Source organism: Staurois parvus, unplaced genomic scaffold, assembly GCF_062004578.1.
Source record: "Staurois parvus isolate SC_StPar_1 unplaced genomic scaffold, SC_StPar_1.0 ptg000272l, whole genome shotgun sequence".
Taxonomy (NCBI): domain Eukaryota; kingdom Metazoa; phylum Chordata; class Amphibia; order Anura; family Ranidae; genus Staurois; species Staurois parvus.
In genome coordinates this window covers 2738203-2810291 of record NW_028318068.1, presented here as the reverse complement: position 1 = coordinate 2810291, position 72089 = coordinate 2738203, and the positions used below count along the sequence as shown (strand labels likewise).

General features: G+C 43.7%; 1 protein-coding gene across 1 annotated transcript; it reads left to right on the top strand.

The window, feature by feature from the left end:
* The first annotated feature begins 22546 nt into the window (after window positions 1-22546).
* LIPG (lipase G, endothelial type) lies at window positions 22547-43552 on the top strand. The gene is made up of 10 exons (XM_089681608.1): window positions 22547-22748; window positions 26475-26668; window positions 28435-28614; window positions 29895-30006; window positions 32563-32787; window positions 34008-34250; window positions 34938-35061; window positions 35724-35942; window positions 36183-36287; window positions 39194-43552. Exons 1-10 carry the CDS (start codon window positions 22640-22642, stop codon window positions 39204-39206), a joined length of 1524 nt encoding a protein of 507 aa, XP_089537734.1. The 5' UTR covers window positions 22547-22639; the 3' UTR covers window positions 39207-43552.
* Window positions 43553-72089: the final 28537 nt, after the last annotated feature.

The following is a 72089-nucleotide window of genomic DNA, read 5'->3' as shown; positions in this document are numbered from 1 at the left end:
GGGCCTTGGGCAGTGCCCGAGTTCCCAAATGGTCAGTCCGCCCCTGCTACCGAGGACACGACATGAAAACCATGCAGCGCTTGTAACACACATGGGGGAACCTAACATTTAAATATGATTTTTTTTTTTTAGCTTTGACCCCTCACCTACCGGGCACTTATACCCCCTTCCTGCCCAATGCCAATTTTTAGCTTTCAGCGCTGCTGCACTTTGAATGACAATTGCGCGGTCATGCAACACTGTACCCAAACTAAATTGTTATCATTTTTTTTAGACAGATAGAGCTTTCTTTTGGTGGTATTTAGTCACCTCTGGGGGAGTTATTTTTTGCGAAACAAACTAAAAAGGCTAAAAATTTTGGGGAAAAAAAATTTCTCTTTCACTGATGTGCGCTAATGAGGCTGCAGTGATGGGCACTGATAGGCTGCACTGATGGGCATTGACAGGCATCCCTGGTGGGCATTGACAGGCATCACTCATATATGGCACTGATAGGCAGCACTGATTGGAACTGTTAGGCGACACTGATGGGCACTGATAGGTGGCACTGACAAACACTGATAGGCGGCACTGATGGGCATTGACAGGCATCACTGATGAGCACTGAAAGGCAGCACTCATATATGGCACTGATAGGCAGCACTGATGGGCACTGATAGGCGGCACTGATTGGAACTGATAAGCAGCACTGACAAACACTGATAGACAGCACTGATTGGCAGTACTAATGGGCACTGATAGGCAGCACTGATAGGTGTCACTAACTGGCACTGATAGGCAGCACTGACTGGCACTGATAGGCAGCACTGAAATGCAGCTTTGATGGGCACTGATATGGGGAATTGATGGGCACTGCTGGGCACTGGTATGTGGCATTGATGGGCACTGATGGGGTTACACTGATCATTAGCGCTGTCAGTGTGAGAAGAGGACTGCCGATAACCGGAATTTCTTATTTACATGTCATCAGCTGTGATCAGGGGCGGACTGACAATTCATGGGGCCCCTGTGTCATCGCCCACACCCAAAAAAGCCTATGAAAAAGCCAATTAAAGGTACCAGGGGCATCTCATGGGGCCCCCTACTGACCCCGGGCCCTCAGGCAGTGCCCGAGTGCTCGAATGGTCAGTCCGCCCCTGGCTGTGATTGGACACAGCTGATCACATGATAAAGCCTACGCCATCGGCTTTTTCCTGCGATCCCTGATCCGATGTGTCCCAGGGACACAGTGTATCACCAATCACCGCGCACCCCCGGGGGGCGCACATGTACAGCTAGAGTGGGAGGACATCATGTGATGTCCTCCCAGAACAAGAGAACCGCCGCCCTCCTGTCATTTCCTTATATGGCGAGTGGGAGGCGGTTAAAATAAAAATGGATGTTATACGTACCTGCTTTGTGCAACGAGGCAGTCTGTTGCCTCCTCTGCTGGTCATCCCCTCTGGTGCTCTCTGCTCCTTCTTCCTCCGGTTGCCCCCTCAGCAAGCCAAGTACTATGATCTCACCCATGTGGGCGCACTCCAGTGCTGAGCTGTGTGCATCCATAGACACACAAAGTGCCAGAAAGCCACGCTCTTACAGGGCCTTCATAAAAGCATCATGGGCCCTGGGGCAAAGTAATACACTGGGGCCCTTACCAGGGAGATGGCGATTGGCAGTGCTCTTAGCGCACTGCTGCAAAAAGTTGGTGTGGAGTGTTAACTTTTACTGTGATGACCACAAATGCAGAAGGGGGGGTTAATTTTTACTGTCAATGACCACCAATGCAGGGGGGGTCAGTGGCAGTAAAAGTCCCCACCTGCGTTGATGGTCATGGAGATGTCCTCAGAGTTGCTGTTTCAAGTCAAGTTGGTCATCCCATATACCCCCAGACCAGGGGTCTCCAAACTTTCTAAACAAAGGGCCTTCAGATTTTAGTCCCAACATCAGTGGAAATAGAAAAGGCATCATCTATGGTGGTGGGAGGGATAGTGCCCCATTTTTGGTGTCAATGGGAAGAATTGTGATCCATTGTTTGTGTCAGTGGGAGGAATTGTGCCCCGTCGTTGGTGTTATTGACAGGAATTGTGGCACCTTGTTGGTGTCCTTGGGATGGAATTGTGCCCCATCGTTGATGTCATGGGGAGGAATTGTGCCCCATCGTTGTTGTCATTGGGAAGGAAAGTGCCCCATTTTTGGTGTCAATGGGAAGAATTGCGACCCATTGTTTGCGTCAGTGGGAGGAACTGTGCCTCGCCATTGGTGTTATTGACAGGAATTGTGGCCCATAGTTGGTTTCATTGGGAGGAATTGTGCCCCATCGTTGTCATTGAGAGGGAAAGTGTCCCATTTTTGGTGTCAATTGGAAGAATTGCGACCCATTGTTTGCGTCAGTGGGAGGAACTGTACCCCATCGTTGGTGTTATTGACAGGAATTGTGGCTCGTAGTTGGTTTCATTGGGAGGAATTGTCCCTCATCGTTGTTGTCATTGGGAGGAAGTGTGCCCCATCGTTGTCATTGAGAGGGAAAGTGCCCCATTTTTGGTGTCAATGGGAAGAATTGTGACCCATTGTTTGCGTCAGTGGGAGGAACTGTGCCCCGTCGTTGGTGTTATTGACAGGAATTGTGGCCCATAGTTGGTTTCATTGGGAGGAATTGTGGCCCTTAGTTTGGTGTCATTGGGAGGAATTGTACCCCATCATTGTTGTCATTGGGAGGGAAAGTGCCTAATTTTTGGTATCAATGGGAAGAATTGTGACCCATTGTTGGCGTCATTGGGAGGAACTGTACCCCATCGTTGGTGTCATTGACAGGAATTGTGGCCCATAGTTTGTGTCATTGGGAGGAATTGTGCCTCATTGTTGTTGTCATTGGGAGGAACTGTGCCCCTGAGTTTGGTGTCAGTGGGGGGAATTATGCCTCATTGTTGGTATCAGTGGATGAAATAGTACTCCAAGGGCCGGAAAAAGCAAACAAAGGGCCGCAGTTTGGAGACCACTGCCCTAGACCCTATCCACGTTTACCCAAAACAAAACAATAAAACCATAGACTGGTTATTTACTCTGCATGGAAATTGGAAAATGCATGTTGCCTGGCTGTGCAGTTATAGGGGTGCCCAAAAACTCAGTGGCTCCTTAGGGGGTAGCGCTATAAAAGTAAAAACATTTCTGCTGTAAAATCACTGTAAGCCATTGTCCGGACCAAAGGTTGGTCAAAACATTCTACAGAATTACCAGATGACTCTGATTTCCAGGGAAAGTCCGTCTCTTTCTGTCCCTTCCTGTTGTTTGCCTTTAGTATTTGAGTATTGATGGTGGAATAGCAGCCCTGATGTTTGCGGTAAAAAGGATCTCCGGGAATTTCAGATCCTTGGCTCCAGGCACAGTGCTGATTTCGGTTGCACTCACCTCCCTTCCCCAGATCCGAGGATCTTCAAGCTCCTGTAGATTCAGAAAGCCAGAGCTACCCAAAGCAAGGGCAGACCATTGGGCGTCTGCAGACTTGGGGGCAGAAGTGTGCCACAACCTTCAGCTCTCTGGGTTGGGCACTTATGCAGGCCATACATGGTTCAAATTCCGAACGATTTTTCATCTGAAAATCAAGAACGTCGTTCGCTCGGTAATCCGAATGTGCCATCAATAATTTTGAAAATCGGCCAACCAAGTCATAAAGTTCACCCCATATAACAGATGAAACTTCTGTTCCTTCCAGGTCATGCGCATATTCTTTTTGGAAAAACGTTTTGGATGATTTGACCATCATTGAGTCGAAAATCTGTCATTTTCATGAATTTTCCAACATGCCCGATCACCGAAAAGGGGAGGAACCATGAAAATCGGCCAGTGCAATTGACGCACTAACAGAGCGAAAATCGGCCGATTATTCTTCGGAGGAAAAATCAGTCGAATTTCGACCCATGTATGGCCAGCCTAAGGCTCCAGTCACACCATGTACTGTAGGTGCAAAGGAATGTGTGCGCTTCCATGTATCATGTGTAGGACGGCCCATTTATTGCAATGGGCTGCCCTACGCACCAGAAACGTGCAGAAAAGAAGTCCCTGACCATTTTTCAAAATTGCGTCGCATGGAACTGCGCGTTGCTGTAGCACCACGCGTTTCGTTGCACACAAACACGCGCGTAAGCAGATGCATTGAGGTGCCAATTAATGGCACTGCTGCATGTCTGCTAAAGGGCAACGCGTTTTTGTGCAGGTCGGCAAAGCATGCGATTTTGCAACGCCGGCGGCACCCGTGGGAAACAGCTTCCCCAATTACATCAGGAGGAACTCGGGGGAACATCCATTCCCCAATCCCTTCTGCAACTAATGACCCTGGAAGTGACATGTATTATGTCATTTCTGGGGTCACAGCTGTCATTCCTCTGCTAGTGTAGGCAAAGATGCTGCGATTTCAGCACGATCTGTGCTGGAAAAGCTGCATTGGAGGGCAGGGGGGACATTACAGGGTCTAACAGAGTACCTGTCTCCTGCACATACTATCACATCACATCTTAGCCCCCTTGTGACAGCAATAAAATAAAAATAAATAAGTAAATAAATAAAGTATAAGAAACTAACAATAATAATTTTATATATATATATATATTTTTTTTATAAAAATAATAATAATGAAAAAAATAATATTTTATATATATATATATATATATATATATATATATATATACATATTTTGATAGTAATAATGATAATTAAAAAAAATAATATATATATATATATATATATATATATATATATATATATATACAATTATAATAAAAATAATAATGATTAAAAAAAATAATATTAAATATATATACGGTATTTATATATATATATATATGTATGTATATATATACATACATATTTTGATAATAATAATAATAATAATAATAATAAAAATTATATATATATATGATAATAATAATAATAATAATAATAAAAAACAATTATATAGAATTAATTTTACAAAATTAAACCGCCAACGTCACCCCATATAAAAAGCACAGCATAGGGTGAGCACGTGTATGTAACATCAATTGTGCCACACATACTGATCATCACAAACGTCGGAGTGAAAGCAATAATTCTGGGGCCATAATTCACAGTTACCTCCAACCTGATGACCTGTAAAGACTTTTAAAGCATCACCTATGGAGAATTTTGGGTGCCATAATTTTTTTTGCAATTCTACATGCATGCACAATTTTAAGACTTGACATGTTTGGTATCTGTTTTCTCGATGCAACCGCATCTTTTATATTTTACCAATAAATTTGGTAGAATATTATGGATTTTTTTTGTACTATAATTCATTTTTGTGTATTTTTTTCTTGAAAATATGTTGTTGATAAATAACTGCGCAAATATTGTGCGACATTAAAAATTGCAACTGCCACAGTTTTATTCTTTAGGTTTTACTGCTTTCAAGAAAATATATACTGTACTTTTTGGGGAGTTTATAGTACCTTTTGGCAAAAAATGCACATTTTAATGTGTGCAAAAAATGAAAAAAATTGCCCTGGTAGACCAGTGGATAGATAAAGGCACTAGAACAGTCCCCCCTGTGTCAATTTACTTACCTTTGCTCCGCGCGTTCCTCTCGCCGTGTTCCCGTGCCGTTCCGGTCTTCAGGGCGGACTGTGAGAGGAGCCTAGCTCCCCTCACGTTCGTCACGCTGCCCCGCCTACACACATCCTGACAGCCATCCTGACAGTATCACGCTCCACGGGCCGGATTAAAAGGTCCGCCAGGCCGTAGTTTGCCCATTGCTGCACTAGAATCATGTTTTTGGTACAAAGCATAAATTAATGCAAATGTAAAAAATGCAAAAAGAAAAAAAAAGAAAGAGGGGAATGAAGGAGTTAATAAAAAGACAGAGTTCACTAAGGGTTAATGATGGGGAAAATATGGCAGAAATGTTATGCTTGTTAACAATGGAGACAGTGGCATTGGAGGCAGGAAGGTGCCGGGATCACAGCCTTCTAGATCTGACAGTGATCAGCAGAAAAAGGAATAGGATCTACCTTATGTAATTCAGCATTACCAAATCTGTCTCATATAATTCAGCACCACCAACTCTGCCTCATATAATATGGCACCACCAAATCTGCCTCATATAATATGGCACCACCAAATCTGCCTCATATAATTCAGCACCACCAACTCTGCCTCATATAATATGGCACCACCAACTCTGCCTCATATAATATGGCACCACCAAATCTGCCTCATATAATTCAGCACCACCAACTCTGCCTCATATAATATGGCACCACCAAATCTGCCTCATATAATTCAACACCACCAACTCTGCCTCATATAATTCAGCACCACCACATCTGCCTCATGCATTTCAGCACCACCAACTCTGCCTCATATAATATGGCACCACCAAATCTGCCTCATGAATTTCAGCACCGCCAACTCTGCCTGATGGAATTCAGCACTGCTCAATCTGCCTCATGTAATTCTCCTTCACCAAATCTGCCTCATGTAATTGAGCACCGCCAACTCTGTCTCATATAACATGGCACCACCAAATCTGCCTCATGTATTTCAGCACCACCAACTCTGTCTCATATAATATGGCACCACCAAATCTGTCTCATCTAATTCAGCACCACCAAATCTGCCTTACTTAATTCAGAATCACCAAATCTGCACTATGTAATTCAGCACCAACAACTGTCTCGTGTAATATGGCACTATTAAATCTGCCTCATGTAATTCAGCACTGCCAACTCTGCCTGATGGAATTTGGCACTGCCAACTCTGCCTCATGTAATTCAGCACCACTAACTCTGCCTCATGTAATTCAGCACCACCAACTCTGCCTCATGTAATTCAGCACCACTAACTCTGCCTCATGTAATTCAGCACCACCTACTCTGCCACATGTAATTCAGCGCCACCAACTCTGCCTCATGTAATTCAGCACCACTAACTCTGCCTCATGTAATTCAGCACCACCTACTCTGCCACATGTAATTCAGCACCAACAACTCTGCCTCATGTAATTCAGCACCACCATCTATGCCTCATGTAATTCAGCACCACCAACTCTGTCTCATGTAATTCAGCACCACCAACTCTGCCTCATGTAATTCAACACTGCCAAATCTGCCTCATATAATTTACCATCTACCTTTAACTCTACCTTTCGTAATTCAGCACAACCAAATGTGCCTTATTTATTTCATTACCATCAACTCTGCCTCATGTAATTCAGCACCACCAACTCTGTCTCATATAATTTGGCACTGTCAACTCTGCCTCATTTAGTTCAGCACCACCAAATCTGCCTCATGTAATTCAGCACCACCAAATCTGCCTCATGTAATTCAGCACCGCCAAATCTGCCTCATGTAATTCAGCACCACCAAATCTGCCTGATGTAATTCAGCACCACCAAATCTGCCTCATGTAATTCAGCGCCGCCAACTCTGCCTCATTTCATTTGTCACAACCAATTCTGCCTCATGTCATTTGGCACAGACCAACTCTGCTTCATGGAAATATTCTTCAGTCAGTCACACCATTGTATTTCCTGAACAGCCGTCCTCAACATATTGTGGTGGGAATCTGCTGGGTGTAGTTCCACAGCTATGGAGGAATATAACTCAGGAATGTGAGATTGTTAGGGACTACGCCATGAACCCCTACCTTCTCACTGACTAACACAGAGTGCAGTAACATGTAGTAGAGAGTGCAGTAAGAATAGGAAGTGAAATCTCTCCAATGAGGCCATGGACAAACCAAAAACAAATTGTTAATAGAGCTTGAACTTCTTACAATGAATTTACTGCCATCTGTACCATCATGTCTTTCCATTTCCTGTACTGGTGTCAATATACTCAACTTCAATGCAAAGATTTCCCCTGCAGTACTTTTTTCTGCCATTAGATGTCCTCAGTCTGATGGCCAGCATCATTCAACCCACTTCCTCTGAGCCCAGGTCATCCTGATCCCGCTCCTGTTTGTGACTGGACAGTGAAAGGAGAAGCAGCACAACGATGAGCTTATCTTTCTGTCAGTCTATTCTCTCCTATCAGTATGCTTCTTGTCTGCTCTTTGACTTATGGTGCTGCTTCTCCCTCTCCCAGCCTGAACTCTACTGTATGGGGACTCCAAGAGACTGCTGTCAGGTCAGGTTCATGTACTCACACTATTTGTATTCAACAAATACATGGAATGATGTATTAATGATGACACAGCTGCATTAATGTGCGTCTTTTATATTTGTCTGGAGTTCAGCTTTAAGTGTTGTAGAAGGTAATGTGATGTTCAGTAACCTATAGCATGGTAATTGAACATTTACTGCTGCAAAATGAAATGTGATTGGCTGCTGTGCATCAGCATACAGTATATTGTAGTTGTTGGTGTTCTATATCTATGAACAGTATGGCTGTAAAATTGTGATGAAATCAGTATAATGTGAGGACAGCTTGGAAGCGGATTATCCTGATATGAGGAGTATAAGGAACGATCTGTACAGACATCTTCCGAATATCCCACCACCCCTGTGTGGTCTGCCCTGGACTATAAAGGTATCTTCAGCTTCTGTTTATTTTATTGTTCTGTTATGAGGATGAATCTTGGTGTACAGATATAGTGAGCTGGAATCCCCGAGAGAGGAGATCTGGTCACCAAGGCCAGTGTGACATGGGATGGCGTGGTCACACTAGGATGGCAGGAAGGAAAATGTGAGGGAAGAGCAAATGAAGAAGAGAGGGAGGAAAGAAGGTGGAAGTGGAAGAATGAAGAAGAGAGGAGTGAAAGAAGGAAGGAAGGAAGAGAGGGAGTAAGTAAAGAAGAAAAGAGGGGTGAAGGAAGGAAGGAAGGAAGGAAGGAAGAGAGGAAGGAAGTAAAGAAGAAGAGAGAGAGGAAAGAAAGTGGAAGTGGATGAATGAAGACGAGAGGGTGAAGGAAGGAAGGATGGAAGAGAGGGAGGAAGTAAAGAAGAAGAGAGGGAGGAAAGAAGGTGGAAGTGGAAGAATGAAGAAGAGAGGGTGAAGGAAAGAAGGAAGGAAGAGAGGGAGGAAGTAAAGAAGAAGAGAGGAAGAAAGGAAGGAAGAGAAGGAGGAAGTAAAGAAGAAGAGAGTAAGGAAGGAAGGAAGAGAAGGAGGAAGTAAAGAAGGAGAGAGAGAGGAAAGAAGGTGGAAGTGGAAGAATGAAGATGAGAGGCTGAAGGAAGGAAGGATGGAAGAGAGGGAGGAAGTAAAGAAAAAGAGAGGGAGGAAAGAAGGTGGAGGTGGAGGAATGAAGAAGAGTGTGGTGAAGGAAGGTAGAGAGGGAAAAAGTAAAGAAGAAGAGAGGGAGGAAAGAAGGTGGAAGTGGAGGAATGAAGAAGAGAGGGTTAAATAAGGAAGAAGAGAGGGAGGGAGAGAGGAAGGAAGGAAGGAAGGAAGGAAGGAAAGAAGAGAGGGAGGAAGTAAAGAAGAAGAGAGGGAGGAAAGAAGGCAGAAGTGGAGGAATGAAGAAGAGAGGGGTGAAATAGGAAGGTAGGAAGGAAAAAAAAGAGGGAGGAGGAAAACAAGGGGGATGGATGAATAACAATGAGAGGGAGGAAGAAAGAACAAAGTGAAGAGGGAAGGAAGCAGAAGGGTAGGAAGAAAACAAGGGGGGTGGATGAAGGGTTTGGGGAGGAAAAAGAAATAAAGGGAAGAATGGAAGGAAGGAAGGAAGGAAATATGGAGTGGGAAGGAAGGAGAAATAAAGGGGGAAGAGAGGGATGATTGAAGAAGATATAGAGGAAGTAAGGAAGAAATAAGGGAAGAAGAAATGAAGAAGAGAGGGAGGAAGAATACAAGGGGGATGGCTGAAGGAAGGAAGAATAGAGAGAGGAAGGAAGCAGAAAGCAAGGAAGGAAGAAGAGGGAGGAAGAAAACAAGGGGGAAGGGTGAAGGGAGGAAAAAGAAAGAAAGGGGAGAAAGAAAGAAAAGGAAGGAAGGGATGAAGGAAGGAAGCAAGGAAAGTCAGAAAGTAAGGATGGGAGGAAGGAAGGAAAGTCAGAAAGTAAGTAAGGAAGGAAGGAAGGAAGGAAGGAAAGTCAGAAAGTAAGGATGGAAGGGGGGAAGGAAGGAAAGTAAGGATGGAAGGGAGGAAGGAAGGAAGGAAGGAAGGAAGGAAGGAAAGTCAGAAAGGAAGGATGGAAGGGAGGAAGGAAGGAAAGTCAGAAAGGAAGGATGGAAGGAAGGAAGGGAGGAAGGAAAGTCAGAAAGGAAGGATGGAAGGGAGGAAGGAAGCAAGGAAGGAAGGAAGGAAAGTCGGGATGGAAGGGAGGAAGGAAGGAAAGTCGGGAAGGAAGGGAGGAAGGAAGCAAGGAAGGCAGGGAGGAAGGAAGGAAGGAAAGTCGGGAAGGAAAGTCGGGAAGGAAGGGAGGAAGGAAGGAAGGAAAGTCGGGAAGGAAGGATGGAAGTACAGAAGGCATGAAGGACTATGTAGACTGTGGTATCAGTTATGAAGGAACACCGTATGTATCCTGTGGTCACACCTGCTCCCCACCGCCCCCTGTGGTCCCCCTGCTCCTGTACAATCCCTGGGCAGGTCAGGGAGGTCAGGCTTTCAGCTGAAGTGACAGATCTGTGACGTCTGACCTCACTGAAGACAAATCTACAGACAGCAAATCTGTGCGTCCCTCGCACCATCCATCTCAGTGATCACTGGAACAACACTTCTGTCCGCTCACATAACAGCGGGTACACAAGTGACGTCTGCCTGCCATCCGGGGGATTCTTGGCTCTTGTACACGCCATGCTGTGACATAGACTGGGCCCTGCACTGACAAAGCCTGTCTTGTATTGTCCTGGCAGACAGTCACAAGCCGCTTCCCAGGAAATATTACGCAGTTGTTACATAAAGACTTCCACATGTCATACCGATCCTCTCCATCTCTAAGTGACTGGTAAATAGAGATCCAACACATGTCATGATCAGTACTGAGGAGTTTAAAACACTGGAGATCAGTTTAGCAATCTTACATGTGCTGAGTAATCAGCAGTGGAAAATGAGAAGTCGCCACACTTTCTGTATTGATCTCCAGCTGCATATAGCTGACCCTAGTGCCTGAAACATGTAACACAACAGAGCATGGCATCCACGCTCACCTTGATTTCAGGTTTGATGTGGATTTCAGGAATTTAGTATGACAAGAGCTTTAAATAGAAATACTGAATATTGGGGTGGCAGTATGAATGGATGGCACTGCTGCACCCCAACATGCTAACTCACACAATACTGCAGTGCAGCCTTTTAAAATGACATTAAAAGGTGTCCACACACTGTACAACCCCCCATTTATTTATTTCACCGTCAATTTACGCAGCACTTTACATATATATTGTACATTCACATCAGTCCCTAACCCTCAAGGGGTGTACAATCTAAGGTCCCTAACTCACATTCATACATACACATACTAGGGACAATTTAGACAGGAGCCAATTAACCTCCCAGCATGTCTTTGTAGTGTGGGAGGAAACCAGAATACAATAAGGAAACCCACGCAGGCACAAGGAGAACATGCAAACTCCAGGCAGGTGGTGCTGGGGTTGGGATTCGAAACGACGACCCGAGTACTGCCAGGCGGAAGTGCTAACCACTTAATCCCCTATAGGTCTCCCATCATTTGTGCAGTGGAAGAACCCTTTTTTAACAACACATCGCACCATAGTGATGCATTGTGGTGTGCTGCAGTGTATTGAACTGTTAGCTTAAGGGTCCATTCACACCAGACGCAGTTGGATGCATTTTTGACCACACTCCAACAGCATAGTTCACACCATTGCAGTGCAGGGGGGGGGGAGACAGCATGTTACATTTTTCTGGACTGCAAACGTGCAAAAACACACGTAAACGCATGTAAACACATTGCAGTGCACATAGAAGCCCAAGGAAACAGAGAAGAAGGAAACAACCTCACAGGACAAACAGATAATAATAATGTGTGTCAACTGCATGTAATCGCACATCAACTGCATGTAATCGCATATCAACTGCATGTAATCGCACATCAGAGGCATGTAATCGCACATCAACTGCATCTAATCATCATCAACTGCATGTAATTGCACAATTACTGCATGTAATCGCACATCAACTACATGTAATGGTGCATCAACTGCATGTAATGGTGCATCAACTGCATGTAATGGCGCATCAACTGCATGTAATGGCGCATCAACTGCATGTAATGACGCATCAACTGCATGTAATCGCTCGAGCATCAACTGCATGTAATCGCGCATCAACTGCATGTAATCGCACATCAGCTGCATGTAATGGTGCATCAACTGCATGTAATCGCTCGCACATCAACTGCATGTAATCGTGCATCAACTGCATGTAATCGGGCATCAACTGCATGTAATCGCACATCAACTGCATGTAATCGCACATCAGCGACATGTGATCATGCATCAACTGCATGCAATCACACATTAACTGCATGTAATCGCGCATCAACTGCATGCAATCGCATATTAACTGCATGTAATCGCACATCAACTACATGTAACCGTGCATCAACTCTATGTAATCGCTCGAGCATCAACTTCATGTAATGTTGCATCAACTGCATGTAATCGTGCATCAACTGCATGTAATCGCTCACGCATCAACTGCATGCAATCGCACATCAACTGCATGTAATCGCGCATCAACTGCATGTAATCACTCGTGCATCAACTGCCTGTAATCGCGCATCAGCTGCATGTGATCACTCATCAGTGGCATGTAATCGCTCATCATTTGCATGTAATCATGCATCAAGTGCATGTAATCGTGCATCAACTGTACGTAATTGCTCACGCATCAACTGCATGTAATCACGCATCAGCGGCATGTAATCGCGCATCAACTGCATGTGATTGTGCATCAGCGGCATGTAATCGCACATCATTTGCATGCGATTGTGCATCAACTGCATGTAATTGCGCATCAACTGCATGTAATCGCTCGCACATCAACTGCATGTAATCGCGCATCAACTGCATGTAATCGTTCAAGCATCAACTTCATGTAATGGCGCATCAATTGCATGTAATCATGCATCAGCTGCATGTAATCGCGCATCAACTGCATGTGATCGCGCATCATTTTCATGTAATTGCGCATCATTTTCATGTAATTGCGCATCAACTAAATGTAACCACGCATCAACTGTATGTAATCGCTTGCACATCAACTACATGTAATCACGCATCAGCGGCATGTAATCGCACATCATTTTCATGTAATCACGCATCAACTGCATGTAATCAATCGCGCATCAACTGCATGTGATCACGCATCAGCGGCATGTAATCGCGCATCAACTGCATGTAATCAATCGCGCATCAACTGCATGTAATCAATCGCGCATCAACTGCATGTGATCACGCATCAGCGGCATGTAATCGCGCATCAACTGCATGTAATCAATCGCGCATCATTTGCATGTAATCACGCTGCGTTGCGGCACCACACATTTAATGAATGGCCCCCACCCACTTTCATTTTTTGTTGCATTGAAGTCTGGTCCTGTGTGTATGGCCGGCATAATGAAGAGCAGTGCGTCTCCCACACCCTCCTGCTGGGAGTCCATCTGGGAAAGGTCTCTACTGAAATATCACGGCTAAAATAAATGCACTGTGTGCACAAGTGTGTCTGCCTTCCTCATTCCGGATCAGTGTAGGGTGACACCGTGACTGCTCAGAGTGCTGACACAGGGAGGATGGCTTGTCAGCTGGAGGATAACCCCAAGGAGCGAGGCACAGACACCGGATCTCCGGCACAGCTGATGTCGCTCTGCGGCAGCTCTCCGGGAATGTAACCGGCAGCTGTGTGTCTCTGGTCTATAATAACAGCTGTGCAAGAAGACTCCTACCTTGGTTACACACTATGGACTGTATTTATGAAGAACGTGTCCAGAGAAACTGCATGTACATTAGAAGAATAGCATGAATCAGGAAAATACCTCATTATGGCCACTAGATGGAGCCAAAGATCATAGAAGATATGTAGGAGGGCTGTACCAAAAATGAGAATAACTTTTATTAACTTACATGGGTCATTCAATTATCACCTGTTGGTAGAGTAACTCTTCCTCTATAGTAACCCTTCCTCTATAGCAGTGATGGCGAACCTTTTTGAGCCCGAGTGCCCAAACTGCAACCCAAAACCAACTTATTTGTTTCAAAGTGCCAACACTGCAATGAAACCTGAATATCGAGCTTTTGGTTTAGAAAAAACAACTCGTACAGTAGTGCAAACTAATTAACAGTACAGGGATGACCAGAGACTGCGGACAGTACAGGGATGACCAGAGACTGCGGACACAGTACAGGAGATGACCAGAGACTGCGGACACAGTACAGGAGATGACCAGAGACTGCGGACACAGTACAGGGATGACCAGAGACTGCGGACACAGTACAGGGATGACCAGAGACTGCGGACACAGTACAGGAGATGACCAGAGACTGCGGACAGTACAGGGATGACCAGAGACTGCGGACACAGTACAGGAGATGACCAGAGACTGCGGACACAGTACAGGGATGACCAGAGACTGCGGACACAGTACAGGGATGACCAGAGACTGCGGACACAGTACAGGGATGACCAGAGACTGCGGACAGTACAGGGATGACCAGAGACTGCGGACAGTACAGGAGATGACCAGAGACTGCGGACACAGTACAGGAGATGACCAGAGACTGCGGACACAGTACAGGAGATGACCAGAGACTGTGGACACAGTACAGGAGATGACCAGAGACTGCGGACACAGTACAGGAGATGACCAGAGACTGCGGACACAGTACAGGGATGACCAGAGACTGCGGACACAGTACAGGGATGACCAGAGACTGCGGACAGTACAGGGATGACCAGAGACTGCGGACACAGTACAGGGATGACCAGAGACTGCGGACACAGTACAGGAGATGACCAGAGACTGCGGACAGTACAGGGATGACCAGAGACTGCGGACACAGTACAGGAGATGACCAGAGACTGCGGACACAGTACAGGGATGACCAGAGACTGCGGACACAGTACAGGGATGACCAGAGACTGCGGACAGTACAGGGATGACCAGAGACTGCGGACAGTACAGGAGATGACCAGAGACTGCGGACACAGTACAGGAGATGACCAGAGACTGCGGACACAGTACAGGAGATGACCAGAGACTGCGAACAGTACAGGAAATGACCAGAGACTGCGGACAGTACATGAGATGACCAGAGACTGCGGACAGTACAGGGATGACCAGAGACTGCGGACACAGTACAGGAGATGACCAGAGACTGCGGACACAGTACAGGGATGACCAGTGACTGCGGACAGTACAGGGATGACCAGAGACTGCGGAAAGTACAGGAGATGACCAGAGACTGCGGACACAGTACAGGGATGACCAGAGACTGCGGACAGTACAGGGATGACCAGAGACTGCGGACACAGTACAGGGATGACCAGAGACTGCGGACATAGTACAGGAGATGACCAGAGACTGCGGACATAGTACAGGAGATGACCAGAGACTGCGGACATAGTACAGGAGATGACCAGAGACTGCGGACATAGTACAGGAGATGACCAGAGACTGCGGACATAGTACAGGAGATGACCAGAGACTGCGGACATAGTACAGGAGATGACCAGAGACTGCGGACATAGTACAGGGATGACCAGAGACTGCGGACATAGTACAGGAGATGACCAGAGACTGCGGACATAGTACAGGAGATGACCAGAGACTGCGGACACAGTACAGGAGATGACCAGAGACTGCGGACACAGTACAGGGATGACCAGAGACTGCGGACATAGTACAGGGATGACCAGAGACTGCAGACATAGTACAGGAGATGACCAGAGACTGCGGACATAGTACAGGAGATGACCAGAGACTGCGGACATAGTACAGGAGATGACCAGAGACTGCGGACACAGTACAGGGATGACCAGAGACTGCGGACATAGTACAGGAGATGACCAGAGACTGCGGACATAGTACAGGGATGACCAGAGACTGCGGACACAGTACAGGGATGACCAGAGACTGCAGACATAGTACAGGAGATGATCAGAGACTGCGGACATAGTACAGGAGATGACCAGAGACTGCGGACACAGTACAGGGATGACCAGAGACTGCGGACACAGTACAGGGATGACCAGAGACTGCGGACAGCACAGGGATGACCAGAGACTGCGGACAGCACAGGGATGACCAGAGACTGCGGACAGTACATATGACTGCTGACCTTTGGGGAGGGAGGGGGAGCGGGTACCTGAATTTGACAGGTACCCGCTCTTACTTCCGCAGAGTTTTTTTTTATCTTACCTGTTCCTTTATCCAGCGGCGCGTTGTCTTCCCGGCTTCTGTAGTGTGGGCGCTCGTCGGACAGCCGGGTGCCCAGTGCGCATGCGCGAGAAGCGCTGCGCTTTGTGATTGGTCCGGCGGCTTCTGGGATCTGTCATGTGTCCCAGGTACCGCCTTACCATTCACAAAGAGCACTGCTTCTTGTGCATGCGCACTTGGGACCCGGCTGTCACGCACACTACAGCCGGGAAGACAGCGCGCCGCTGGATTCTCCTGGCGTGCCCACAGATAAGGCTCGGCGTGCCGGCTGTGGCACGCGTGCCACGGGTTCGCCATCACTGCTCTATAGTAACTCTTCCTCTATAGTAACTCTTCCTCTATAGTAACTCTTCCTCTATAGTAACCCTTCCTCTATAGTAACCCTTCCTCTATAGTAACCCTTCCTCTATAGTAACTCTTCCTCTATAGTAACTCTTCCTCTATAGTAACTCTTCCTCTATAGTAACTCTTCCTCTATAGTAACCCTTCCTCTATAGTAACCCTTCCTCTATAGTAACTCTTCCTCTATAGTAACCCTTCCTCTATAGTAACTCTTCCTCTATAGCAGTGGTTCTTAACCTGGGTTCGATCGAACCCCAGGGGTTCGGTGAGTCAGTCTCGGGGGTTCGGCGGAGGTGACCCACACCCGACTCATATGATTTGTGATGACATGCCCAGTGGTCGGCAAGCCGTGGCTCTTGTGTGCCGGGCGCCCGCTCCCCTCCCTCCTCTCGGGCGGCAGGGACTCAAATGCAATGATTGGCCAGTCTCGCTGCCACTCACATCCTGATAGCCAGTGATTGGCTGTCAGGATGTGTGTAGGCGGGGCAGCGTGACGAACGTGAGAGGAGCTAGGCTCCTCTCACAGTCCGCCCTGAAGACCGGAACGGCGCGGGAATACAGCGAGAGGAACGCGCGGAGCAAAGGTAAGTGAATTGACACAGGGGGGACTTGGGGACTTAATATGGGGAATGAATTACTATATGGGGGATGAATTATTATATGGGGGATGAATTACTATATGGGGGATGTATTACTATATGGGGGATGAATTACTATATGGGGGATGTATTACTATATGGGGGATGAATTACTATATGGGGGATGTATTACTATGGGGGATGAATTACTATATGGGGGATGAATTACTATGGGGGATGAATTACTATGGGGGATGAATTACTATGGGGGATGAATTACTATGAGGGATGAATTGCTATATGAGGGATGAATTACTATATGAGGGATGAATTACTATATGGGGGATGAATTACTATGGGGGATGAATTACTATATGGGGGATGAATTACTATGGGGGATGAATTTTCATACCGTTTGTTACAACATATCTTTGCGAGCAATCCTTTTCGAGGATGCTGGACATAAAGACGAAGAAAAGGAACAGACTTTGTTGCGAAAATGACATGAGAGTGGCACTTGCCAAGGTAATGCCGCGCATTTCTGAACTGGCCTCTGAAAGACAACAGCAGAAGTCACACTGATTTGCGGTAAATATTCATTATTTTGTTTTTGTGTGAAAATCATGTTTTAATGGTTTTGTTCTTTGTTCTTAATGGTTTTGTTCATTTTGTGCACCTATGTATAAATATATACCTATGTTTTGAATTTTAAAAATCATATTTTATTTTTCCAATTAAGAAGGGTTCGGTGAATGCACATATGAAACTGGTGGGGTTCAGTACCTCCAAAAAGGTTAAGAACCACTGCTCTATAGTAACTCTTCCATTTATTTTTCATTGCAGATAAATAATGGATTCCAAGCAATGATGCCCTCCCCCCTCCTTGATAAATGAAGGGTGAGGACAGTCCGGCATCCACAGGAGGCTACAGGATGTTCACAGAGATGACACCATTGACAAGAGTCATCAGTGACAAGACAATTATTATTATTATTATTATTACTACGAGTTTATATAGCGCCAAAGGGTTTGCTCAGCGCTGTACAATAGGGGGGGACAATACATGGCACAGTACAACAAAGACAGACAGCGTACGAGGGGTAAGAGGGCCCTACTCTTACGAGCTTACAATCTAGGAGGGAACAATGCTCCTATCAATGGTGTTATCTCCATGCCTTCACCCCTTCTTCATCAACAACTCAGTGATGGCACATTGCTTCTGCTTGGGATCCATTATTTACCAGCAATGAAAAAGAAGAAGAAGAGATACTAGAGAGGAGGAGATACTAGAGATGAGGAGATACTAGAGATGAGGAGTTACTATAGAGGAAGAGATACTAGAGATGAGGAGTTACTATAGAGGAAGAGATACTAGAGATGAGGAGATACTAGAGATGAGGAGATACTAGAGATGAGGAGTTACTATAGAGGAAGAGATACTAGAGATGAGGAGTTACTATAGAGGAAGAGATACTAGAGATGAGGAGTTACTAGAGAGGAGGAGATACTAGAGTTGAGGAGTTACTATAGAGCAATGTTTCACAACCGTTCCTTGGCGATCCAACCATCAATCACAGACAGATGACGAGTAGATGGAGTCTCAGCCAACACTTTCAGAGTAGACCAGAGGAGGCTGTAATAAGTTCTCTCTCATAGCGGGATCCTTCCCTCCCGCCCTCCATTCCTCCTGTCCAATCCAGGTGTTGTATGTGACATCACCTGGGATGGAGGAGAAGAGAGGAGGGGTTGGTGGAAAAGATCCCGCTATGAGAACATATTACAGCCTCTTCCAGCGCTACTACCCATGTTCTGCTGTGTTCCCCATGATGTGCCCCGTGTTCTGCTGTGTGCCCCATGACGTGCATTGCTGCCCCCCCTGTAATGTGCCCTGGTGTGCCCCATATTGTGTCCCGCTGCCCCCTATGCTTTGTCCTGCCCCCCCCCCTGTATTGTTTCCTGCTGCCCCCCCTGTATTATGTCCTGCTGCCCCCCCTTGTATTGTGTCCTGCTGCCCCCCACTGTATTGTGTCCTGCTGCCCCCCCTGTATTATGTCCTGCTGCCCCCCCCCCTTGTATTATGTCCCGCTGCCCCCTATGCTTTGTCCTGCTGCCCCCCCTGTATTGTGTCCTGCTGCCCCCGTCTGTATTATGTCCTGCTGCCCCCCCTGTCATGTGTCCTGCTGCCCCCCCTGTATTATGTCCTGCTGCCTCCCCCTTGTATTATGTCCCGCTGCCCCCTATGCTTTGTCCTGCTGCCCCCCCTGTATTGTGTCCTGCTGCCCCCCTGTATTGTGTCCTGCTGCCCCCCCACCCCCCATGCACTGCTTGCCTCCAGCACTGAGCACAAGTTTCACATCAAATAGTTAGGTTGTAATATTTCATTATTTAATGCTCTTTGTTACATTTCTTCTATCACAGCCGGCTGATCACACCGAAGTTCCGGGAGCTGTAGATCGGAACGTTGTTTCAGGGGTCCCCCAAGTTCTCCAACTTTTTTCCAGGGGTTCCCTGAAGGTAAGGAGGTTGAGAAACACTAGAGAGGTGAGTGATTGGCACCACGTGGCGGGGAACCTCCTCTCTGCTTATGCCCACAGTTGCATTACTTTCAGTACAGTCCATGTATTTATTTTCTATGATCATCAGCTCCATCTAGTGGCCGTAATGCGGAAGTCACCTGATTCTTGGTATTCCTGTGAATGAAGAACACGAGATCTGGAGGCCGCCAACGTTGTGTTGTCACCAGAATGGTGTACTGTAGTCTTGGCAGATTGGTTTGCAAATACCCTCCTTAACCACTCGTCTGCTGGGACAAGATTTAACATTTATTGCACGTTTTCTGCTAGAAATGACTTTAAAACCCCCAAAGAATGAGATCTGAAAGCAGCGGCCCTGGAGAACGAAACTCTGAAACTCCACCCCGAGCAGCAGCAGTCCCCAGCTTGCTGAATACAAGGACCTATACTACAGAACACCTCCCCCTTCTCATCATACTACATCTATGGAGGAGCAGCGTTGTCATCCTAGAACAGAAAGTGTGTAAGGACTTGTACTACAGAACACCTCCCCCTTCTCATCATACTACATCTATGGAGGAGCAGCGTTGTCATCCTAGAACAGAAAGTGTGTAAGGACTTGTACTACAGAACACCTCCCCCATCTCATCATACTACATCTATGGAGGAGCAGCGTTGTCATCCTAGAACAGAAAGTGTGTAAGGACTTGTACCACAGAACACCTCCCCCTTCTCATCATACTACATCTATGGAGGAGCAGCGTTGTCATCCTAGAACAGAAAGTGTGTAAGGACTTGTACTACAGAACACCTCCCCCTTCTCATCATACTACATCTATGGAGGAGCAGCGTTGTCATCCTAGAACAGAAAGTGTGTAAGGACTTGTACTACAGAACACCTCCCCCATCTCATCATACTACATCTATGGAGGAGCAGCGTTGTCATCCTAGAACAGAAAGTGTGTAAGGACTTGTACTACAGAACACCTCCCTCTTCTCATCATACTACATCTATGGAAGAGCAGCGTTTTCATCCTAGGATACAAAGTGTGTAAGCACTTGTACTACAGAACACCTCCCATTCTCATCATACTGCATCTGTGAAGGAGCAGTGTTATCCTAGAATGGAAAGTAAGGACCTATACTACAGAACACCTTCCCCTTCTCATTTTATTGCATCTATGGAGGAGCAGTGTTGTCATCCTAGAACAGAAAGTATGTAAGGACTTATACTACAGAACACCTCCCATTCTCATCATACTGCATCTATGGAGGAGCAGTGTTGCCATCCTAGGATGGAAAGTAAGGACTTATACTACAGAACACCTCCCCCTTCTTATTCTATTCCATCTATGGAGGAGCAGCATTGTCACCCTAGAACAGAAAGGAAGGGCTTGTACTACAGAACACCTCCCTTTCACTTGTTACACTTCACACTGCATCTATGGAGGAGCAGCATTGCCAGCCTAGGATAGAGAGTACAAAAGAACACCTCCCTCTCCCCTCATCTCCATAACATGGGAAGGAGGTGTTCTGTAGTATGCAGGAAGACGAGGGAACAATACTACTGGATATCAATCAGCTCCAGCAAAGAGCACAGGAAGTGATCAGCTCACTGGATTTCTGGCAGGATCGATGGGAGATGCATCAGGTCACCACTGTCAGCCGGCTCCAATCAGTCACACACTGTACACGGCACAATCCCATTGGGCAATTTTCCTAAAGCTCACCACACACCTTACAATCTGATTGCACCTCTGCCAACAACTAATCAGTGCAAGGTCCTGCCTGAATGGACGGATTGGGCAGCTCTGCAATAAACATAGTTTTGGTAAACCAAGAGTTGATTGTACGGCAAGATTGTAACATGTATGGTGGCCCCTGGGATCTACAATCAGTGTTCGGGTTCAGTGGCTTTGATCTGGTTGATTTTACGAATGGAAGCTGCTTGTTGGGTGATTGTACAGTGTATGGCCACCATAGGGGAGATTGTACAATCAGATTGTATGGCCACCATAGGGGAGATAGTCCAGTCAGATTGTATGGCCACCATAGGGGAGATTGTACAATCAGATTGTATGGCCACCATAGGGGAGATTGTACAATCAGATTGTATGGCCACCATAGGGGAGATTGTACAATCAGATTGTATGGCCACCATAGGGGAGATTGTACAATCAGATTGTATGGCCACCATAGGGGAGATTGTACAATCAGATTGTATGGCCACCATAGGGGAGATAGTCCAGTCAGATTGTATGGCCACCATAGGGGAGATTGTACAATCAGATTGTATGGCCACCATAGGGGAGATAGTCCAGTCAGATTGTATGGCCACCATAGGGGAGATTGTACAATCAGATTGTATGGCCACCATAGGGGAGATAGTCCAGTCAGATTGTATGGCCACCACGGGGGAGATTGTACAATCAGATTACACGGTGTATGTCCACCATAGGGGAGACTCGGGCGGACTGACCATTTGGAAACTCGGGCACTGCCCGAGGGCCCGGGGTCAGTAGGGGGCCCCATGATCCCCTATTGCCCGGGGGCCCCATGAGTTGTCAGTCCGCCCCTGGGAAAACTATACAATCTGATTGCACGGTGTATGCCCTCGCGCTGGACTCGCCGTCTGTGGACTCCCCGGCAGCATTGTTCTCGGAATTCTCCAATCACGTCGTTTGGGCGTGTGAGAGGCGTGACCAATCAGCGACGAGAATTGGGAAGGCTGATCTGCCGATGGTCATGTGACCCGAGCCGGAGTATTACCCCGCGCCGCTTCTTCTCCGCAACCCACTGAAAGGCGAACAGCCGCCGGTCGTCCTTCCCAGGAACCCGGATACATCGTCCAGCCATCCCCGGACTGTGTGTGTATGGAGTGTATGGAGCCGGACAGGAGGATGCGGATCGGGGTTCTGTGCCTGGTGCTGACTGCACTGTCTACACACGCTGCGCTGCTGGCAGAAGAAGGACTGCTGGAAGGTGAGTGCCGGGGAGTCCTGCAGGAGGAGGAGGGAGACTCTGTTGCTGGGGGAAGACTCTGCTGCTGGAGGGGGGAAGACTCTGCTGCTGGGGGGAATGGAGGGGGGAAGACTCTGCTGCTGGGGGGGATGGAGGGGGGAAGACTCTGCTGCTGGGGGGGATGGAGGGGGGAAGACTCTGCTTCTGGAGGGGGGAAGACTCTGCTTCTGTAGGCGCCATAATCAATACATATAGAAGAGCAATACATCTGTCTGATTGTTACTATGAATTCCTTCTATGGATTGGATAGGAGCTCTGAGCAGATTATTGCCTGACTTCAGCTACGCCACGGCCTCTGCAGGTGACATAAATCATTTTTTATTTATATATGTATATACTTTCCTATTCTAGTTCATTGCTTGCTTTGTTGAACTTGTATAGAATTAAAAAAATATAATATTTATTATTATTATTATTATTATTATTAATAATAATAATAAAATATGGTTTTGTTTTTTGTTTTTTTTTGCCCCTCGTTCTTCACTTCCCCTGAGTTGCTTGCAGCCCCATAGAAAGGCTCCATTGTCTGGGCTGAGCTACGCTGTGGCGTCTGGAGGAGCCATAATAAATACATAACATGCATCTGCCCTCTGCTAGTGGATTCTCACGTTGCTGAATGCTTTGTGTATACAGTGTATATATATATGTCTCTGGACCTTGTCCCTGGGCTGCCTGCTGCCTAGAAGTAAAGTTCATGGAGCTGCCCTGCTGGAGGTGCCATAAATGTGAACATATCTCTTCATATAGTTGTTTGCGAGCTCTGCTGAACCTTTTGTATATATTTATAGTCTCTTTTCTTTTTTTTTTTTTGTGTAGTAACTCATTAAATTCTGGAGGTACCATGAATAACCTGCCTACCTGTGTATAATGTACACCTCTGTCTTGGTGCTGATCTTAGTTATTTATGTTAGCCATAGGCTGGCTATTTGTGATCTGTTTGGTAATTAAATGTTGGCTAAATTGTATGTATGTGTGTATGTGTGTGTATGTATGTATGTATATATGTATATATGTATATATATATATATATATATATATATATATATATATATATATATATATATATATATATATATCTTTTTCCTAAGAATTATAAATTATTATTCATATATTATGAATAATAAATTATAATTAAATTTTTTTTATTAATGTATATTTTTTAATATCTTTTTTATTTATGAATGATAAATTCTAATAATTAAAAAAACATTTTATTATCAATAATAATTTTATATTTTAATTTTTTTTTTTTTTTAAATCAACATCTCATTTTTTGTTTAATTTTTTTAATAAAATATATATTATGAACAATAATAAATTCTAATAATAATAAAAATATATATATAATTTTTGTTATTTTTTTATTTTTTAAATCTATAATTATTAGCATTTATTATTATTCATAACATATATATTTATTAGGTGTACGTGTGTATGTATATATGTGTGTGTGTGTGTGTATATATTTGAGTCAAACCTACATTTAACCAAGCTAGTCTCTTAGTCTCCAGTTTTTAAACCTCTAATTCCTCTACCCCCCCCCCCCCATCATTTAAATATCAGTGTATATTCATTGAAGCCATTTTGTTACAGGTGCAGCCAGAACAGATTAGGCGCAGTCGTTCCATTGTTGCAGCTTTTCAGGCAGATGTCTCATTATTCAAAACGCTACTCTACCCAAACCGAACACATTGCGAGCTCTATTCCCGGCGTATTCTGCCAGTGGCTCAGATGTCTCAAAGAACTCCGTGTTGCTTCGTAATCTTGCACCCCCCCCCCCCCCCCCCATTGTTTGAGACATGTCCTAGTGGGCTGCATGCATGAAATTACTGGCATCTCTTTAGTGCACTTGAAGTCACACTGTTTATATAAAAACTTTTCTTTCTTTTTTTTTTGTATGTCACAAATGTATACACACATTCACACGCTTTACCTTCCACATATATTCACACGCTTTACCTTCCACATATATTCACACGCTTTACCTTCCACACACATTCACACGCTTTACCTTCCACACACATTCACACGCTTTACCTTCCACACACATTCACACGCTTTACCTTCCACACACATTCACACGCTTTACCTTCCACACACATTCACACGCTTTACCTTCCACACACATTCACACGCTTTACCTTCCACACACATTCACACGCTTTACCTTCCACACATATTCACACGCTTTATCTTCCACATATATTCACACGCTTTACCTTCCACATATATTCACACGCTTTACCTTCCACATATATTCACACGCTTTACCTTCCATGTCCTCCTCAAGCACGCTGTGTGAAATCGTTTTCATTGACTTTTCAGAGACTTGCTTCCAATGCAAGCACTACAATTATGTCTTTGTTTCAATAGTGATTTAATAACTAGTTTCATCAAGCTGAATTGTTTTGAGAGCAGATACGCCATGGGGGCTTTTATGGGTTTGCTTTTAGTAATAACTGGTTCTTTTGTTTCCGCCTGCAGTGAAGTTGATCATGCGGGTGTGTCAGGAGCATGCTGCAACTTTGCATTTTCCTTGGACTTCAAATGATGCTTCAAAAATACTTGGCACGTGTTGTAGTACCTGTATTGGCCCGTAGAGGGCAGTGTGGTAGCTTTTAGATGATTAGGGGACTATAATCAGTATTAAATTCTTGTTCTATTTGCTGCAAATGTTCTAGTTCTGGGTTCATCTGTATAGTTGCATAGTTTAATTTTGCAGTTACGCTATCACCAAAAAAAAATGTATGCCACCTTGGGAGAGCAGAGTAGGCTGACTTTATTGTGTGGGTTTTTTTTTTTTTGTCATGGTTGCCCTGAAGCAGAAAACAATTGCTTGCTACCCAAAGGACCATGCAGGCTCTCGACAGATCTGTTATTCCCAAAATGTATCAGCCTTGCCAGTTGTCGTGTTCCATGTTTGAGTAGTATGTTATCGGAGCCACAAGACAGATGTCATGCAGCAAGCAAAACTGGAATGTTTCTTTTTTGACCAGATACTTGTAAAAGTGTCTGAAGACCTTCTTTTTTAATTTTAAGCTTTGCAAAATTATATATATATATATATTATTAGATATTTAAAAAAAATATATAATTTTTTTAAAATATCCATTATTATTATTAAGCTACATTGGAAGTTTCAAAAAATATTTTAACTCCTCACATGAGCCGTTTTTTTTAGTTTTCATAAAGTATGCCAAAAAGGTGATAAAGTTTTATGTCTGCATCAGTTTCCCCTCCTTTTTTTAGAGTGAAATCTCACGAGACAGGCTGGGACAAGGGGTGAGTGGGAGGGGCAGCTGCCCTGGGCACAAAGGCTTATTGTAGGGATGGGGGTGTCTTTCTACAGTTAAAAGGCTGACAGGAGTAGTGATTTTGACAGGTGTGACTGCTGGATGTAGTTACATAGTTAGTCTGGCTGATAAAAAAACAAAAGTCCATCCAGTTCAACCATAAAAAAAAAAAGGCATAGGATCCCCCAAGCTTGCACATGCTGAACGAGGAAGGGGGGTGCACTTTAGCATCTTTGCCCTGGGTGCTAGATGACCTTGTCCTGGCACTGGGCCTGACTATTCCTATTGTTTTGTAACGGTACCATCTCCCTCGTTGTTGTAAAGTGCTGAGCAAACTGTTGGCACTTTATAAATCCTGTATAATAACTGTCGTTTCTTCATTTGCTGCTTGTAGATGACACAATTGCCAACTTGCTGAAGGAGGCTGATGAGAATTTGACTGCCAAGAAACCTCATATCCAGTTTAATGCCCACTTCTCTGTCAGTCCTGACGAAGGCTGCTACCTGGATCCAGGGCATGATGAGTGCCTGCAGAACTGCAATTACAACACCTCTGCCAAAACCTTCATTGTCATCCATGGGTGGACTGTGAGTACCGACTTTCGTTGAACAGTTTGAGTGCTACTCGCTATTATACACCAAAAGCATTTTTCTTTTACCATTTTACCATCTCATTGTCCATTCTCTATTAGATTGACCAACACCTATGCAGTGCTAAGTATGTGTTGGCAAATCTAAGATTACACAAGATGGAAACATCTATTGGCTGCCACCCCCCCCCCTCCCCCCAGCCAACATTGGTACCATGTCGTTCTTTATGATCCATGAGGTTCCAGACCCTGCAAATGAATGCAGTAAGAATCAAAGATGATTGAGTGGTACTTTATGAACTTGTGTCCAATCACAGTCTTCTATCAATGGTGAATGTTTAGACCAGCCTTTCTCAATCTGTTTAACATGGAGAAACCCTTGTAGTAACTTTTCAGGTCTCAGGGTACCCCTTCCAGTAAGTACTATATCTGCAGCTCCCAATACATTATCTTGGTAGTCAGTGGAAAGAATGCTTACTTACATAGGTGGCCAGTGGGAAGAATAGCTCCTTACATTGGTGGTCAGTGGGAAGAATGGCTCCCTACATTGGTGGTCAGTGGGAAGAATGGCTCCTTACATTGGTGGTCAGTGGGAAGAATGGCTCCTTACATTGGTGGTCAGTGGGAAGAATGGCTCCTTACATTGGTGGCCAGTGGGAAGAATGGCTCCTTACATTGGTGGCCAGTGGGAAGAATGGCTCCCTACAATTGGTGGCCAGTGGGGAAGAATGGCTCCCTACAATTGGTGGCCAGTGGGGAAGAATGGCTCCCTACAATTGGTGGCCAGTGGGGAAGAATGGCTCCCTACAATTGGTGGCCAGTGGGGAAGAATGGCTCCCTACAATTGGTGGCCAGTGGGGAAGAATGGCTCCCTACAATTGGTGGCCAGTGGGGAAGAATGGCTCCCTACAATTGGTGGCCAGTGGGGAAGAATGGCTCCCTACAATTGGTGGCCAGTGGGGAAGAATGGCTCCCTACAATTGGTGGCCAGTGGGGAAGAATGGCTCCCTACAATTGGTGGCCAGTGGGGAAGAATGGCTCCCTACAATTGGTGGCCAGTGGGGAAGAATGCTCCTTTTATACAGTAGTGCAAAAGATTCTTGGTGTTAGTGCTTACTTGTATAAAGGAAGGGAACTGCACATTGCTTAAGGTACCCTAGCAACCTCTGGAGGAACCCCTAGGATTCCATGGAATCCTGGTTTAGAGGATGGTTTAGACCTTCACATAGGCAGCAATTAGAGGTTTCATCATTGGGTAAGGTCAACAATATACCCAAACAAGTTTACATGGATATCCTTGCATATCCCCCCCTTGTTTGGGTTTGTCTATGTTTTGGGCCCGTTGGGGTACTCTTGTGCATTGCTTGATTCTCCCACACTGTGATTTTTTTTTTTCAGCTGCTGGAGAATGTGGAGAAAGTAATTGATTGGAAAGGGTTTGGTGACTCTGAAAGTCTATTATCACAAGTTGTACTTGAGAAGACTTTTACGTTTGGGTCAATCACAAGGATGCAATGATATTCACAGAGCAACTTAGGATATATCACAGCTCTAATGTGCAATGGAAATCATTCCTTACAAGTTTTATGAAGTGTATTTATTAGTGGACACGTCTCATAGCAAATCTCAACTATCCAACCTTTGTGTCAGTTTTATAGACAATTGACTGATATGCATAGTGCGTAGTCTCCTCCGTTTCATTACTTTAGGATGTAGAGACTCTCGCTGCCTTTCGCTGAATCGCCATGTTTTTTTCCTCTTCAGATGAGTGGGCTGTTCGAGAACTGGTTGCACAAGCTGGTTTCAGCTCTCCAGGAGCGAGAGCCGTACTCCAACATAATCGTGGTGGACTGGATGTTCCTTGCCCATCAGCTGTACCCCGATGCGGTTAATAACACAAAGCTTGTTGGAAGAGAGACTGCCAGACTTATGGACTGGTTACAGGTAACTTTCCTTTGGATCAGAAGTCCCTTTAACTTTGGGAAACCAAAAGTCTCATCATGGGACATACAATCTATGTTCCATTGGGGAAATTTCCATTCAATTAATGTCCCAGAGATGCAGCAGGAAATTGAAAGAAATCTCCCTCAGTGAAGGGTGTTCCCCTTCTTAGACTGTTGTACATGGAATAAGAGCCAACAAAATTTCCTCTTACCCCTTGTTTTGGTGAAAACACAAAAGATTTTGGATTTCCTGTCACTCTACTTGTTCTGAACCACTACTGTCAAGAAAAAGTGGTGAATCTCTCCAGTGGAGAGACGGACTGCATTAAAGCTTGAAAATATTTTCCATTTCATCCAAATCTCAAACAAAAATGGTTTCCTGGAGATACTTAAAGTATCAAAGTTGCAGCTCAAAGTTGCAGATTTTCTTTCCCGCCTTTGAGTATAAAAGATTATTCTTAAATATCTGCATTCATAGAAAACATTCATTCATTTTTTTTATTTTTTTTTCTTGTAACTAGTGCTGTATGAGAGGACAAAAAGGGAAATTTATGGTTCTTCAGAAAATGTTGACTGGGTCCCCCCTGTCCCTTGCTTTGTCCCTGGTCTGTCCTCTTGACAGTTTTGTTGGCGGGAAATCCTGCACTTGGTTTAAAGATGGAGTCACTCCTCTCATGCTCCTCTCACCGTTCAACAAAGTTGCCTCATGCAGATGGGTCCATTTGTCCCTTGGAAAGATTACCTTGATGCCCTCAAGGCTCCTGTATATTTTTAACATTCTAATATTTTCCCGCTTTAAGCGGCAGTAACAAAATAGTAGTGCTGGAAATTATTATTATTCAGGATTTATGGCGCCAACAGTTTGCTCAGCGCTTTACAATATAACGGGAGATAATACAGCTCAATACAAGAGGGTTAGGAACAGGTAGACTGACCATTCGGGCACTGCCCGAGGGCCCAGGGTCAGTAGGGGGCCCCATGAGATGCCCCTGGTACTTTTTTTTTTTTTTTTTTTTTTTTTTTTTTTTTTTTCATAGGCTTTTTTTGGGTGTGGGCGAGGACATGGGCCCCATGAACCCCTATTACACGGGGACCCCATGAGTTGTCCGCCCCTAGTTAGGAATGCATTGGATAGAGCTTTCAAAAAAGGCCCTTCAGTGGTTTTCAGACACATCATGCAGTAGACACAAAACTCTCTGTATTGTAGTTGATAGAAGTCAAAATCTTTGTATATGGCTTTATTTTAAGTTTATGTATTAAATGGTCTCTCTATTTTAACAGGAGAAAGCAAATTTGTCCCTCCCAAATGTCCATCTTATTGGGTACAGTCTTGGGGCGCATGTTGCTGGGTTTTCTGGTAACTACGTGAATGGAACAATTGGACGTATTACAGGTATGTGATGATCTATGTCAAGATTCTTCATACTTTTTGTATTAAAAAAAAACCCAAAAAACATATAATCTCTGTCCTGACAGTAATATTTGTATTCTTAGACCAGCAGACCTAAAATTTAGGTTCAGATAATGATACGGGTGCCTCTATCCTATCCGGATCTAGCCTGTGTGATCTGGGGGTGCAGTAAAAAAGTCAGGGGGCAAAATGTCAACATTGTCAGTGTCACAACCTGGGAAACTCTATTGTGTATTGGGCTATGATTAGAATTGGATGATTAAACAGAACCTGTGCCCCCACCTATAATCGATGTGTTTATCAGGAGTCCCCCTTAACATCATGAGTCCCCATCAGATGTCCCCCCTTACATTAAGGTCCCCATCAGATGTCCCCCCTTACATTAAGGTCCTCGTCAGATGTCCCCCCTTACATTAAGGTCCTCGTCAGATGTCCCCCCTTACATTAAGGTCCTCGTCAGATGTCCCCCCTTACATTAAGGTCCTCGTCAGATGTCCCCCCTTAACATCAAGGTCCCCGTCAGAATGCCCCCTTAACATCAAGGTCCCCGTCAGAATGCCCCCTTAACATCAGATGTCCCCATCAGAGTGTCTGCATTAGACTGACTCCTGCATTTTGAGACCTTGGGGGAGGGGGGACTAAGCGCTGACTTTGTAAAACAACCCATACAGTTTTTAAATTAGAAATGAAAGTTAAAACATTTGTGTATAGGTATAAAAATACATTTTTTTTTTCTGTGATCACATACCCTCTGTTCTCAGCTGCATTGAGCTGGGGAAAGAGAACCTTTAACACACTGATCTTCCCAGTGAATAGCTGTGCGGGGTGGGGTCAGGACAAGTCTGATCATTGGAGAGGCAGCTGAGTTCCCAACACACCTAGGGAACTGACCACACTGTGCTCTCACACCTAGTGTGGTCAGTTTTTAATAGGAAAGCAGAGGGACTGGCAGGAACACTGGGGATTTCACACATAGGATGCAATACTAAGAGAACCGGATACTTTTTTGATACGAGTACATGGTACAGCAGGCACATATCAGGAAGAAGACCTGTTGGGTTTACATATTCCTTAAACATAAGTCCCCAATGTCAGCTTTTATGTCTGTACTAACAAGTTACTTTTAAAAAAGATGATTTGTGTTTAATACCCTACATGCCAAATGCTGACAATGCTTAGAAAATATGCTACTGTCAGGAACAGAGCCAATTTTTATATATTTTTTTGTTTGTTTTCTTTTGTTTTTGTTTTTTTGTTTTCCTTCTGAATATTATCTCTTAATCCTTATTGTAATGTTAGGCTTACTGGCCGCCTTACACAGATTTACCTGTACTCCTGAAGAATGAAGTCTCTTGTGGGAAACTAAATATTGATGAGATTATATTCAGGCTCTGCTATTATAGTATTAGTTGTCAGACAATGGAAAACATTTTTTTGCATAACAATCCTATTGTCTAGCTGCAGGATCCTAAAGCCCAACTCCGGGAGACCTGTAGGAACTCCGGGAGACCTGTAGGAACTCCGGGAGACCTGTAGGAACTCCGGGAGACCTGTAGGAACTCCGGGAAACCGTTTGTTTAGGTCCAGGGGAGAGTAAAAGCACTTTTACCTACCTGATCCTCCACTCTCCAGCAGATATCGCTGCCTTATGCTCCAGCAACGAGACTGCCACTTGGCATCCTCAAGTCCATGGACTTTGCACTGAACTTGATGACATCAGGACTTTAGATGACAGGTGCATGGGAGGGGGGGAGAAGCTGTGGGGACTGGCCTAACAATGCAGAAGAGCGGAGGATCTGGCAAATCTATTTTTCTCTAGACCTAAACAAGCAATTCTCAAGTTTCCTGGAGTTGGACTTTAGGTTTTCAGATGAGCGAACTCTTGAAATTGCAACAAGTCCTCCCTTTGAATTCCTCCCGTAGTGCAAATGACAACTCTTTATCGGCGTGTTTTGTGACTGGTTGTCTCAGCTGATTGATGTAATTCAACTTGGCCGCTAGTCATCCAAAGCTTATACTTTTTTTTTTTTTTTATTTATCTGCACCACTGAAGAGTCAGCAAGGATAAGTCTAGCTGGAAGCATGGAATATGACCTTGATTGCTTGGAGTTCCAGACAAACATGTAGGCTTACAATACAAGAGGGTTAGGAACAGGGGTAGACTAACCATTCGGGCACTGCCCGAGGGCCCAGGGTCAGTAGGGGGCCCCATGAGATGCCCCTGGTACCTTTTTTCATAGGCTTTTTTGGGTGTGGTGTGAGTGTGGGCAAGGATAAGTCTAGCTGGAAGCATGGAATATGACCTTGATTGCTTGGAGTTCCAGACAAACATCTAGGCTTGGTGTCCCTTCCGACCTACTTAACCATGATCCAAGCAACTTCAGTGTTGCATACAGTTGTGACTCCTTAGAACACAGCTGGAAATACAGAGGATGTAGATAAATGGCAGCTTTAGTTTATTTACCTTGTATAGTAGAAGCATTGACATAAAAAGGCAAATTAATCACTAAATGTTTGTGGTTTTTTTTTTCTTTCTAGGTTTGGACCCAGCAGGCCCGATGTTCGAAGGTGTTGAAGCCCACAAACGTCTTTCTCCTGATGATGCAGATTTTGTAGATGTTCTTCACACCTATACTAGAGAAGCATTGGGCGTCAGCATTGGCATCCAGATGCCAATTGGCCATATTGATATCTACCCCAATGGTGGAGACTATCAGCCAGGCTGTGGCTTATCTGATGTTATTGGGGCAATCGCTTATGGCAGTAAGTTTAAGACTTGTTAGCTGCTGATTACTTATGATTAACAGATTCCTGAATTGAGTTCTGTATTAATACATCATTCAATTTTAAATGCATGCAAGTACATAGTTACATAGTTAGTCTGGCTGAAAAAGGACAAAAGTCCATCCAGTTCAACCATTAAAAAAAGTTATCCTACACCCACAGTTGATCCAGAGGAAGGCAAAAAAAAAAAAAAAAAAACGATCCAATTTGCTCCTGCAGTGAAAAAAATCCTTCCTGATCCCCCGAGAGGCAATCGGATATTCCCTGGATCAACTTTACCTATAAATGTTATATTCTGTGTATCTGAGAAAGAATCCAGGACTTTCCTACAGCAATCCACTGAGCTGGCCAGAACCAACTCTTGAGGGAGTCTATTCCACATTTTCACAGCTCTCACTGTGAAGAAACCTTTCCATGTTTGGAGATTCAATTTCTTTTTCCTCCAGACGTAAAGAGTGCCCCCTTGTTCTCTGTGATGACCTCAGGGTGAATAACTCTACACCGAGTTCACTATATGAACTGCTGATGTATTAGTACGTGTTTTTAACTTCGTATCTGTATCTTGCAGAGCTCGGAGTAGGAGAAGCAGCTCAAAAAGTCAATCCATTCATGTACTTGCAAGGAGTATGCTAATTGGCAGGAGAAAGCAGAGTAACGAAAATATAAACTCCTCGCTGTGCTGCTTCTCTTTCACTATCCAGTGGCTGGTGTATGACCACCTAGGGCCAGAGGAACTGGATTATACCAAGCTGGTAGTCATTCAGTCCAGTTGGCTGAGGATATCTAGTGGCAAAAAGACTACAATAGTTATGGAGATGAGAAAAATCTGAATCTGCTTGTTTCGAGGTAGTGGCTTAAGCATTGCTGAAGCTTCACTCCTACTTTTTAAATGAACGTCCTAGAAACATGACCGCAAAAAAAAGACCTAGTGGTCCATTGAGTCTGCCATTTTTGGCTAACTTTTTTTTTTTTTTTTTTTTTGTCTGAGCATAGAACTGTTTGTCCCAAGCATGTTTAAGTATGTCATGGTGCTGTTTAGGAGGCTGAGATCTGCTTTCAGCTGCACCCATACAATGACATCGGTATTTCCATGCCAAATTCTTATCAGCTTGTCATAAATTAGAACAACGAAAATTCAGAGCTTTGATAGACTTTGGGTTGAAATTTTTTTTTTATATATGTATTTTGGTCTTCTCCAGGTATTGGTGAAGCAGTGAAGTGTGAGCATGAGAGGTCAGTCCATCTGTTTGTGGATTCCCTCATCAATAAAGACAAGGAGAGCTTTGCTTTCCAGTGTACAGACTCCAATCGCTTCAAGAAGGGAATCTGCCTGAGCTGCCGCAAGAACCGCTGCAATGCTATTGGCTACAACGCTAAGAAGACCACCAGCAAGAGGAACAGCAAAATGTACCTGAAAACAAGAGCTCAGATGCCTTACAAAGGTATGTCCCTTTTTTTAAATGAATCTCCAGCAGCCTAAAATGGTCACCCTGCACCCAGTCTCGAGACTTGTTGGCCATATGGAGGACATGACTATGGATTAATGCAATGTATTGCCAGTTAAAGTTTTGAAACTGGGGTAGTAAAGTCTAGGAAGGACACCATTGTTTTTTTAGTAAATGGAGTTGCCTTTTGTGGGTTTGGAATTGGCAGAGGAACCGGAAGAGCAGTCTTGTATCTATTGACATCTGACCTCCCCCAACATCAACAGACATCCTCCACTTTCCTTCTGTTGGGAAACATAAACCATATGGACATCTTAAGCCACCCCTTTATAATAGCTGAAGGATGAAGGTGAGCTTGTGTTGCCAAGGGAAGTGGAAGTAGCTGTAATCCAAGGCAGAAAAAATTTGAAGGGGCTTTCCAAAGGAATGCAAGAAACAGTGGGGTCTGGAAGCACATGGTTTGGGACCTTGTGGTGGAGAATTAAAGCTGTACATTAAACATGGATTGGGAATTGGGCAATTCATTGCAGTCATCTTTTAAAATCTACAACAGCCCTTGGCTTGTCTACTGCTAATGCAGCTTTGTATTAGACCTCTACTTTACAGAACCATCTTCTCAGACTCCTAATTTACAAAAATATGATCTTGACTAATTTATCTAACATCTCATCTTTGTTTTTGCAGTTTACCATTACCAACTGAAGATGCACATATTTGACTACAAGAACAAAGAATCAACTGCAGAGCCCACCTTTGCTGTCAGACTCTATGGAACACTGAATGACTCTGCCTCTCTGTCTTTGACTGTGTAAGTGTTGTTGTGCTGATTGAATTAATGTAAACCAGCATGTTAGAAAATCTTTTGTTTGAGGCTCTTTGCATACAACCTATTGGCCTGACCCTTAATTTAGACTTGCGGTATCCTATTTTAAACATTACTTCTTCTTGGGGCAAACAAGACTTGACCAGACTTGAAGTTTTATATCATTTTGCCCATGATCTGGGTGTCCAGTCTGTTCCTTGTATACATTATAAGCACCAGAGGCCCCAGCTAACTGAGCACTTTGCACATTGGCCCAACGAGGGTTTCTCTTATGCTGATTTTATTTTTATTTTTTTTTAATAGAAGTTTACAGGGCAACCCTTAATACTATGCAACTTCCTGGCTATCATGCCTTTAAAAACTATTGTGGAACCAGTACTGCTGCTAGTTTGCTCAATACTCTGCTTTCCTATTGGCCAATAATGTCATGTATTCTAGTGATGGGCCAATGATAATGTGTGAGAGGTGGCAGGTCAACTCTGAAACCAATTTTACATTTTTCATACTGTGTGCCTTGCATTTGACTCCTAAAGTGCTGGAGAAAGCCTTCAAAGGTTCATCCTATGGTAACCTAGAACTGGCAGGTGTATTTAGGCAGTAGGTGTGTAGTTTGAAGTTTCTCTGACAATAAATCCTTTCATGTTTAGGCCTGAGAAGATTGGCTACAACTTCACAAACACCTTCTTGGTTTATACTGAAGAAAACATCGGTGACTTGCTGTCTATAAAGCTAACCTGGGAAGGAACCAAGCAGTCCTGGTACTCCTTCTGGAGCTCACTGCAGAATTACTGGTCGGCGTCCAACAACGGTGATCGGGAGCTGCATGTCCGCCGTATCCGTGTGAAGTCTGGAGAAACGCAGCAGAAGTAAGTTTAGGCCTCCTTTTTATCAGTGTGTGAAGGCTAAAAGTTTACTTAAAGTTCTTGAGTCATTTGTTGCACATTTCAGCCACTAAAGTCCTTTCCATTATTCATTCTCCTGCAAATGAATGGGCTGCCAAACGGAAAGCCATTTTGTAAATGCAAGCCATTGTTTGTAATCTTATTCTCTTTTTCAAAGCTTCACCAAATATGCTTACATAAATGTTCAAACATTTTATGTTTTAGGTTCACTTTTTGTCTAAAAGATTTACACGCAAGTCACATAGCTCCTGGTGATGAGCTGATCTTTGAGAAATGTAAAGATGGATGGGAAGTGAAGCCACGAAAACGGTAAGTAATGAACCCAACTAGCAGTTTAGGTGGTCTGGAAGAATGGTTCCTGGAGATGTTTGAACCAAGTACAGACACGTATAATACTGAGGGGCTGCATAGATAACCTGAGGGTACCTTTTGTATAAGCAACAACACTTAAAAAAAAAAAAAAAAAAGAAATTGATTAATGGTGTGCAGATTTTAAACATTCTTTGAAACAACTGTCAGTCGAAAGATTTGTTCCAACTGCCCAGATCACATTACTCTTCAAACTAAATTCCTGATCCAGGAATGTTTTACTATGAGTAGTCCATTTTATTTTCAGTTTGGAGTAAAAACTGATTTAGTTCTTTGTACTTTTATGTTTTGAATGATATAGTTTGCAGGTTTAAATAGTTGAATCAATATGTTCTAGGACAGGGGTCTCTGAACTTTTGAAAAAGGGCCAGTATATGGTTCTTCAGACTTTTAGGAGGGCCAGATTAGGGCCAATGAGGATAGAAAATGTCCTGGCCCCAGCATCAGTGACAATAAATATGGCTTTAGGGTTGATGGTCAGTAGGAGGAGTATTGCCCCATCATTGGTATTAGTGGGAATAATAGTACACTGTCTTTGGTTTCAATGGAAGAAGTGCTGCCCCATTGTTTGGGACTGATCTGCATCCTGTTCTATGCTGTGACAGACCCAGCACAGAGTTGTACATGCTCGGGACTCTTCTGCCTGTCCCATCCCACTGCTGAGCTAAGATTGGGAGGAAAGAGGAAGACCCTGCAGGTAGCTCACATTCATATGCCAGGTCCAACCTGGTGGGGATCTTTGTCGGTTTTCTATATTGAAAACAGTCGCAATCTTGATCGTAGAACCCACACTAGTTTTTCTATTTCACTCTGAAACAGAATCTGGCATGGATGGTGCAGATGAACCTAAAATGGGTCTATTTGTTCAGTTAATGTGGCGCACACCACTCCAGATCAGTTTCTTGGTGCAAGAAACTGTTAATTCCCTAGGGGAAAAAATGTAGAAAAATCAATGCAGCATTACTCCCCCTTATGGGGAAAGGAAATCTTGAAAGTGCACATCACAGCAAAACCCTGGGAGGAGGTGTATGACCACCTCAGACCAGGCCATGCCCCCAATAACTCCCTCCTCATCAGCTTACCTCACCGCAGGCCATCCCTTCTTCAGTCTCTCTTGAATACTGCGGCCAGACTCATCCACCTTACAAACCGCTCTGTATCTGCCACCCCTCTCTGCCAATCCCTCCACTGGCTTCCGATTGCCCAATGAATAAAATTCAGAATGCTAACATTGACGTACAAAGCTGTTCATAATACTGCCTCAAACTACATCACCGATCTGGTATCCAAATACCACCCAAAACGTACTCTCCGCTCCTCACAAGACCTCCTACTCTCTAGTTCCCTGGTCTCCTCCTCCCATGCCCATCTCCAGGACTTCTCCAGGGCTTCCCCCATCCTCTGGAACTCCCTACCACTATCCATCAGACTATCACCTACTCTCCTCACCTGAAAACCTATCTCTTCAGAGAAGCCTACCTCAGCTAATTGCTGAACTCCTCCACTTTTCCTACCACTCCATCCCCCACAGCTATTTCCTCCTGTACCACTATCCCCTCCCTCCTAGATTGTAAGCTCCAAGGAGCAGGGCCTCGAACCCCTCATGTATTGAATCGTATTGTTACTGTACTCTCGTGTACTGTCTCCCATTATAATGTACAGCGCTGAGCAAAGTGTTGGCGCTATATAAATGCTGTGTAATAATAATAATTTTCAAGACGTTAATAACATAAAAGGGTCCCCATGATTAAGATGAGGAGAGGGTGACGTTCTGTAGCTCTGAAGAGGAGAACTCAGCAGGGCTAACAGCTTGGATTGGGATTCCAGTGCAGTAGAGATACTGGAGGAGATTTACTAAAACTGGGGCGTGCAGCTCTGCATATAAACCAATCGGCTTCCAAGTTTGTCAAAGATTAATTGAACAAGCTGAAGTTAGAAGCTGACTGGCTTCCATGCACAGCTGCACCAGACTGAGTGCTCTAGTTTTTCAGTAAATCTCCTCCACTGTGTTGTCAAATCGAAATATGACGTTAGGAGTCTTGTTATGAATGATGGGCTTGAGTATCAAATGTTGGCATGGAATGGTTTCTGAGAAGGGGTTGGAAAATGAAAAGGAGTCTCTTTGCTTGTCTGTGGGCAAGAGAAATAACATTGAAGCGTCTAAAGCTGTGGTCTCCAAACTACTGCCCGTGGACCAGATGTGGCCTTTTGCTTGCATTTATCCAGCCCTTGGGGTACTTCCTCCTATTGACATGAACAATGAGAAAGCATTCCTTCCAATTACATCAACAGTGGGGCATAACTTCTACCACTGACACCCAATGATGGAACATGTTTCTTTCCACTGATCTAAATGTTGGAACACCATTTCTCCCACTGATACCAACGATAGAGCATGATTCCCTCCACTTACACTATTCCTTCCACTGACACCGATGATGGGGCACAATCAGTTTCTTATTTTACTCCCACTGACCAGCAAGCCATAGGCATTGCATACTCCTACTGACACTGGAGAATGTTCTAGTCCCACTGCCGTCAATTAGTCTGACCCCCCCGTAGTCTAAAGAACAGTAAACTGGCCTTTTTTTGTTTAGAAGGTTTGGAGACCCCGGTCTAAAGGATGACTTCGCAATCAGGTCTGCACAATGGCTAGTAGTAGCTAGTCCTATTCAGGTGGAACTATACTATGACCTATTGGACGTGCCATGACCTGCTTAAATGAGAACCTTTTACAGCCAGTTCTGCACCACGTCTGTGACATAGTCTGCCTTTTATTTGTGCTGTTAGTTCTGTTTGTATGTACTATAAGCCATACCTCTAATCCATTGCTTTTGTTCCTCTAGGGTGAGTTTATGATTCAATACTCCCCCTACTGTGATCATCACGCTTAGCAACGGATGAATGTTACAACTGGACCCCAAACTGGAAAAAGTTCCAAAGCACTGAAGATTATGCTGCTCTTCTTTTTATTTATCAAGAAAAGTTCTGCAAAACTATTCTGCAATGTGTCACCGGTTTGACTGTGGGGTAGCCTTAAAGAGGATTCCTCCATCAACTTTGATGGCCCTTTTTTCCTGTCATCTAAAGGTGCTTTAATATGTTGCACTCTTAAATATCGTATCATGAAGACTTTCAAGAAAGAGAGAGGTTTACAGTTTCTTCCAATCCATTGGTTACATGATGATGATGGTTTTTCAGAAATTGTATTGGACGGTGGAGATGCAAAACACGTTGAGGGACGTCTTAACTGCTGCTGTTATGAAAACTCATTGTTCACTGGGGCCCTAAGTAATCCCTTTGCCACTGCTCCTTTTAGTCCACACAACCTTCCTATTTTTTGTATGTCAGATTTATATATTTTTATATGGTGTAAACATCGTCTGTGCATCAGGTGCAATCACTTTTATTTATGAAATGTTTTATGATCTGTATTTTTGTGAAGATCCAGCATCAGTATTTCATCAGAAGGGGAAAGCGGCAACCACATGGTGGCTCTGTCCCTACAATGTCCATGTTTGTTTCAAGTTCTCTTCCTGTAAAGGCAGAGGAACAAAGGGTGTTCAGGCTTGGTCAATGACCAGCTCTTCTTTAGTGGTGTTTCCTAAATGCTATAAATGAAGGTGGTGCCAATGGACAAAAACGGCATATATGATATAGTCTGTCACAAACATTAACACGGGAACTTTGTTTTTTCATAAGGTTTTTTTTTTCCCCCCTCTGTAATATCTGTTGGGAGATTTTTACCCATAACGGGGTGAAAACTTTTGCTTGAGTGGAATCACACAGCACTGTTGTCACCTTGTGGACAGGGTTGGCCTTAGTTCAGATTGTTCTTCAGAGAGCATTTTTCAGGTGGTAAGGAGGCATTGTATCCCCACTTCACCACCTGTTTTATCCCCTAAATTCCAAATTATTTCGCCGCAACCTGCTGCTGGGGCATTCCCATTAACTTGAACAGGGTTGTTCTCGGCAGGCGCTACACCCGCAGAGAGGGACAGGGTGTAAATTCTGATTCGACATGTGTACACCCCGACCGCTTCTTCTGCAGCTAAAGGGGGTAGCAGTTGAGGGGCTGTAAAAGCATAGCTTAATCATGGGGTACCACCCCTCAGCCACGTGTGAATGAGTCTGAAAACCCACTTTTTAACCCCTTTACGCCGGCCGCACACAAATGTGCGGCCTCCTGGCGCCTGGGCCTAGACGCCGAGCGGTCGCACATTTGCGTTCATGTAACAAAAAACATGTGCTGAGAGCGTGCTCCCAGCACACGTCCGGTACTCATGGAAAGGTCCTGGTTTGCTCTTTCGATGGGGACCTTTCCCGATCATGTGACCGCCGTGACAACGCATCACGGCGGTCACATGATCCCTAAACCGCGCCCCTCCCGGTGTCAAACTCTTAAAGGGCTGGGAGGAACCGGCAGGAAGGGGTTAAGCACTTACAGCATCCATTTTGTTTTTTTTCTTGCATTTGGAGGGGGGGGGTGATTGAACCATGTTGTAGGCACCCATGGCAATGCTATGTTTTGCCCCAACTTGTGAAACTACCACTCTTGTATGGCATCTTGCCCTGTCAAAGGAAGTGGAATAATGGGTCTACTGGTAGGATCAAAGGGTAATAAAACTGGCACAGGGGGACTCTGAAAAGCAAAAACAAATTCGGTCCGTGTGTGTTTTTATATTTTTTTTTTGCCCACTGGAAGCATTCATCGGAAGTTTATATTATATTTTTTTTTTTTTAATTGTATAAGGTTGATTGAACGGTGGAACCCAAATTTTCTAAACGTTCTTATGCAGTCCATTGCCTATGATAGGCATTTGTTCTCTATCTTTCTCCTTTTTGTGGTTGAATTGGAGGAGAAACCTGGTTGCTATGACTTGTAGACCATAGTTGCTGAAGCACATGCATAATGCCATTTATCCTAACCTGGCTTTCTTGTATATTATATCAGCCGTATTCCAGCATCTGTTTTGCTAGCGTAGGATACAAAAGGATGATTTTGACCGTAGTGGAAAATGTTTTTATACGGGAGGACGAAGGTGCTATAAACCATTATTTGGATATGGTAGAGGCCTAATTCAAACAAGACTAGGTCTTCCATTTTGTATAGTGTCTGAAAGAATTGTGTTGCCCATAACAAGCTATCAGATTCTCAGTATAAAAATGTGGGTGCTGCTGACACAAGGCCTTGTTACTGTGTTGCCCCTATGAAGGTTCCTCACATTCGGAGATGTTATGGGCAACAGACTGGAAATTATTGGACTCATTAAATCATAACTAAACCCTCATCTCCTTTAAAGTCAAGGAAGTTGCCATCTTGGCCTCTGTTTAATCTGTAGTTGCCATGGTGATCAGTTTTGACACCACTCATTTCATGGCTTGACAGTTTGGTATAGAGCATAGGCAACTGGGACAGTTGATATTCACAGAATGCCTTTTAAATGCCTTAAAATGGTTACGTTGACTTTGTTTTTCAGTTCCACTTTAAGAATAAGGGCCTATAGTTTTTGACACAGTGGGCTGCCCGTTTCTTTGGGTTACCACTGTACATTGCTACTCTGCAGTTTACAAAAGGTGTTTCTAGATCATTATGGGCAATTGGATTTAAAATGCTTTGTTTTTGTTTGGTCAATGTCTTGTGGGGTGTTTGTGATGGACACCAGCACTTGCTAGAGGGCTTTGTGAGATTAGAGTTATGGAGGAAAGGAAGATCTGTATCCATATCATAGGTTCAAGAGATGGATCTTGATTGGCCAACTGCACTCCCCCTTTTTTTTTTTTTTTTTTTTTTTTTTTTTAAATTTTTATTTCTGGTCGCGTTTCACCAATTGCCATCAGTCTAAACAAATTATTTTTAAAATCGTATTGTGATCGATGCATGTGGGTTTGAACGATGAAAGGCGTCTTCATGAGAAGGCATTATGTCCTTCATGGTGGCTTCCATGAGAATCCTATTTAAAATGTGTCCTACCGTTGTACAAGAAGCAAGAGTTGGGGTAAATCTTACTTGTCCCAATTTTATACATAATTATTCACAATTAAGCCATTGGTCTAGGTAGGTGTTTGAACATTGAATTTGTGGGTTGAATTGTAAATTAGATTGTATGAGTGAATCTTGTCATGCATGACCTTTGTTATAGGAATGCTTCTCATGCCCACTTGGTCTGGAATAGTTTTGTCCAGGGGGGGACTGACCATTTGAAAACTCGGGCACTGCCCGAGGGCCTGGGGTCAGTAGGGGGCCCCATCAGATGCCCCTAATACCTATTTCATAGGCTTTTTTGAGTTTGGGCAAGGACACAGGGGCCCCATGATCCCCTATTGCCCGGGGGCCCCATGAGTTGTCAGTCCGCCCCTGGTTTTGTCCCTCCCAATTGTCAGACAAGGAGACTGCATTGTAGGTTCCCTTAGGAACAAATTACTTTTGCCAGCAGTACAGGAGATCTGAACACCTACGCAGAAGAAGTCCCTGTTGGAACTGGGGCTCATTATAGCTGAGTATGCTGGTCTTATGTGTAATTTGTTTCTCCTCATTGCAGTTTCATGGACCGATATTAGTGCCATCGTTGGCATACCATGATTTTTTTTTTTTTTGCCTGGTTGTGGTTGATGCTGATGCAAAGTTGGCAATGAGTTGAAAATTTTAATAAATGTCCCCTCCTTAATCTTAACTGCCCTTTTAGAAAGTCCATAATGTCTTGAGATACCCTACAAATTCTAGTAATTATTGCATCCTAATGATGCTGTTAATCAGTGTATGATTTGACGATGCTAACAGGATGCACTTTGACTCCTGTCTACTGGGGGCTTCTGGATTGAGGTTGAACGTCCTGAGATTGATGTTGGCCAAACACAGGTGGGCCCTGTTGTCTTACTGTAAATATTTTTTCTGTGTATATAAATGTACATATAGACCCTTCCAATGACTCATACAATGAAGTATAAATTCTTTTGCACCCAGTTGTTTTTTGTTTTTTTACACAGCCATTCCAGCTTGCTAGATCTCAAAGAAATTGATGTCATGCCATATGACTTTTCCATCATGTGAATATAATTTATAATATTTGTACCATATATTGTTAAATGATTTATGTGTATATATGAAGTTCTCATGCTGTGTACTATTTATTCTAAAACCGTGTTTGTATTTAACACGGCGTATTTTTTATTAAAATTATTTAATAAACAAAATTTAGATAGAATTCTGGCCTGTTGTCTGCTTTCATCACTGTGCTCGTGTGTCTGTGTGATGGTTGGTTGTCGTGTTTTTTTTGTTTTGTTTTTTTTGGGGGTGGGGGGGTATTTTTATGCATTAAAGTGGCATATAAACCCTATCCATAAACTTTATTTGTCCCCCCTTGTTATTTGCGGCACGGTGATAGTGTATTTTGATAGCCCACCATCCTCCTGTCCAGAATTATATCTCCAATGCTCAAATGGAGCAGGACCTCTGCGTATGAGGTAACATATGACCTCCCTGTGTAAGCTCTGACACCATAACTCTGTTTTAGGTCAACAGCGTTCTTCCTCTTCCCTTTTTCCCTTTTTTTTTTTTTTTTTTTTTTTTTTTTTTTCCCTTGTAAACCAGACACCAGTTGATTTCCAGCAGACTAGGCCTTTGGTGGCACATTTTGTTTACATAAAAGAATTTTAGTATTTTTTTTTTTTTTGCTTGAAGGTTACTTGGAACCCCCAAATATGTAAATACACCCCCCCCCCCTTGAAAACCTATTCATACCCCTTGAAAGTATCCACATTTTGTCATGTTGCAACCAAAAATGTAAGTATTTTATGTGATAGACTGACACAAAGTGGCACATAATTGTGAAGTGGAAGGAAAATTGATACATGGTTTTCAATTTTTTTTACAAATAAATATCTGAAAAGTGTGGCATGCATTTGTATTCAGCCCCCTTTACTCTGATACCCCTAAATACAATTTAGTGGAATCAATTGCCTTCAGAAGTCACCTAATTAGTAAATAAAGTCCACCTGTGTGTAATTTAATCTCAGTATAAATACAGCTGTTCTGTGAAGCCCTCAGAGGTTTGTTGGAGAACATTAGTGAACAAACAGCATCATGAAGGCCAAGGAACACACAAGACAGGTCAGGGATAAAGTTGTGGAGAATTTTAAAGCAGGGTTATGTTATAAGTTTAAAAAAAAAAAAAAAATCCCAGCTTTGAACATCTCGCAGAGCACTATTCAATCCATCATCCTAAAATGGAGAGTATGGCACAACTGCAAACCTACCAAGACATGGCCGTCCACCTAAACTGACAGGCCGGGCAAGGAGAGCATTAATCAGAGAAGCAGCCAAGAGGCCCATGATAACTGGAGGAGCTGCAGAGATCCACAGCTCAGGTGGGAGAATCTGTCCACAAGACAACTATTAGTTGTGCACTCCACAAATCTGGCCTTTATGGAAGAGTGGCAAGAAGAAAGCCACAAGAAGTCCCATTTTCAATTTGTGAGAAGCCATGTGGGGGGCACAGCAAATGTGGAAGAAGGGGCTCTGGTCACATGAGACCAACATTGAACTCTTGGCCTAAAAGTAAAACGCTATGTGTAGCGGAAAACTAACCCTGAACACACCATCCCCACCGTGAAACGTGGTGGCAGCATCATGTTAAGGGGATGCTTTTCTTCAGCAGGGATATGGAAGCTGGTCAGAGTTGATGGGAAGATGGATGGAGCCAAAAACAGGGCAATCTTAGAAGAAAACCTGTGAGTCTGCAAAAGACTTGAGACTGGGGAGTTTTATCTTCCAGCAGGACAACGACCTAAAACATCCAGCCAGAGATACAATGGAATGGTTTAGATCAAAGCATATTCATGTGTTAGAATGGCCTAGTCACAGTCCAGACCTAAATACAATGGAGAATCTGTGGCAAGACTTGAAAATTGCTATTCACAGACGCTCCCCATCCAATTTGACAGAGCTTGAGCTATTCTGCAAAGATGAATGGGCAGAAATGTCCCTCTCTAGATGTGCAAAGCTGGTAGAGACGCCCAAAAAGACTTGCAGCTGTAATTGCAGCGAAAGAGGGTCCTACAAAGTATTGACTCCGGGGGGCTGAATATAATGCACGCCACAGATTTATTGTAAAAAAGTTTGAAAACCATTTATCATTTTTCTTCCACTTCACAATTATGTGCCACTTTGTGTTGGTCTATCACATTAAATCCCAATAAAATACATTTATGTTTTTGGCTGTAACATGATAAAATGTGGAAAATCTCAAGGGGTATGACTACTTTTTCAAGGCACTGTATGTAATAAATATATATATATATATATATAACATTTTATTTTTTTAAAGCCAAAGACTTAGAAAATAAATTGGTGGGTTTTGCAATTTTGTAGGTCACACGGTATTTGCGTAATGGTTTTTCACAACCGATTTTTTGAGAAACACACTTTTTTCTTTTTTTGTTTGTTTTTTTACTTTTAATGCAAAAAATAAATGAACCATTTTTTTTTTTTTTTGTGGGGGAAATATAAAAGATGATAGGACGAATAAATAAATAGATACCAAACGTGATGCTTTACAATTGCACTTGCCCATGCAATGGGGGCACACGACGTTACTTTTACTATCCATAGGCGATGCTTTAAAAGCATTTACAGGTTACCAATCTGGATTTACAGAGGTCATCTGGTGCTAGAATTACTGCTCATGATCTGACGTTTGTAGCAATTCCTCACATGTGTGGGACGATTGCTGTTTGCATGCGTCTGCGACCGACACATTTGTTCAACTTTGCGTGCGAAAATGGGGGGATAGGGACACTTTTTTTTTTTTGTAATTATAATTTATTTTTACACTGTCTCTTTTAATGGGTTTTTTTTTTAAATCACATATTGCTGTCACAAGGAATATAAACATCCCTTGTGACAGCAATAAGCATGTGGCAGGTACTCTTTATGGAGGGATCTGGGGTCAATGAGACACCAAATCCCTCCTCTACCCTTAAAATAATTTAATCACACCGAGGTCGGAGTGAATGAATGCTTTTGTTTCTTTTAAAAATGGTGCTATTTTAGTTCCAAGTAAACAGGAAATGATGTGAGGTCATCGCATCCAGGTTACTATATTTGTTTGGCTCCGTGACCCGTCACCCGCAGCACTGGCTGGTCGATTAGAACTCCCGGTGAGGCAAAGCTCCCGTTAAAGCCGCAGGAAGTGGGGGACGTCCTCTCCCGCTGCTTGTAATGGCAATCAAGCTGTTAGTTAGCCGCTCCGATTCCTATTACAAGAGTCGACCGACGGCTCTAAAGAATAGTGCTGGGATAATGTCTGCAGCTGCCGGCATCATCCTGGTATAACTGCTCAGACTCAATCGAGGTACGGGTAAGTAGTTTTTAATATAATTATTATTTTTGTTGGAAATGATTCTCTAAATTTAATCTCCGGATCTTCCTGCATTCCACCTGTAACTTGAGGAATGCAGCTTGTACATTACCTGTCACAAGATTCCTTATGATACCCCCGGCTCCTTCTCAGCCTCAACACACAATGACAGGGGCCCCAGGCATTGTAAACCGAGGCCTGCCGGTACTGCTAGAGTCAGCTACTACCGCGACTGATGACTGATGTACATGTAGCAGGTGATGGAATTAATCCTCAAGGTGTAACTATTTGTGAAGGGACCCCAAAACATAACCACTAGGGGGTCCCCCCCACTTCTTTAATCCCATTCTAAAGGCAATATTTTTAATGATGCAGAATACAAATTGCTTTCATAAAAATTCTGCATTGGTAAGCTATAAACATCATACACTCATATTATCCAAATATATTTGCCAAATGCCATTACTAGCCAGATCAATGACTGTGCTGGGCCCCATAGCAGTAGCAGGGTGTTCTGCAGTATATCTGGCTATACATAAAATTGGTAAATCTCTGCAATACGCATTTCCCCAAGTTTGTAACACCTGTTGATGTGTCAGAAATCCAGTGGGCTCCTAACTTCCTGTAATGAGCTGACAACTCTGCTGTACTAAAATCCCAAGTCATCCCTGCCATGTTCATAGTTACATAGTATGGCTGAAAAAAGAAAAAGTCTGTCCAGTTCAACCATTAAAAAAAAAAAGTTATAATCCTACACCCACAGTTGATCCAGAGGAAGGCAAAAAAAAAACCCAGCAAAGCATGATCCAATTTGCTCCTGTAAAAAAATTCCTTCCTGATCCCCTGAGAGGCAATCGGATAAACTTGACCTATTCAGTGTAAAGTAATGTTTTTCTGGTACAATGGTTTTCATTGAGTAATAATAACTGAGCAGATAGGTCCTGCACAGGGGACAGAAACACAAAAGAAAACATGGTTGCAAATGCAACACATTTTTAGGAAAATCTAAAACAAAAAAGGATAGTAGCATACAGCATCCAGTGCCAGGGCTAGACCCCAGCAAGATCCAGGGCTAAGCAAGATGGAGGGAGTGGATATTCCAAACCCTTAGTGGAGGAAGGATGCAATATAATAGGGAGTAAAACAAAAAACAAAAAAAAATGGTGGGGGGAGGCGAAAGGAAGAGGTAGGGAGGAAAGGCAGTGGCAGGAGAAAAGGAAGAGGAGCAGAGCTAGGTAGGAGTGAAAGAACGTACCTGCAAGTCAAATGGCATCCCATAGCATCCTGGAATATCCAGGCTGGTCGGGGTCAGAGTGGGTAGAGCATATGACCACCATGGGCTCCAAACTTTGAGGAAATTGGAATAGGTGTTGTAGAGAATGCTTGTCATTTTCTCACAAACTATGAGGGTGGTCAAGATGTTCTACACCTTCGTGAACCCAACTGAAGAGTTCCTTTAAGCCCTGGCAATGGCGCACTCTGCGGCTATGAAAATGTATGTGGCCAATTTCTGTTGGTAGGAGAAAAGGCCTGAGAGTGGGCAGTGTATATCGAGCATCCTTGTGGAAGGGTACGTGAAAAAGAGTTGAGAGGAGGTCGTAGACCCATGATCAAACTCCCACTAGGCGTGGGGCAGGACCACCAGACATTGATCTCATCTCCAGCCCCTGAAACAGTGATGACTATATGATGGGTTTGAGTAAGCTATACAGGCCAGGACCCAGTACAAGTGGAGGAGGACCTTATAGGCCACCTCCATGGTGACCGTGTTAAAGGAACATTTGGCTACAGTAGACCGGGCCTTGCTCCAGTCTTCTGGATCTATGGAGGCTGTTACATTGTTCCCATTTGGAGATGAATGGATGTGACAAGCTTTGTGTGGCTAGAATGAAAAGGGCCAGGGAGAGGGGGCAACCCTGTAGTGTTCCCCAGAAAATGGGGAAGGGGTTTGAGGGGAAAACTGCTTAGCAGACAGAGGCATTGGGGGAGGAGTATAAGGCTGACAGCCAGAGTAAAAATGTTTCCCCAAATCCTCAGCATTGCAACACATACCACAGGTAGTCCCAGGAGAGGGTGTCAAATGCCTTATAAATGTCAAGTGAAAGAAGGAACCCCAGGATTTTGCAGGGAAATGAGATGTAGCACTTTGTGGATGTTGTTCGCTGCCTGGTGACCTGGGACAAATCTGACCTGGTCCCTATGGATCACCTGGCGCAAATATTTATTGATATTATTACACAAAATTTTTCCCATTAAAGCAGTGTTTTTGAAGGGATAAAACATGGGAACATGTGCTTGTTTTACGAACATGTATTTAATTTTTTTTGCGGCGAAAAACATTTTAAAGGTTTAGCCCACCCAAAATGGATAATTTCACTGGCACCTTGTATTTCTCAGAGTTTCAGTTCCCATTCAGCCTGTCTCCCCTATGGAGTCTTCTTTTGCAGCACTAACAGTCTCTGACCTTCTTCTGCCATATCCATAATGTAATACAGTAAAATACAGTGTCTCCAAGGTAGAGACTGTCAAAATGAGCATTACTTTCACAAGATCCATCAGTGGTGCTTTCATTCTTTCTGGGCTTCCTACTCTTACTAATTCAAATCTACATCACTGTAAATCAGGATTTCTCAACCTTTTCCCAGAAGGAACACCTAAACTAATTTTCAGGTCTTGAGGAACCCCTGCTTAAACCAATTGTTTGGAGGTCCATGGGAAAAAGACCGTCTACACTGGTGATCAGTGAGAAGAATGTCCCTTTCATTGGTGAACAGGAAGAATGCTGGTCAATGGAAGAATTCCACCCTTACAATAATGCTCAGAATGCCACTCTTACAGAAAGCTAAAAAGATAATTGATGTCACGCTGTTGACTCTGTCAAGTGATATTGCAAAGATAACAGTCTTTCTGCGTCTGTGATATCCCCAAATCAATATGTATTCATGCTCCTAAAAGTTTTGTGATTGTAAGTGACATTGCCCCCAGAACTATTCAGGCACCAAGAGATAGGAGGTCAATCAGCCACAGCTCATGAAACTCCCAGTGCACTCTGTAGGAATCCAAGGACTCCATGGAACCCTGGTTGAGAGTGGCTGCTCTACATATAGAAACTCCCAGGAACTGGGCATTTAACAGAGATGTGAATAATGTATTTCTGGTTGAATTAGAGGTATGCAACTCCATCCGGCAAAGAGGCTTTGCTGGTTGGAATAAGGAATACCTTATAGGTTGGTATAAATAGCTCAATCTCAGTGTTTGTTGATGATACAAAACTAAGAAGGACAATAAAGTCACAACAGGATATAAAAACCTTACAAGTAGACCTCGATAAAATTAAGGAGTGGGCAAATACAAGGCAGATGAGGTTTAATATTGAAAAATGGAAAGTAATGTAGTTGGGGGCAAAAAATATGAATGCGAGTTACATCCTGGGGAGAGAACCTCTGGGGGAATCAAGTATGGAAAAAGATCTGGGGGTCATAGTAGATGACAGACTCAGCAATGGCATGCAATGCCAAACTGCAGCAAGCAAATCTAGGAGAATATTAGCATGCATGATAAAAGGTATTTACTCAAGTGATAAAACGATAATCCTGCCGCTTTACAAAACTCTGGTTCGACTGCATCTGGAGTATACCATCCAGTTCTGGTCACTAGTCCTCAGAAAGGATGTGCTAGAACTGGAGAAAGTCCAGAGAAGGGCAACAAAGTTATTAAGGGTCCTGGGGGACCTCAGTTACAAGGAAAGGCTACACACATAAACGTATTCTCTCCAGAGAAGAGACGCTTGAGAGGAGATATGAGAGCAATATACAAATACCTCAATGGTTATTCTACCATAACGAATAATATCTTCTGTCTCAGGGAGTATAAGAAGACACAGGTCACTCAATGAAATTGGAGGAGAAGCAGTTTAGCCTCAAACTGCGTAGGACTTTTTTCACTGTCAGGGCGGTAAGGACATGGAACTCACTTCCACCATCAGTGGTGTCAGCGGGAAGTATTGATAGTTTAAAAATCTCTTAGATGGGCATCTTAATGAACACAATAAACAAGGATACAGGTTATGAGATTTTGACATGCGCGCGCACACACACACACAGGTTGAACTGGATGAACTATTGTCTCTAGTCAACCTTACCAACTATATAGTTACATAGTTAGTCTGGCCGAAAAAAGACAAAAGTCCATCCAGTTCAACCATAGAAAAAAAAAAGAAAAGTTATAATCCTACACTCACAGTTGATCCAGAGGAAGGAATAGTGTACTATGTAACTATATGTAACACAGAGTTAGTCTTGAGATTAGGTGTTGCCAGAAGGCCAGGTTTTTAAGATAATGTTAGAAGTGGCAAGGTGAGCTGAACTATTACCAAATAGGTAGGCTAGATTCTAGTGTTTTCCCTAGCTGGTATGTCAACGTCAATGTCCAACTGAGTAGAATATTTGGGATCAATTTAGCAAATAGTGTTTTAAACCAGTTCCAAGACTGCAATAAACTTAGTAGTACATTTAGCAATGAATTCTACATTCCTAAAAAATTTCTGCCACTCCCATCCGCTTTTATGTAGGTCATTGCTGGAGGTGAACGTCTGTTGGCATTGTCACTAGAAATTCCGTTCACATTTGGCAACAATTGGGATCAGATCAAGGAAATACTTGCGTAGTATGAAGGTTGGAAAACCAGGCTGACAAGTTCTTACCTGATTTTTACTATGTATCAATTAAATTCAATTTTCAAGCTGGAAACAACCCAACACAGATTATATTATATAATAAAGTAACAACACTAACTAGCAGTGTGGTAACAAAGTAGATTTGGGTGTGCTTGTGTTCATGCTTGTGTTCCCTCAATGCTGAAGGGTCTGTTCCCCTACAACCAGGGGTGGACTGACAACTCATGGGGCCCCCAGGCAATAGGGGATCATGGGTCCCCTCTGTCCTTGCCCAAACTCAAAAAAGCCTATGAAAAAGGTACCAGGGGCATCTCATGGGGCCCCCTACTGACCCCGGGCCCTCGGGCAGTGCCCGAGTTTCCAAATGCTCAGTCCGCCCCTGACTACAACTGATATTTCAGTTTTTGTTAGATACTAGAAAGATAAACCACCTAAGGCTACGTTCACACTAGCTTTGTCAGCAGGTGTCAGACAGGCGTTTGTGAAGTGTTTTTAACACTTCTCAAATACCTATGAAAATTCTGCACATGGTAGCACACAGTGCTGTTCACACTGAAACGTTAGCGTTGCGTTGCATCACGGCAAAGCTGATGCCTCATGTCGAGTCAGGAGGAGTTGAAGCCTCCCATTTACAGTCAGGTCCATAAATATTGGAACATTGACACAATTCTAACATTTTTGGCTCTATACACCACCACAATGGATTTGAAATGAAACGAACAAGATGTGCTTTAACTGCAGACTGTCAGCTTTAATTTGAGGGTATTTACATCCAAATCAGGTGAACGGTGTAGGAATTACAACAGTTTGCATATGTGCCTCCCACTTATTAAGGAACCAAAAGTAATGGGACAGAATAATAATCATAAATCAAACTTTCACTTTTTAATACTTGGTTGCAAATCCTTTGCAGTCAATTACAGCCTGAAGTGTGGAACGCATAGACATCACCAGATGCTGGGTTTCATCCCTGGTGATGCTCTGCCAGGCCTCTACTGCAACTGTCTTCAGTTCCTGCTTGTTCTTGGGGCATTTTCCCTTCAGTTTTGTCTTCAGCAAGTGAAATGCATGCTCAATCAGATTCAGGTCAGGTGATTGACTTGGCCATTGCATAACATTCCACTTTTTTCCCTTAAAAAACTCTTTGGTTGCTTTTGCAGTCTGCTTTGGGTCATTGTCCATCTGCACTGTGAAGCGGCGTCCAATGAGTTGTGAAGCATTTGGCTGAATATGAGCAGATAATATTGCCCGAAACACTTCAGAATTCATCCTGCTGCTTTTGTCAGCAGTCACATCATCAATAAATACAAGAGAACCAGTTCCACTGGCAGCCATACATGCCCATGCCATGACAGTACCACCACCATGCTTCACTGATGAGGTGGTATGCTTAGGATCATGAGCAGTTCCTTTCCTTCTCCATACTCTCTCTTCCCATCACTCTGGTACAAGTTGATCTTGGTCTCATCTGTCCATAGGATGTTGTTCCAGAACTTTGAAGGCTTTTTTAGATGTCGTTTGGCAAACTCTAATCTGGCCTTCCTGTTTTTGAGGCTCACCAATGGTTTCCATCTTGTGGTGAACCCTCTGTATTCACTCTGGTGAAGTCTTCTCTTGATTGTTGACTTTGACACACATACACCTACCTCCTGGAGAGTGTTCTTGATCTGGCCAACTGTTGTGAAGGGTGTTTTCTTCACCAGGGAAAGAATTCTTCGGTCATCCACCACAGTTGTTTTCCGTGGTCTTCCGGGTCTTTTGGTGTTGTTGAGCCAACCGGTGCGTTCCTTCTTTTTAAGAATGTTCCAAACAGTTGTTTTGGCCACGCCTAATGTTTTTGCTATCTCTCCGATGGGTTTGTTTTTTCAGCCTAACGATGGCTTGCTTCACTGATAGTGACAGCTCTTTGGATCTCATCTCGAGAGTTCACAGCAACAGATTCCAAATGCAAATAGCACACTTGAAATGAACTCTGGACCTTTTATCTGCTCATTGTAATTGGGATAATGAGGAAATAACACACACCTGGCCATGGAACGGCTGAGAAGCCAATTGTCCCATTACTTTTGGTCCCTTAATAAGTGGGAGGCACATATGCAAACTGTTGTAATTCCTACACCGTTCACCTGATTTGGATGTAAATACCCTCAAATTAAAGCTGACAGTCTTCAGTTAAAGCACATCTTGTTCATTTAATTTCAAATCCATTGTTGTGGTGTATAGAGCCAAAAATGTTAGAATTGTGTCGATGTCCCAATATTTATGGACCTGACTGTAAGTCTATGGTGACGCTCCAAAAACGCCTGACAGGCGTTTGCGGGGCATTTGCGAGGCGCTTGCGGAGCGTTAATACCATTTAACTTCATTATAGGCATTTGTGGTGCGGTTTTAACTCTTGGCAAACGCCTATCAAATGCCTCAAACATGAGCATAGGGCATTTGGGGAGCGTTTGAGTAGCGTTAAAAACGCTTCCCAAACACCTGTCTAACGCCTGTCAAACGCTATAGGGGAGTTTGGCAAGAGTTAGAAATAAGTCAACTGTGAATGAGCCCTAACAGTCTCTTATAAGCCCCCATTCACACTTGAGCGTTTTTCTGCTTTCCTTCCACCTGACTACATTCAACATGCTGAATCCCATTCTTTTTTTTTTGTCCTTGTTCACGCTTGTGCTCTCATTTACCCTGCACTCTATGCCCTACGCTCAAAAAAGTCTCTAGGCTTTTTTTTTGTGTATTTGGGCTACCAGACTTGACCAATAACTAAAATATAAATTTTGATGTTGACTATTTAATGATTATAGAGGGTGCTTTCACTACTATGCGTTACATAGTTACATAGTTAGTCTGGCTGGAAAAGTCAAAAGTCCATCCAGGTCAACCATAAAAAATAAAGTTATAATCCTACACCCACAGCTGATCCAGAGGAAGGCAAAAAACCCAGCAAAGCATGATCCAATTTGCTCCTGCAGGGAAAAAAATTCCTTCCTGATCCCCCGAGAGGCAATCGGTTATTCCCTGGATCAACGTTACCTATAAATGTTATATCCAGTTATATTCTGTGTTATTAGTGTAGGCGAGGGGTCTCCAGTCTTTCTAAACAAAGCACCAGTTTACTTTCCTTCAGACTTTAGGGGAACCGGATTGTGGCCAGTGGGGATAGAAAATGTCCCAGGCCCAGCGTCAGTGAGAATAAACATGGCCTCGGAGTTTGTGGTCAGTAGTAGGAGGAGTAAAGCCCCTTCATTGGTATCAGTGGGAGGAATAGTGCTCTATCACTGGTAATAGTGGGAGGAATAGTGCCCCATCATTGGCATCAGTGGGAGGAATAGTGTCCCATCATTGGTATCAGTGGGAGGAATAGTGCCCCATCATTGGTATCAGTGGGAGGAATAGGGCCCCATCATTGGTATCAGTGGGAGGAATAGTGCCCCATCATTGACATCAATGGGAGAAATAGTGCCCCATCATTGGTATCAGTGGGAGGAATAGTGCCCCATCATTGGTATTAGTGGGAGGAATAGTGCCCCATCATTGGTATTAGTGGGAGGAATAGTGTCCCATCATTGGTATCAGTGGGAGGAATAGTGCCCCATCATTGGTAATAGTGGGAGGAATAGTGCCCCATCATTGGTATTGGTGGGAGAAATAGTGCTCCATCATTGGTATCAGTGGGAGGAATAGTGCCCCATCATTGGTATGAGTGGGAGGAATAGTGCCCCATCATTGGTATTAGTAGGAGGAATAGTGCCCCATCATTGGTATGAGTGGGAGGAATAGTGCCCCATCATTGGTATGAGTGGGAGGAATAGTGCCCCATGATTGGTATGAGTGGGAGGAATAGTGCCCCATCATTGGTATCAGTGGGAGGAATAGTGCCCCATCATTGGTATTAGTGGGAGGAATAGTGCCCCATCACTGATAATAGTGGGAGGAATAGTGCCCCATCATTGGTATTGGTGGGAGGAATAGTGTCCTATCATTGGTATTAGTAGGGAGGAATAGTGTCCTATCATTGGTATTAGTGGGAGGAATAGTGTCCTATCATTGGTATTAGTAGGGAGGAATAGTGTCCTATCATTGGTATTAGTGGGAGGAATAGTGTCCTATCATTGGTATTAGTAGGGAGGAATAGTGTCCTATCATTGGTATTAGTGGGAGGAATAGTGTCCTATCATTGGTATCAGTGGGGGGAATAGTGCCCCATCATTGGTATGAGTGGGAGGAATAGTGCTCCATCACTGATAATAGTGGGAGGAATAGTGCCCCATCATTGGTATTGGTGGGAGGAATAGTGTCTTATCATTGGTATTAGTAGGGAGGAATAGTGTCCTATCATTGGTATTAGTAGGGAGGAATAGTGTCCTATCATTGGTATTAGTGGGAGGAATAGTGTCCTATCATTGGTATTAGTGGGAGGAATAGTGTCCTATCATTGGTGTCAGTGGGAGGAATAGTGCCCCATCATTGGTATTAGTAGGGAGGAATAGTGTCCTATCATTGGTATTAGTAGGGAGGAATAGTGTCCTATCATTGGTATTAGTGGGAGGAATAGTGTCCTATCATTGGTATCAGTGGGAGGAATAGTGCCCCATCATTGGTATTAGTAGGGAGGAATAGTGTCCTATCATTGGTATTAGTGGGAGGAATAGTGTCCTATCATTGGTATCAGTGGGAGGAATAGTGCCCCATCATTGGTGTCAGTGGGAGGAATAGTGCCACATCATTTGTATTGGTGGGAGGAATAGTGCCCCATTATTGGTTTTAGTCGGAGGAATAGTGCCCCATCGTTGATATTAGTGGGAGGAATAGTGCCCCATCGTTGATATTAGTGAGAGGAATAGTGCCCCATGATTGATATTAGTGGGAAGAATAGCACCTCATCATTGGTGTCAGTTGAAGAATTATGCCCCACTGTTGGTGTCAGTGGGAGAAATAGTGTCTCACACCATTGGGAAGAATCGTGCCCCAAGGACCAGATAAAAGCTAGCAAAGGGCCACAGTTTGAAGACCACTGTTATAGGGCGATGGTTCCAAATCTCAGTCCTTAAGTAGCCAGAACAGTCATTGTCATTGATTTAAATCACCTCTTCAAGGTGAAGGAGAGCCTGAAAACATGACCTGTTGGGAGTTTGGGAACCACTGATATAAGGGATACTGACTTTTCTCTTTACTGTTAGGGGAGTGGAAAAATCTCAACTTGTATCTAGGATCGGGCGCACTGTACCAAAATGATGAGGGTTGGGCTCTCAGTGCCAATAGACAGAACTAGCTGACGTTTGGTTCTTCAGTAGGTTACATTCCAATACTGAGGTGTGAAAAAAGGGATGTAGAAGTTGTTTCCTTACATTACAGAGGCTGCACAGGTAATGATAACGGAGGCAGATTCTTCCACTTGGCAGTCAATATAATTTGATAGCCCTTGCAATGTATACAGACCACCCCCTCCCCCCCGAAGGAGATGTGCACCTCTCACACAAAGCACTGGCCGTAGACGGTATCGTTGCCTGGTGGTGCCCTTTAATCTAAAGTTCCATTAGAGCAGAAACACCAAATGTGTTCTATAGCCTAAACACTTTCATGGCTGCTGAGCACAATATAAATATTTGAAATGTGTCTCAGATACAGAAACTATAACACAGAGCAGATCTCAACCCCCTGAACTATGTGAAGGAAAGAAATTGACTTTATTGTAATGAATTTAGCAGAGTGAGATCCCAGCCACAAATCATAATCTCAATTATTTGTCACACATAGATGTTCTACCTTACAGCTGCAGACACAGTTCAGCATCTTCCTCCCCTGAAATGATGACAGCGGTACTCACCCAAAATTGATCTTCAGAAATGTGAAGTTGAATTTCTCCGCAATGCCTTTAGCTAAAGGGGTTCAGAACATGTACGTACTATAGCATGCATGGTCCTGGCCAGGGGCTGAGTGACAACTCATGGGGCCCCCGGGCAATAGGGGATCATGGGGCCCCTGTGTCCCTGCCCACACTCAAAGCACACCCAGAAAAGCCTATAAAAAAGGTACCAGGGGCATTTCATGCGGCCACCTAATGACCCCGGGCCCCCGGGTAGTGCCTGAGGGCTCGAATGGTCAGTCCGCCCCTGGTCCTGGCACTGGTTCAGCATCTTCCTCCTCTGAAAAGAGTGGTACTCACCCAAATGATGATAATTGATTTTTGTAACCTTAATGATTATTTTCTCCACAGTGCCTTTAGCTAAAGAGATAAATGAGGACATGTTTCAAAGTATTCGGAATATGTAAGTAGTATAGTATGCATGGTCCTGGCACTGGTTCAACATCTTCCTCCTCTGAAATGATGACAGCAGTACACACCCAAAACTGATCTTCATAAATTTGAAGTTGAATTTCTCCACAATGCCTTTAGCTACAAGGATGGATGTGTTCAGAACATGTAAGTACATAGTATGCATGGTCCTGGCACAGGTTCAGCATCTTCCTCCTCTGAAATGATGACAGCAGTACTCATCCAAATGATGATAATTGATTTTTGTAAATGTAAAGATTATTTTCTCCACAGTGCTTTTAACTAAAGAGGTGAATGAGGACATGTTTCAAAGTATTCGGAATATGTAAGTAGTATGGTATGCATGGTCCTGGCACTGGTTCAACATCTTCCTCCTCTGAAATGATGACAGCGGTACTCACCCAAAACTGATCTTCATAAATTTGAAGATGAATTTCTCCACAATGCCTTTAGCTACAAGGGTGGATGTGTTCAGAACATGTAAGTACTATAGTATGCATGGTCCTGGCACTAGTTCAGCATCTTCCTCCTCTGAAATGATGACAGTGGTACTCACTCAAATAATGAAAATTGATCTTTGTAAATTTAAAGATTATTTTCTTCACAGTGCCTTTAGCTGAAGAGGTGAATGAGAACATGTTTCAAAGTATTCGGAATATGTAAGTAGTATAGTATGCATGGTCCTGGCACTGGTTCAACATCTTCCTCCTCTGAAATGATGACAGTGGTACTCACCCAAATAATGAAAACAGATCTTTCTCCAAAATGCCTTTAGCTACAGAGGTGAATGTGGACATGTTTGAAAGTATTTACAATATGTAAGTACTATAGCATGCATGATCTTGGCACTGGTTAGCTTTAAGATACAGCTGTGCTCACTGGAATGTTACCTTAGTCTTCTCAAACACTTGAAAGTAAGGACAGATAAGAAGGCAACTGGTTACAGGCCAGTGAAAGCAAAACAGCTCTTGCTTTTCTTGGGAAGTTGGGATTTGCATATTAAAGTGCCTGGGACTTTGGGGTATAAAGTTGTTTGAAAAGATAGATGGAGGTGTGGGGACCCTGGAAGGTATTTTCTTCAGTTAGATTCAATTTGATTCTGCATAGATAATCTTTAGTAAGTGAAAGGGTACTTTATTAAAGATCGCCTTGGGTCTCTGCTTCAATCTGGCACAATCCCCTATTGATCTTGGTTGCCATTTCCAATATTTAAATTGTGCAGCTTTCAGAGAGTGATGACCTTGACGTAAGTTCGACTTGAACATCGGCCGTTTGTGTGTTTGGCAAACACACGAACGGTAAGGGCGTTCGACCTTCTGTTCGCACGCCACGCCCTATGATGCACTGTGCTCTGACAGTGCATTGTGATTGTCCAAAGCAATGCACCTGACCACAGGTCATGTGCAATGCTTTGGCCAATCACAGCACAATTGTACTGGTTGCCGTCACTGCTAGCTCTGCCTAATTGTTTAAGTCTGACAGGCAAATGTCAGATAGCGGTAAGTGCTTGGCGGGTGCGAACAGGTAGGCAGGCGTCGGGCATTTTTAAATTTTGGCGAGTCAGCGTTGTTGTGACTACACTTGACACTGTGATCGACTATGGATTATGATGGAACCATTTTTTTGGCTTTTTTTTACCAGTCTAAAGGACTTGGTATGGCTTTTAGGGGGAACCCCACACACTTTCCCCCCAATTTTTGGGAGGTAGAGTTCCCCTTAAAAGTCCTACCAGGCCTAAAATGCCTGGTATGGCTTTTATGGGGAACCCCACACACTTTAAAAAAAAAACAATTACTGTGGGGTCCCTCCTAACCTTCCTACCAGATCTAAAAAGATATATATATGTATGTATATGTCTTTTACAAAAAAAAATGTCAGTCCTGCTGCAGCAGGTTCTATACATAGTACAGATGTGCAACTTTGCAAGCAGTTTAAGGGGAATCCCCCCCCCCCCCGCCAGGCATGATATTTAAAGGAGTTTTTATTTTCTTTTTTACTTTAAGCAATGAAAAATGACTGCCCCTTTAACCACTTCAAGTCACTTTTACCCCCTTCCTGTCCAGGCCAATTTTCAGCTTTCAGCGCTATCACACTTTGAATGACAATTGCGCGGTCATGCAACACTGTACCCATATGAATTTTTTAGCATTTTTTTGAGAGAGATAAAACTTTATTTTGGTGGTATTTATTTACCACTGGGATTTTTATTTTTTTGCTATGTAAATGAAAATGTCCAAATATTTTGAAAAAAAGTGTTTTCTTATAAAATTTTGCAAATAAATAATATTTCATCATAAATCTTGCTCAAAATGTATTCCTTTATCTTTTTAGTAAAAATAAATAACCCAAATTAGTTTATAACCAAAAATTATAATTTTTTAACTTTTTTTTTACATTTTTATTTTATTTTTTATATTATTATTTATGTTTTTTTTTTTACATACTGCCACCCTAGCAGTACAGTGTCGCCATGGTGACACTACTAATTGTGGGGGGTGATGAAGATTTTTTTTTTACACTGATTGCTTTTACACCCATAAAGGCTGTAAAAGCAATCATTTCTCCTTCTCTCTGGCTGCATTCTTGCAGCCATTGAGAACTACTGTGTGAGCTGTGATTGGTCACAGCTTGTCACATGGTACAAGACTGTTGTGAATAGCCTTGTGCCATGTGACCTCTGTGATCATTCACAGATTTCACACGTAGTAAGCAATGATGTCAGAAGTGTCATCTTGCTTACTACTCTGCATGTGATCACTGATTGGCCAATCAGTGATCACATGATCGGGACCTTGCACAGAGGTCCTGTACGACGATCGGTATTCCACTGTGTCCGGAGGACACAGCGGGCACCGGATCGCGGTGCTGCGTGCTCCCAGGGAGCGCGCACAATCAGGGGATGGGGAGGCCGTTTATAAACGGCCACCCGACCCTGCGCTGCCACCGTCCGGCCGTTTATATACAACGGCTGGACGGGAGGCGGTTAAATACGGTACTTTTTGAAAAAAAAAAATTCACTGAATAATGTCCCTCATGCAGTACCCGTGTCCCCATACCCCTTTTAGAGCCAATAACTTGCATATAAGTCTTCAGAATGGGCACTTTTGATTTTACAAGTTCGAGTCTCATAGACCTGTTTGCGGTTGAACAGTTGTTCGAATGTTCAACTGTGAACCGAACCCCGGGTGTTCGACCCGTCACTACTTACAGACACATATAGGCGCAGCTCAGGCAAGGATGACATCATTTCTAATAATGACTAATAGGAGCAGGCTCAGACACATTTATACGTAACATTGATAACGCTGTTCACTTACATGCACACAGTTAGTCATACAACGTCCTCTGTAATTGGATTCACATGTAAATGACATGCTTTAATGAAGATCAGGTGAGCTGACATAAATCAACCACTACATGGAAATGAGGTATATGTCCTATCAATGGGTGAAGATGACTTAGTGCCCGGTCATACCGGTACAATTTCAGGTGTGATTTGGGAATTGAAATCACATCTAATGAATGTGAATATCAATGTCTCAACATGTGCGATTTGCTGCAGCGCGATTTCTAAAGCAGTTCTTGCATGACTTTTTCTGCAGTTTTGTTGCGATTTCACATACATTGAATATAATGGAAATCGCAGTGAAGATTGCAAAAAATCGTTGAAAATCTTACAAGTAGCAATAAAGTCGTCAGATATCACACCCAGGGGCGGACTGGCAACTCATGGGGCCCCCGGGCAATAGGGGATCATGAGGCCCCTGTGTCCTTGCCCAAACTCAAAAAAGCCTATCTCATGGGGAACCCTGCTGACCCTGGGCCCTCGGGCAGTGCCCGAGTTTCGAAATGGTCAGTCTGCCCCTGATCACACCTGAAATTGCACACAAATCGCACTGTTGTGACCAGTGATTTAAACATGTTTTACCTTTCTTTTTAAGCTCTCATGCACACAGGATGGTTTGATAACGCTGGTAACGTTAGCTGTGTAAAGTCACGTTAAAAATGTCAGTTTTTCAGCTTTTTTAAGTGTTTTTGCATTAGCGTTTAGCAGAGTTTTCCTGCATTTTTCTGCATTTGCATTTTTTGACCGCAATTTTTTTCTGTGGTCAACAAAAGTCCAAAAACACCGGTTTGCGGCGTTTTGACACATTTTTCAGCGTTAGAGCATTTTTACAGCTAAAATACTCCTCTAGAAACCCACTAGTCCTGGGGTTTTTTTCCAGTCAAAAAATGTTGCAGCCAAAATAGGTTGATTACAGTCTATGTGTGTATGGACACATAAGAGAACATGCTGGGGGGTTTACTGGATGTTGAATAAAAAACAGCCACTGTAAAAATGTCCGGTGTGCATGAGGACTTAAAGAGCAAGTCGCACCGAAAACAAGGAACTGCTAACTGCTCTGTTGTGAAAGGTCCCTTTATCCAATACGGACCGAAGCAATTTTTACATTCCCTCTATGGGTCTGTCTATGTGTGTGTTAATGCACCTGGAGAGGTGTGCATGTGTTGAGTTAGTTTTGAAAGGTAAAGTACAAACAACCTCATCAATAGTTTTCAAATATTTCATGACTATTGCACCAGAGATAGGCTTGTCCACTCCCCATTACCACCATGACCATTCCGTACAAACCCCCCCTTTCCCCTTAACCAATTATACTTACAAAACACATGACACCAATTTAGGAGTAAATGGCCAACATGGCCTTTTATTAACAACACAAATTTAAATACACCAACCATTCCTTATAACAGAAACCCAAAGAATTGTTGTTGGTCTTCGAAGGCACCCCTAAACAATCCAAAATGCACCTGCGGACAACCATATACACTAGGCCTCCAGCCGCAACCAACCAGCTCGGAGACAACCATACCGTCCGCAGTGCAGCACCACCACCTTCCAGTTAACCCTTGGTTAACTGGGAATGTCCCCGGGCATCCCATACCACCGATGGGTCCCACACCATTGTTTTTACCTTCCAAAATAAGAACCGCCTCCAAAGACCAACAACTGCCCAGGAACCAACATAACCCCCCTTTACCTGGAGGGACCCAATACTCACCAAAAACAGGGAGGGCGGGAGGGAAGCGCTCACTCCTGACTTCCAGCTCAACTGACGCCCCCTCACTGAAACCCCCCACCCTAAAGTGCAGGAAACCCCACCTACTCTCAACCTTCCACCAACCAAATACCCCCACTATCAAAACAAACCCCTTGGATCTGCCTTAACCCTTTCTGTTCCTCCTTCCCCACTCTGGGCCTAGTCATGTCTGCCCTGCGCCATTTCTTCTTTCTTTTTTGCTATGGGCATTTCTTTTTATACACCTCGCTCCTTGGTGGTAAGCTCATTCCTTGTTATAATTTGCTGCAGTATGGGAACTTGCAATAAAAGAAGTATTTTTAACAGTCTCTGTTCATGCAAATATAGATCTTGGTAGAGGCGCAGGGCGATACTTTGTCATGTCAGAGCTGCCCCCTGACGACTTTTGAAATCATAATATACAAGAAACAGATCAACAGAATAGATGACACAGAAGCAGGGAGATCTTTGTCAGCAGGAGCTCAGATTCAGCTTCCTCTCCATGTGGCATTGACGCAGTAAAGGCTTCTTTCTGGCAACTCGACCATGCAGCTAATTTTTGTTCAAGTATCATCGTATTGTGCTCCTTCAAAACAATCACACCACCTTTATCCAGAGCGGCCTGTATTTCTTTTTCTATTTTTCCTTGTATCCTGAACAATTCTTCTGTCAGTTATGGCTGCAATCTTTCTTGGTCTACCTGTACTTGGCTTGGTATCAAGAGGTCCCCGAATTTCCACTTCTTAATAAGTGATTACATAGTACTGGCTGGCATATTCAAGGCTTGGATATCTTTTTATATCCTTTTCCATCTTTATAAAGTTCCATTACCTTGTTACGCAGGTTTTTTGAAAGTTCTTTTCTGCTCCTCATGGCTCAGTATCTAGCCTGCTCAGTGCATCCACGTGAGAGCTACCAAGCTAATTGACTATTTATACACTGACACTAATTGCAATTTAAAAAACCACAGAAGGGATATTAACCTCTAATTGGCATTGTAACCCGTGTGTGTCACCTTGTGTGTCTGTACCAAGGCCAAACATTCCAGGGGAGGGAAACGTTTGATCCCGGCCATTTGGGTGATTTCTGTTATCATTATGATTTAAAAAGGAGCCAAACAACTATGTGATAATAAATGGCTTCATATGATCACTACTCTTAATAAAAGACAGGTTTTTCGTCATGATCTGTCATATTTTCAATATCAATGCCATTAATTGATGAATTTGATTAATCGGAAAGGAATAGGAAAAAGCATATGAAAAAGATACCAGGGGCATCTCATGGGGCCCCCTACTGACCCCAGGCCCTCGGGCAGTGCCCGAGTTTCCAAATGGTCACATGGTACAGGGCTATTCACAACAGCCTTGTACCATGTGACAAGCTGTGACCAATCACAGCTCACACAGTAGTTCTCAATGGGTGCAAGAATGCAGCCAGAGAGAAGGAGAAATGATTGCTTTTGCAGACTTTATGGGTGTAAAAGCAATCACTGTAAAAAAAAATAAAATCTTCATCACCCCACACTGTACTGCTAGGGTAGTATGTAAAAAACAAAACAAAAAAACCCATAAATAATAATATTAAAAAAAAAAAAAATGTAAAAAAAAAATGTTTAAAAATTATAATTTTTAGTTATAAACTAATTTGGGTTATTTTTTTTTTACTAAAAAGATAACAGAATAAATTTTGGGCAAGATTTATGATAAAATATTATTTATTTGCAAAATTTTATAAGAAAAACACCTTTTTTCAAAATTTTTGGACTTTTTGCATTTACATAGCAAAAAAAAAAACAAAAATCCCAGTCGTGAATAAATGCCACCAAAATAAAGCTTTATTTGTCTCAATAAAATGCTAAACAATTCATATGGGTACAGTGTTGCATGACTGCACAATTGTCATTCAAAGTGTGATAGCGCTGAAAGCTGAAAATTTGCCTGGACAGCAAGGGGGTGAAAGTGACCGGACTGGAAGTGGTTAATTTTTCACTTATTTCCTTGGCGCAAGTTTGATATATATTTTGTGTACTTTAATTTAGTGCTAGATCTTGTAATCTGGAATATATTCCAAAGATATATTTTGTACTTACTGTTTTGTCATTTATTAGGTCTAAATTTTGACAGTTTTTTTTAAAAAAAGAATAAAAAATAAGTCACAGTCTACTAGTTCAGGCTGAAGGAGTAGAGCGAAGGAGACTTGTATCAGAGGTCACGGCTCAGCTTCCTCATAAAGCCTTCCTAGACATCAGAGGGAGGGTGGGATCACCCTCAGACAGTGCAGTCCACTGGTAGATCCATGAACTCAGATGTTCCACTTGGCTGAACCCTTGGGTTAAAGCTTTACATTGGGAAAGTCGACTCAGCTTGGTGAGCTGCTATAAAACATTAAGAGTTCCCTTCACTGGAACTAGGGGCCCAACCCCTGAAAAACAACCCCACACCATAATCCCCCCTCCACCAAACTTTACACTTGGCACAATGCAGTCAGGCAAGTACCATTCTCCTGGCAACTGCCAAACCCAGACATGTCCATTGGATTGCCAGACAGAGAAGCGTGATTGGTCACTCCAGAGAAGACGTCTAGAGTCCAGTGGCGGCGTGCTTTACGCCACGGCATCCAACGCTTTGCATTGCACTTGGTGATGTAAGGCTTGGATGCAGCTGCTCGGCCATGGAAACCCATTCCATGAAGATCTCTACACACTGTTGTTGGGCTCATCTGAAGGCCACACCAAGTTTGGAGGTCTTTAGCTATTGACTCTGCAGACAGTTGGTGACTTCTGCTCACTGTGCGCTTCAGCATGCGCTGACCCCACTCTGTCATGTTATGTGACCTACCACTTGGTAGCTGAGTGGCTGTTGTTCCCAGTTGCTTCCACTTTGTTATAATCCCACTAACAGTTGAGCGTGGAATATTTAGTAGCCAGGAAATGTCACGGATGGACTTATTGCACAGGTGACAACCTATCACGGGACCACGCTTGGAGTCACTGAGCTCCTGAGAGCGACCCATTCTTTCACAAATGTTTGTAGAAGCAGTCTGCATGCCTAGGTGATGATTTTATACCCCTGTGGCCATGGAGGTGATTGGAACACCTGAATCCAATAATTTGGAGGGCTGGCCCAATGCTTTTCCCAATTTATGCAGGCCATAGATGGGTCGAAAATCGGCCGATTTTTCGTCCGAAAATAAAATCGGCCGATTTTCGGATCGTTAGTGGGCTATTTGTTCGGCCGTTTTTCGGGATTTTGGCCGTTTTTTTTTTTTTGGTAAAGTTGGAAAAAAATCGGCCGATCGGCCGATTTTCGCGGCAATAATGGGCTAATCGACCGATTTTTTACCGATAAAAAATCTGCGCATGAGCAGTGACCTGCAAGAGGAAGACAAAAAGAAGAAAAAGAAGAAGAGGAAGAGGATGAAGAAGAGGATGAAGAAGAAGAAGAGGAAGAAGAAGAGGATGAAGAAGAAGAAGAAGAAGAAGAAGAAGAGGATGAGGAAGACGAAGAAGATGAGGATGAGGATGAAGAAGCAGAAGAGGATGAGGAAGAAGAAGAAGAAGAAGAAGAAGAGGATGAGGATGAGGATGAGGAAGAAGAAGAAGAAGAAGAAGAGGATGAGAATGAATAATAATAAGAAGAGGATGAAGAAGAGGAAGAAGAAGAGGATGAGGATGAAGAAGAAGAAGAAGAGGATGAGGATGAAGAAGAAGAAGAAGAGGATGAGGATGAAGAAGAGGATGAGGATGAAGAAGAAGAGGATGAGGATGATGAAGAAGAAGAGGGTGAGGATGAAGAAGAAGAAGAAGAAGAGGATGAAGAAGAAGAAGAAGAAGAAGAAGAGGATGAGGATGAAGAAGAAGAAGAAGAGGACGAGGAAGAAGAAGAGGATGAGGATGATGAAGAAGAAGAGGATGAGGATGAAGAAGAAGAAGAAGAAGAGGATGAGGATGATGAAGAAGAAGAGGATGAGGATGATGAAGAAGAAGAGGATGAGGATGAAAAAGAAGAAGAAGAAGAAGTAGGATGAAAATAAGAGGAATTCCAGTCCAGCAAAAAGTGTCTCTGCAGAGAGCTCCGCTATTTCTTTGACAGTTCTCTGACAGTTCCTTGACATTTACAGCGGTTGCAACATTGTATCTATTTGTTTCCGAATAAAAACATCTGTATCCTAAATGGAAACAAATAGATACAATGTTGCAACCGCTGTAAATGTCAAGGAACTGTCAGAGAACTGTCAGAAATAGCAGAGCTCTCTGCAGGGACACTCTTTGCCGGCTGTAGACGGGATGAAAATTGGCCGATTTTTTTTACCATTGGTGGTAACGTCGGCCACTTGAACGACCGATTGTTCGTTTTTTTAAAAGAAAAATCGGCCGATTTTCGACCCATCTATGGCCTGCAATAGTGTATGTTTCAAGAACTGCAATCAACATTTCCTGTTTGAAGCACCAATTGTGATTATTGGGGACCAGTTTTTTCAGATCCAACATAGGCTGTAGCTGAAAAGCCACATACTATGGGGTTTATTTACTAAAGCTGGAGAGTCCAAAATCAGACTCCCTTCTGCATAGAAACCAATCAGCTTCTAACCTCAGCTTGTTCAATGAAGCTTTGGCAATGAAACCTGGAAGCTGATTGGTTTCTATGCAGAAGGGAGTCTGATTTTGGACTCTCCAGCTTTAGTAAATAAACCCCTATATGTCTGTTTTATTGGAATACTAGAAACAGATTTAATGAGGTTTATTTTTGCTAGATAGAATGCATCAAAATGTGCTGCTTCTGCAGAATTATTTATTTGTGGTTCACATCATGTTCACAGACAATAGTTAGTCATTACATATCTCCCGCGATGTAGATGGGCTGAAAATTCAGGACAATTTCACAATTTCTCAGAAAAGCAATTTGTATTAATAGAGCCAGTCCAGGTTTCCCAGCAAATATTCTACTGCTGTCTTTTATTAATTGGTGTCCACATATGGAACTTATTTACAGTGCCTTGAAAAAGTATTCATTCCCCTTGAAACCTACAGGGCTCTAATGAAGAAACTGGCAGGCTCTACATCCCTTTAGACATGATTTCCTTTAGAGAATATCTCATAAAAAAATGACATTTTTGTTGCAGGGGATGCCAAAAATCTGTCTTGTATTTTAGAGCAGACTTCTGAGAAAATCAGTAAGCCAATCACACAAGCAGGAAATTACATTTCTGAGGGGCGGTCCATATACCATGTGTGTACAGAACACCTCCAGGTAGCCATGTTGCATTACATTTTCCAGAATATTACAGCACTGCAGATTGAAAGGCAAAGATAAGTTTCAATAGCATTCAAATACAATTTGACTTGAGCAGCAATTGTATATGCTATATATATTTTTGTTTTATTTGCTATCTTTTTTTCCCATGAAAGTGGAGTTACCCTTTAATTGATCAAACTAAAATTAGAAGCTGATTGGCTACCATGCACATCTACACCAGATTCTGTTTTAGTAATTCTACTCTAATGAGTTGCTTTCCGGGCGGCTCATGTGCTAACCAGGAACATACTGGCAGGAGGAGAGATCAGAGTGATCGAAAGAGGAGTCCATCAGCCTGCTGCTTCTACTTGCACTGTCCAGTCCCAGGCTGGGGGAGGGACAAGACCTTTAAGTTTAACTAAACTGCAGAAGAGGAAAGTCAGGTCTCCACCTTTCCTAGGCAGGGCTGTGATGTGTGCCAGGAATATATATACGGTATACTTCACACAGGGAAAAATATTCCTCATCTGACACCATAAGGGAACTATGACATGAGATGTCAAAAGTCACACGATCTGCTCCGAGTAAAAAATAAATGAGTCAATATTTAGTGCAATAAAGGTGTGCAGTACTGTGCCAAGAGAAGGATGACACCAGACCAGGGGCGGACTGACCATTTGGAAACTCGGGCACTGCCCGAGGGCCCGGGGTCAGTAGGGGGCCCCATGAGATGCCCCTGGTACCTCTTTCATAGGCTTTTTTGAGTTTGGGCAAGGACACAGGGGCCCCATGATCCCCTATTGCCCGGGGACCCCATGTGTTGTCAGTCCGCCCCTGCACCAGACCATCAAGACAATGCCTTAGAAGTGCATTTAAATGTGTTTTGAGTTCAGTTTTTAATTTAAAGATTTCCAGGTATGGATATCGTTACACATTTATATTGGAACCGATGTAACTATGTGTGTAGGCCAGCGCAGTCTGTTTTCTCCATTGTAGGTCGTGCTCGACCTGAGTAGTACCACAACTAGAGAAAAAGTCAAAGGAAACAAGGTTTCCAGGGTCTTGGATGCAACGTTCCGGTTGACTACGCTGCAACCAGGTGACCACTGGTAGCCATCTTGGGTCAGCAAAGCCTTTTGTAAGTCCCTGTCCCCAGGTTTTTGCATGCTTTTGCAAAGTGGATAGAGTAGGGAGCGAGACCCCCGCCTGTCAGGGAAAAGGATTAGCTGCAATAAAAGGTTACAGATGAGAAGGGACAGGTTAGGGATTCGCCATCCTACAAGGAAGCCTCTCCTTGGGGACCAGACTGGCCAGGCCGTATGACGCCCCTTGAACAGACGCTGTTGGCGCATCTCCTCCCGCTGTATCTCTGCATTTGAACTGAACTGTGAGTGTTTTTCCCTAGAAGTGCTCTCCCACCTAGGGTCTTTGTAGTTTGGCATTTTCTTCAATACAAGTTCCATGTTTTATTTCCACCAGATTCTGTGTCTACTATCACTGCACCGCAGGTATATACCTTACCAGGGATCCTCGTGGAAGCTGGAAATCAGTGTAGTATGATCATTATTATTTTATTACCGGTACTTATATAGGTCCATCAGTTTATGCAGAGCTTTACATATATATTGTACAATCACATTATTCCCTAACCCTCTAAGAGTACAGTAGACACAACTACTCCAGTGATCTCCACTTGCTTCGGGTCCCATGCTGAACAGCTCCCCTGATACTTACTGAACACAGGAGCAGTCACCATTCAGAGAATGTTTGGCATTCTCTCAATGAATGTAAAGCGTTTTCTGACTGGATGAGGTCAGGGGTGTATTTACCACAAGGCAAACAAGGCATTTGCCTAGGGCGGCATTTTTCGGGGGGGGGCAGCACTGCCCCCTGGAAGAAGAGACACGCGCGGCATGTGGACCAGGTGGGATCCGAGAAAGACTGCAGGCTGCTTGACGGTGTATGCAGAGCCCGACTCTCGTTCCAAGGGATGTCCGGAGCTGTTTCTTTCTCTCTCTTGCCGGGAAAGGGAGGGGCGCTGGTGTATTGGGGGGATGATGGCAGTGGAAGGTGGTGTTGCGGAGAGGGGGGTGGTGCTGTTCGGTGTGTCTTTCTCTGCGGGGGGGGGGGAATGGGTGGTGGTGTTGGTTGGTGCCAGTCTCTCTTTGCGGGGAGAGTGGGGGTGGGGGTGTTGGTCGGTGTCAGTCTCTCTCCGTGGGGGGGAGGAGGGGTGTTGATCGGGGTCAGTCTCTCTCCGTGGGGGGGAGGAGGGGTGTTGATCGGGGTCAGTCTCTCTGCATGGGGGGGGAGGAGGGGTGTTGATCTGGGTCAGTTTCTCTCCGTGGGGGGGGAGGGGTGTTGATAGTGGCCAGTCTCTCTCTGTGGGGGGTGGTGTTGGTTGGTGTCAGTATCTCTCCATGGGGGGTGGTGTTGGACGGTGTCAGGCTCTCTCCTCGGGGGGGGGGTTGTTGGTCAGTGTCAGTCTCTCTCTGCGGGGAGGGGGGTGTTGGTTGTCAGTGTCAGGCTCTCTCCAAAGCGGGGGTGGGAGAGAGGGGGGGTGTTGATCGGTGTCAGGCTCTCTGTGAGAGGGTGGGGGTGCTGGTCAGTGTCAGTCTCTCTCTGCGGGGGGGGGGGGTGTTGGTTAGTGTCAGTCTCTCTCTGCGGGGGGGGGGTGTTGGTCGTCAGTGTCAGGCTCTCTCCACAACGGGGGTGGGAGGGGGGGGTGCTGGTCAGTGTCAGTCTCTCTCTGCGGGAGGGGTAGGGGTGTTGTTCAGTCTCTCTCTGCGGGGGGGGGGGTTTGGTCATCAGTGTCAGGCTCTCTCCACAGCGGGGGTGGGAGAGAAGGGGGGTGTTGGTCGGTGTCAGGCTCTCTCCATGGGGGGGAGAGAGGGGTAGGCCAATTTTTGTGTTGCCTAGGGCAAACCTAAATACACCACTGGATGAGGTGGACAGGTGGGGCAGTGATGTCACATCCACCTTTAGGCAATATTATTTTGGGGTGAATTTCTGGGGTTCTGCGGATGACATAGGTGCATTTTTATTGTCATTTAGTATTTAAAAATTAAAGCAGCTTTGTGATGGATAAAAAAAAAAAGACATAAAGATCTGATGCTGCTACCAGGATTTGAATCAGCGAGAAGACATCTGCAGTTGAGTTCTGTCATTGTGTCATACTGTAATATGTCAGAGAGATTAGAAATCCTTCAGCCTTGGGAATTGCAAGGAGTTTCCAGACAGTGACAGAACATTCGCCCCAGAAGGACGAGCAATGCTCCTTACACCAGACTCCACGTGCTGAGGGCTGTAAAATGATAGATAAGGTGGAGAGGTGTATAGACTACAATAATCGTATTTTACTTAGTCTGATGTACAGTCATGGCCAAAAATATTGTCACCCCTGCATTTCTCTCAGATAATGCACCACTTTATATAGTTACATAGTTAGTCTGGCTGAAAAAAGACAAAAATCCATCCAGTTCAACCATTATAAAAAAAAAAAGTTATAATCCTTTACCCACAGCTGATCCAGAGGAAGGCAAAAAAAACCCCAGCAAAGCATGATCCAATTTGCTCCTGCAGGGAAAAAAATTCCTTCCTAATCCCCTGAGAGGCAATCAGATATTCCCTGGATTAACTTTACCTATAAATGTCAGTATCCAGTTATATTCTGTGTAGGGGCAGACTGACAACTCATGGGGCCCCCGGGCAATAGGGGATCATGGGGCCCCTGTGTCCTTGCCCAAACTTAAAAAAGCCTATGAAAAAGGTACCAGGGGCATCTCATGGGGCCCCCTACTGACCCCGGGCCCTCGGGCAGTGCCCGAGTTTCCAAATGGTCAGTCCACCCCTGATTCTGTGTATCCAAGAAAGAATCCAGGATGTTTTTTAAAGCAATCCACTGACCTGGCCAGAACCCCCATATCCTTCTCCACCATTGATCCCCCAGTTGTACCCCCCCTAGTATGTATGATGCATGCAGATTCTTAGGCCAGAAAACTGCTGCAATTACAAAAGTTTCAGCAATCTCATGTTTATTTCATTTGTTTGTATGCTGCTGCTTTGCTGCTTCAGGCACTGGATGTCTTGACCGTGTGCATGGCATTATGAAATCTGAAGA

Excerpts from the sequence above, each read along its gene's own strand:
- LIPG (XM_089681608.1), top strand. The coding sequence starts at position 22,640 with ATGGAGTGTATGGAGCCGGACAGGAGGATGCGGATCGGGGTTCTGTGC. Across the intron at positions 26,669-28,434 it reads TTGTCATCCATGGGTGGACT|ATGAGTGGGCTGTTCGAGAA; the intron begins GTGAGTACCGAC and ends TTTCCTCTTCAG. Across the intron at positions 30,007-32,562 it reads AACAATTGGACGTATTACAG|GTTTGGACCCAGCAGGCCCG; the intron begins GTATGTGATGAT and ends TTTTCTTTCTAG.